Here is a 72,089-nt window from a genome sequence, read left to right on the forward strand (position 1 = left end):
TTTTTCTTTCTTTCTTTCTTTCCTTCTTTCTTTCTTTCCTTCTTTCTTTCTTTCTTTCTTTCTTCTTTCTCTGGATTTTCCTCCAGCTAAACTATAAAGCAAATGCATTCATTTTCTTTCCTCTCTTTCTTTCTCTCTCTCTCTCTTTCCTTCCTTCCTTCTCTCCTCTTCCTTTCTTTCTTTATTTCCTTCCTTCTTTTCCATTCTCCTTCAGCTGGATCATAAAGCAAATACAGTATATTCATTTTCTTTTCCTTCTTTCTCTCTCTATCTCCTTCCTTCCTCTTTCTCTCTCTTTTTTTCTTTCCCTCCTTCTTTCTTTCTCTTCTTTCCTTCCTTCCTTTCTTTTCCATTCTCCTTCAGCTGGATCTAAATGCATTCATTTTCTTCTCCTCTTTTCTCTCTTTCTCCTTCCTTCCTTCTCTTTCTCTCTTTCTTTCCTTTCTTTCTTTTCCTCCTTTTTTATTTTTTCTTTCTTTCCTTTCCTCCTTTACCTGGATCTTAAAGAAAATGCATTCATTTTCTTTTTCTTCTTTCTTTCTCTCCTTCTTTCCTTCCTCCTCTTTCTCTCTCTCTCTCTCTCTCTTTCTCTTTCCATTCTTTCTTTCCCTCCTTTCTTTCTTTCTTTCTCTTTCTTTCTTGTTTTCTTTCTTTCCCATTCTTCTTCAGCTGGATCCTAAAGCAAATGCATTCATTTTCTTTTCCCCAAAGTATATAACATCAGTCTTAAGTATAAAATGCCACGTTCTCTACCTATCAGCTGGAAGTGTGAGAGTGACCTGGGTTTCATTGTACAAGTTATCCTCTTTGAAAACTTTCTCCTCCAGGATCCCTATCTCCAATTAATCTCCAGGTGTAGGAGAAAGGGTGGCAAAACCTGGAGGCAGAGTATGAGCCTAGAATCCCTACATAGCTACAAGTAGACTGAGTCCAATCTATTTATTTATTCATTCATTCATTCATTTATTTAGTCCAATACATAATACACATTGAAGAGAATAGATATGTAGTAATATAAATAAAGAAAAGGATAGAAAAAAAGATATAAAAGTATAGGTGAACACATTTGAAAGGAAGAAAAGATAAATGAGATAAGGAGAGACAATTGGACAGGGGACGGAAGGCACACTGGTGCACTTAAGCACGCCCCTTTCTGACCTCTAAGGAACCTGGAGAGGTCAATTGTGGATAGTCTAAGAGGAAAATGTTGGGGGTTAGGGGTTGACACTACTGAGTCAATGGAAGGAAATGGGTGATAGGAATGATGAGAAAAAACTAATAGAAATAGAAGTGCAGACTTAGTAAAACATTTGACAGTGTTGAGGAAATTATTTGTTTAGTAGAGTGATGGAGTTCGGGGGAAAACTGTTCTTGTGTCTAGTTGTCTTGCTCTGTAGCGACGTTTGAGGGTAAGAGTTAAAACAGTTTATGTCCAGGATGCGAGGGGTCAGTAAATATTTCCACAGCCCTCTTTTTGACTTGTGCAGTATCCAGGTCCTCAATGGATTATCTGATTATCTTCTGAAGTCTGTGTCGGTCTTGTTGGGTTGCAGAACCAAACCAGACAGTTACAGAGGTGCTTATTGTTCTTGTGTTTATTGCAAAGTGGTGGCTCAATCTGTTTCCAAACAAGAAAAGTTTTCTGTTTCTTTAGGAGTATCCCAAACCCACTTCTGAATCCTTTAGTAACATTTGCATCTCGCTTGATCAAAGACTTTGCTTTATTTTTCCTAGAAGAACCAGGCATTTTTCCTTAGAGTTGTTGAGAAGGGCAGCTAAACCCCCTTAGTATTCCAGCAGTACAACAGCACAATAAAAATATTAAAAGAACAAGAACTAAGAAATGAATTTTAAAACTCATTACCCGTCACGTAGAAGGCAAAACGTACACGGTTTTTCTCAGTAATGGGAAATGGTTCCATCACTTTTCACAACTTGAGGCTGTGTATTGGTGTGTGTTTTGGGGTTGTTCAGAATATACATTTCTTCAAATGTACGATAGATTTTCTGGGGGAGCTTAAAGACATTTACAGGGAAAAGTGTAAACATCACTAGGAGGGAGGGAGAAGATATATTTGACTGTGATTTTATAATAGAAAGAAGGAAATAAATGGGAATATGCTTGAGGAGATAGCATAGTTGGAAATAGGACAATTGAGATCCTAACTCATCCCATTTAACCATCATTAATTATTATTATTTTTTATTATTATTATTTATTAGATTTGTATGCCGCCCCTCTCCGTAGACTCGGGGCGGCTCACAACAATAACAAGAACAATGTAAGAACAAATCTAATAATTTAAAAAACGCTAAAAACCCCATTATTAAAAGCAAACATACACACAAACATACCATGTGTAAACTGTATAGGCCCGGGGGAGAAGTCTCAGTTCCCCCATGCCTGACGGCAGAGATGGGTCTTCAGAACTTTACGAAAGGCAAGGAGGGTGGAGGCAGTTCTAATCTCTGGGGGAAGTTGGTTCCAGAGGGCCGGGGCCGCCACAGAGAAGGCTCTTCCCCTGGGTCCCACCAAACAACATTGTTTAGTCGACGGGACCCGGAGAAGGCCAACTCTGTGGGACCTAACCGGTCGCTGGGATTCGTGCAGCAGAAGGCGGTCCCGGAGGTATGCCATGAAGGGCTTTATAGGTCATAACCAACACTTTGAATTGTGACCGGAAACTGATCAGCAACTAATGCAGACTGCGGAGTATTGGTGTAACATGTGTTGGTGTAATATCTTGATATATTCTGAATTCTTGAGACATAGTATGCCACTTAAGCTTTCTTGCCTCTGTCTTAAAGAAGAAAAATTATTAAAACTATTGTCATTTAAATATCCATATTTGTCTTTTCAATATCAAGACTCTTTGAAACAGTGAAATGTGCAATACTGATAATAATTGCAGACCCAGAAAAATGAGGTTGTGGTTTTCTTTATAGGCAAAATATTTCATCTGATCCATCCACTCCAAGATCTTTGACTAAGTTGTGGTTTTATGGGTCTACCACAAATCCTCTAGAGTTGTTGGTCTTCTGCTCTCTGTCCCTTGCTCTCTCTGGGTTTTTTAAAAGAAATGTTGCAGTTTGCACAGCTGCTATGAAATAAATAATTCAGACCTTGTTCGATGCAAACGTGTCAAATTTGGGACTGTTTAACTTTTCTATGGCCCCACAAAGCCAATTGCAAATCATTGGAACACAAAACTCTTATTATTGTCTCGTGTAGCCAGAATTTCCAGATCCTGAAAAAAGTCAGGATGACTTTTAAAAAAAAATCCAAATGGGATGTACCAAAATTTTATCTAAAGCTCTTTTTAACTCAGATACTGGAGTACTTCTATGATGTCACCCCTAGTCCTTCTTTTCATTAAACTAGACATTCCCAATTCCAGCAATCTTTCTTTATGAAACTACAGTGGTACCTCTACCTACAAACACCTCTACCTAGGAATTTTCTAGATAAGAACCGGGTGTTTAAGATTTTCCACTTACAAACCCAAGCCTCCAAAACTGTAACCAGAAAAAGCAGGGAGAAGCCTCCATGGGGCCTCTCTAGGAATCTCCTGGGAGGAAACAGGGCCGGAAAAGGCAGGGAGAAGCCTCCATGGGGCCTCTCTAGGAATCTTCTGGGAGTAAATAGAGGCAGAAAAGGTGGGGAGAAGCCTTCATGGGGCCTATTTTCTCCTCTATTCCCCCTTTAATACATTCTACCTAATTATATCCTCTATAACCCTCAATGTGTATTATTGTGTATTGGACAAAAAATAAAATAAAATAAAATAAATAATATATTTTGAATGTTCAGCAATAGTAAATAGAGAGCGAAATTGTGTAAAAGTTGGTCACTTTTAAGCCAGTCACATGACCTTTTAAGCCACCCTGGTCACATGATTGTCAAGCCACTCCCACCTGGTCACATGGCTGGCAAGCCACTCCTACCCCTGTCACATGACCATCAAGCCACACCCACCCAATAAGCCACGCCCACAATGTGGCAGTAAAAAGGGTCAAACCCTCAGGAAGCCAGTCAAACAAAATACTTCAGTGGAGGGATTCCAATCCATAGGTCTGCAGCCAAGGGAACCTTTCAATCATAACGACTGCAGATGGATTGAATCACCATCCATGGAGCCAAACCAAGTCTTCGAATCCGTCTGAAGGTTTTTAATTGCAGGCTTCCTTCTTCCTCAACTCCTTCTCGGGGGGAAAAAAATATCTACTGCCGCAGAGTCCTTGGTTTTGCTTTATAATCTGTATATCCTGCAAAACTCTTGGCTTTCTAATTTCTTAATAATGTCTCACAACAAACAGCCACCTACACATTAATCTTCCCTCTTCTCAATAGCTCATGGCGTGCAGCTATAGAAGTACCAAACTGTTCCTTGCTCTGGCTGAAGCCCACAGGCTTAGCTGCAAAAGAGACAAGGCCAAATCCATGCTTTCATCTATTACTTCCCTTCAATGATACGAGAGTCGCCCAGAAAGCAATGCACCACATTTTTCTCAGCCTACAGTAATGGTACGAATGTGAAACTTTAGATATACATTATTTGAATTGTCAGGAGTTGAGGGAAAGATCAAGAAGCAACGTGAGAAAATATTATTTTTACCGAAAGAGTAGTAGATGCCTGGAACAAACCTCCAGCAGACGTGGTTGGTAAATCCACAGTCACGGAATTTAAACATGCCTGGGATAAACATAGATCCATCCTAAGATAAAATACAGGGCAGACTAGATGGACCGGGAGGTCTTTTTCTGCCGTCAATCTATGTTTCTATGTTTCTATCTGGTCCTAAGCCATGTAGGCTTTATAGGTCATAATCAGCACTTTGAATTGCATTCAGAGACTGTTCTGTCGAGCTCTCTGGTAGAATCCTCCCGAAAATGCAGATACAATTTCAGACACACACACGTTTGAAAATTCAAAACAATGTTCTTTATATCGAAAATGCAAATAAACTAAGCCCTCTTTTTGTATAGCAAAGAGCACTCGTCTCCGAACAAACTGGTAATTGGTACAAGTCCCTTATCAGTTCTGTGATACTTAGCTTGCAGCTGTGAGGCAATTCACAGTCCTTCTTCTTTCACAAAGTGAAACACACTTTGCTCTGGTTTAGTTTCAAAGAGGGGAAAAATCAGCACACAAAGGTCAAAGTCAGCAAAGCAGGCACGAAACACAAGGATCAGATAATCCTCCACAATGGCCAAACCCACAGGCTGCTATTTATAGCAGCCTCACTAATTACCACAGCCCCACCCAACAACAGGTGGCCTCATTTTCTTTGATAATAATCTCTCAGTTGTTGCTGCCTATGCATCGCTCTCCGCATGCGTGGCTGTATCATTAACTCTTGTTCTGAATCCAAGGAGGAGTTAGATAATTGATCTCCTTCTGATCTGTCTGCCACACTCTCCTCCTCCCTGTCACTCATGTCTTCTTGGTCAGAGGAGCCTTCATCAGCAGATTCCACTGGGAGCAAAACAGGCCTGCAGCCTGTGGATGTCTCCCCCACATCCACAGTCCTTGGGGCAGGAGCTGGGCCAGAGCTAACCACAACAGAGACCAATTGGCAGCCAATGCAGCTCATGGAGTGATGGTGAGATATGGGCTTATCTTGCAAGGCCCATGATTGTTCCTGCGGCTGCATTTTGCACTACTTGAAGTCTCCGAATGTTCTTCAAAGGCAGCCCCATGTAGAGAGCATTGCAGTAGTCGAACCTCAAGGTGATGTGGGCAGGAGCGACTGTGAGTAGAGACTCCCTGTCCAAATAGGGCCACAACTGGCGCACCAGGCGAACATTTCCTCCTTGGAGAGGCAGAGAGGCTGGGCAGAGACTCAAAGTCAAGAGCAAATTGTGTTTTCCACATAAACACACAGGCAGCTCCTGTTGGGGAGTTCTTCAAACAGCTGCACCCCTTTAAAGAGTCACCTGGCTGCCTTCCACCACTGATGTGCCCTGGGGAGGGGAAAGCTGTTCCCAAGAGAATGCTTCATGCACCTGGTGGGCTTTGCGCACCTGATTCAAATTAGCAGCATCTTTGCAAGTTTGCAGCAGGTGTTACAGATGGTCCTCAGCTATTCTGACTCATGCATAGCATGAAATCTCCCAGGAGCTTTAAAAATTATATGATAGAACACAGGAAAAGCCAAATTCTCCTATAATTTAAACATAGAAACATAGAAGATTGACGGCAGAAAAAGACCTCCTGGTCCATCTAGTCTGCCCTAATACTATTTCCTGTATTTTATCTGAGGATGGATCTATGTTTATCCCAGGCATGTTTAAATTCAGTTCCTGTGGATTTATCAACCGCGTCTGCTGGAAGTTTGTTCCAAGGATCTACTATTCTTTCAGTCAAATCATATTTTCTCGCGTTGCTTCTGATCTTTATCCCAACTAAGCTCAGATTGTGCCTCCTTGTTCTTGTGCTCACTTTCCTATGAAAAACACAATTTAACTCTATGTCCACTCCCAAGCAATTGGTACTAGTCAATGGTACCTGGCAAGGAAACGGTCAAAATTTGAGGTCTACTGCTGACCATAACAGTGACATTTTCTTGAATGTTGTACTGGATGCTCTTGGCTAGCTGCTTGGCCTCTCGCCCTGCAGCACTGAACGCTTCATGTATCTACAGTATCTCAGCAGCATCGTCATAAAAACAGCTCAAGTGATACCATACAGAGGCTACAGATATGTAAATGCATCCTCCTATCCATGTGGCTAAAGGGGCCTCAGACAAAAAGAAAAAAAGAGGAAGGTAGTTAAAGTGACACAAACTGTATGGTCATAAATGGAAGGAGATCAACAATCTGTCCCCAACCCAAAGTTTAAAGACTCTGCTTTTTCCTCCCAAAATTTCTTAGAAGCAATTGTTTTATGACTAGGTCCACTTCTTCTTCTTCTTCTTCTTCTTCTTCTTCTTCTTCTTCTTCTTCTTCTTCTTCTTCTTCTTCTTCCTCCTCCTCCTCCTCTTCTCCTCCTCCTCTTCATTTTCTCTTCTTCTTCTTCTTCTTCTTCTTCCTCCTCCTCCTCCTCCTCCTTCTCCTTTTCCCCCTCCTCTTCATTTTCTCTTCTTCTTCTTCCTCCTCCTCCTCCTCTTCTCCTCCTCCTCCTCCTTCTCCTTTTCCCCCTCCTCTTCATTTTCTCTTCTTCTTCTTCTTCTTCTTCTTCTTCTTCTTCTTCTTCTTCTTTTTCTTTTTCTTCTACTTCTCCTCTCCCCTTTCTCCTCCTCCTCCCCCTTCTCCTCCTTCTTCTCCTTTCCCCCCCCTCTTCATTTTCTCTTCTTCTTCTTCTTCTTCTTCTTCTTCTTCTTCTTCTTCTTCTTCTTCTTCTTCTCCCCCTTCTCCTCCTCCTCCCCCCTTCTCCTTTTTCTTCTCCTTTCCCCCCTCTTTATTTTCTCTTCTTCTTCTTCTTCTTCTTCTTCTTCTTCTTCTTCTTCTTCTTCTTCTTCTTCTTCTTCTCCTCCTCCTCCTCCTCCTCCTCCTCCTCCTCCTCCTCCACCACCATCTGTGGAGTGGAGTGGAGTGGAAGAGAAGGAGAAGGAGAAGAGAAGAGAGAAGAGTGGTTAGAGAATAGAGAAGTGAAGGGAGAATGGAATGCAATGGAGTGGAGTGGAGTGGAGTGGAGTGGAGTGGAGTGGAGTGGAGTGGAGTGGAGTGGAATGGAATGGAATGGAATAGAATAGAATAGGAATGGGACCTTGGAGGTCTTCTAGTCAATCCCTCTGCTCAAGCAGGGAGAACCCATACTATTTCAGATAAATAGCTGTCCAGCCTCTTTTTTAAAACCTCCATTGATGGAGCCCCTACGATTTCAGGAGGCAAGCTGTTCCACTGGTTAATTGTCCTCCCTGTTAGGAAACTTCTCCATTACAGATTGCTTGTCTCATCGATCAGTTTCCAACCGTTGTTTCTTGCCCTCTGGTGCTTTGTAGAAACATTTGAAACACCCCCACCCCCTCTTCTTTGTGGCAGCCCCTCAAATACTGGAATTCTGCTATCGTATCGCCACTTAATTCTCCTTTTCTTTAAAGCAGCCAGACCCAAATCCTACAGTCGTTCTTCATAATGCATCCAGTGGGGCACCCCAACACCTCACAATCTCCGACTTTTCATAAAGTGGTTTTTCTCTACCGAAACTACCGGGTTCGCATCACACAATGACAACTACTTTGAACATAGCATTCTACAAAGTGTTCTGTCGGGCTCTCTGGTAGAATCCTCCCAAAAATTCAGAGGTACAAATTACAGGCACACAGACGTTTGAAAATTCAAAACAATGTTCTTTATAATGAAAATTCACTTAAACCAAGCCCTCTTTTGGTATAGCAAAGAGCACTCGTCTCCAAACAAACTGGTAATTGGTACAAGTCCCTTATCAGTTCTGTGATACTTAGCTTGCAGCTGTGAGGTAATTCACAGTCCTCCTTCTTTCACAAAGTGAAACACACTTTGCCCTGGTTTAGTTTCAAAGCGGGGAAAAATCAGCACACAAAGGTCGAAGTCAGCAAGGCAGGCACGAAACACAACGATAAGATAATCCTCCACAATGGCAAAACCCACAGGCTGCTCTTTATAGCAGCCTCACTAATTACCACAGCCCCACCCAACCACAGGTGGCCTCATTTTCTTTGATAATAATCTCTCAGTTGTTGTTGTTGCCTATGCATCGCTCTCCGCATGCGTGGCTGTATCATTAACTCTTGTTCTGAATCCAAGGAGGATCTACAGAATTGATCTCCTTCTGAGCTGTCTGCCACACTCTCCTCCTCCCTGTCACTCATGTCTTCTCAGTCAGAGGAGCCTTCATCATCAGATTCCACCGGGGGGCAGAACAGGCCTGCAGCATGTGGATGTCTCCCCCACATCCAGGAGCTGGGCCAGAGCTAACCACAACACACAAAATCAGAAGATGGCCCTCCGATGCCTCTCTTTTCGTACCAATGTTTCCCTTAATCGTTTTCGATGCGCTTCTCCAGTTAAAATGAATGGTGTTGAAGCTTTTGTTTTTTCTCAGTAATGATCTTCTCTGCTTCTCGTGGCTCCGGGTGGATTTCAAGCCCGTCCTTTTATAAATCGAAACAAACTCCTTTTCATCCTGCCTGGCCAACACAAAAGCAAGGAAGTCCATTCAAAGCATTGGGGCGGGAGGACGACAATGTTGCCATTATTGTGTTTAATTATCTGCTTCTCCCAGTACCTTTTCTCTCTCCAGATGAAGCCGCCAAAAAAGAACTGTTTTGAGGTTCAGTTTGGCAGCCACGAGACCTGCTTGCAAACACTTAATTGTCTCAAAATCAAACCACTTGCGTAATTGAAAACCATCGGCGCTTGTCAGTGCTATAGACTCTCCCACCCATCCTTCACAGGCTTCCTCTTAATGAGTCCAAGGCCAGGAAATTCATTATTCATACATTCATGCTTTCAAGATACATCTATATCTGATGAGCCAGGGTGGCGCAGCAGGTAGAGTGCTGTACTGCAGGCCAATGAAACTGAGTGCAGATCTGTAGGTCAGCGGTTCAAATCTCATCACCGGCTCAAGGTTGACTCAGTCTTCCATCCTTCCGAGGTGGGTAAAAGGAGGACCCAGATTGTGGGGGCAATACACTGGCTCGGTTAAAAAGTGCTATTGCTAACATGTTGCAAGCCGCCCTGAGTCTTAGGAGAAGGGCGGCATAAAAACCAATAAAATAAAATAAAATAAAATAAAATAAAATAAAATAAAATAAAATAAAATAAAATAAAATAAAATAAAATAAAATAAAGTAAAGTAAAGTAAAGTAAAGTAAAGTAAAGTAAAGTAAAGTAAAGTAAAGTAAAGTAAAGTAAAGTAAAGTAAAGTAAAGTAAAGTAAAAAGTAAAGTAAAGTAAAGTAAAGTAAAGTAAAGTAAAGTAAAGTAAAGTAAAGTAAAGTAAAGTAAAGTAAAATAAAATAAAATAAAATAAAATAAAATAAAATAAAATAAAATAAAATAAAATAAAATAAAATAAAATAAAATAAAATAAAATAAAATAAAATAAAATAAAATAAAATAAAATAAAATAAAATAAAATAAAATAAAATAAAATAAAATAAAATAAAATAAATAAAATAAAATAAAATAAAATAAAATAAAATAAAATAAAATAAAATAAAATAAAATAAAATAAAATAATAAAATAATAAAAAAACATCCTTCCTTCCTTCCTTCCTTCCTTCCTTCCTTCCTTCCTTCCTTCCTTCCTTCCTTCTCAGCTCTATTCAGTTGCCCAGATTCCCATACACACAAGGGATCATGGGGTCATTAAAAGGAGATGGAGGAAGTATATTTCTTTGGGTGTTCAACCTCCAAGATCAATAGCTGTACCTGTGAATAATTTAAAAACTCCGTTGTTCAGGAGGAAGAGAAGCGAATTAGCCTAGAGACCAGGAGTCACCTCTGTCTCTTTTGAAAGAAAGATTATCCATGCCAGATGTCGCTGGGTCCTTTCTTTGTGGCTATGGTCCCTTACACCAGTGTTTCCCAACCTTGGCAACTTGAAGATACAGTATTTGGACTTCAACGAATGCTGGCTGGGGAATTCTGGGAGTTGAAGTCCAAATATCTTCAAGTTGCCAAAGTTGGGAAACACTGCCTTACACAGCTAAAATTCAATTGATGTTGGCTGTTCCTGGCTCCATATTGTGAGCATTCTGCTACGTGTCTTTTGGAGTAAATATCTATCGAAGCATGCCGGTGATTAAAAAGAATGCACCATCATCTGAGACCCTGGCCTGCAGCCAAAGTTCTGGCTGGGGCTTTCAAACCGCATAGACAGAATTTAGCAGCTCTCTGCATTTGCAAGAGCTGAGCCTTTGCTCTGAACCATTCCTCAGTCTTCTTGGAGTGCAAATGTTTTTCTTTCTGATGTATGATCCTGAGTAGCTAAGATGGCCAGGAGGTTGTGGCAGGGTAATTATACTAGGCAGGCGGGGGTTGCTTTTCACCGTTCCCGGCAGTAATGGGCAACCAAAATTTTTATTGCCACGCTGTGGGGTGTGGCTTATTTTGTGGGTGTGGCTTAATGGTCATGTGACTGAGTAGGAGTAGCTTGCCGGCCATGTGATCAGGTGGGAGTGGCTTGAACGATCATCATTGTTCAAGTGAACTGTTATGTCCTTGACTTACAACCTTACCAGTGTCGCTCGCTGGGGTGACAATTTGCTTTGCGTTTCACGCGCTCTCCTTCCTGGGTCGCCTCCCCGCCTCACCTGGATAGCTAGGCGAACGGGTGCTGCCAGAAGCATCAATGTTGCCAGCGCCGCTTCCACCCACAACTTCTGTTTGCATCTCAGGCGGGAGGTGGCCGCATCAGGCTGGAGGGGAGTCAGGCAGAAGAGAGGGAAGCTCGTCCAAGGCCAGGAAGGAGGAAAGAGGAAAAAAGCAAGGCGCACACAGCAGCAGCAGGGGGAAAAAAGGAGAGCTGAGCCCAGACCGGTAATCCAGGAAGTGACAGCTGCCAATCAGCTGGAGCTGCGCACACGTCTTCATTTCCACCGGTTGAACTACATCCACCCCATCCTGCCTGCTGCCCACCCCTGGTTCCCAGTGACTGGCATGCACACGCACAGGCCAAATCTTGCATGAGGACAGGCATGAGAGCAAGGTTTTGGCAATTCTCGCCAATACTTTTGCTTCTGTGCATGTACAAAAGCAAAAAATTAGCAAAAATTGACAAAAGTAGCAGTGATTTTAGAACACAGCAGCTGATTTTAGTCAGGCATGGGGGAACTAAAATAATCTTTCCCCCAAGGCTTCTACAATTTATGCATGGTATGTTTGTATGTATGATTGGTTTTATAACAAGGGTGTTTAGCTGTTTTAATATTGGGTTTAGGTTTAGGTTTAGGTTTATTGGATTGATATGCCGCCCCTCTCCGCAAACTCGGGGCGGCTCACAACAATAATAAAAAACAGTACAGTACACAATACCAAATCCAATGCCCACCCATCCAGTTCCAATTTAAATTAATAATCTCATAAAAAACAGTATATATAAAAAACAGGCACACAGTCAATCAATCAACAAAACAACATGGGCAAGGAGGAGGTGTTTTAGTTCCCCCATGCCTGACGGCAAAGGTGGGTCTTAAGGAGTTTACGAAAGGCAGGGAGGGTGGGGGCAATCCTAATCTCAGGGGGGAGCTGGTTCCAGAGGGTCGGGGCCCCCACAAAGAAGGCTCTTCCCCTGCATTTTTACATTCTGTTTTTATCACTGTTGTTAGCCGCCCCGAGTCCACGGAGAGGGGCGGCATACAAATCCAATAAATAATAATAATAATAATAATAATAATAATAATAATAATAATAACACCATCTGTCGGCTGTGGCGAGGGGGGCATTTGCCCAGGTTCACCTGGTGCACCAGTTGCAGCCCTATTTGGACAGGGAGTCCTTGCCCATGGTCACTCATGCCTTTATCACCTCGAGGTTCGACTACTGCAATGCTCTCTACATGGGGCTGCCTCTGAAGACTGTTTGGAAGCTTCAAATCGTGCAGAATGCAGCCGCCCGAGCGGTCATGGGTCATCCCAAATACGCCCATGTCTCTCCATCACTCCGCAGACTGCACTGGCTGCCAATTGGTTTCCGGACACAATTCAAGGTGTTGGTGATGACCTATAAAGCCCTACATGGCATCGGACTATAAGTGTTGGTTATGACCTATAAAGCCCTTCATGGCACTGGACCAGATTATCTCAGGGACCGCCTTCTGCTGCACGAATCCCAGCGACCAGTTAGGTCCCACAGATTGGGTCTTCTCCGGGTGCCGTCAACTAAACAATGCCACTTGGCAGGACCCAGGGGAAGAGCCGTCTCTGTGGTGGCCCCGGCCCTCTGGAACCAACTCTCCCCAGAGATTAGAATTGCCCCCACCCTCCTTGCCTTTCGTAAGTTACTTAAAACCCACCTCTGCCACCAGGCATGGGGGAACTGAGATACTCTTTCCCCCTTGGCCTTTACAATTTTATGCATGGTATGTCTGTATGTATGTTTGGTTTTTATATTAATGGGTTTTTACTCGTTTTTATTATTGGATTATTATTGTACGCTGTCTTATTATTGCTGTTAGCCGCCCCGAGTCTCCGGAGAGGGGCGGCATACAAATCCAATAAATAAATAAATACTTATGGGACCTCCTTCTGCCGCTTGAGTCTTCTTGTCTAACCAGGGGGTTGGACTAGAAGACCTCTAAGGTCCCTTCCAACTCTGTTGTTGTTGTTATCTATCTCCAGCTATCTATCTATCTATCTATCTATCTATCTATCTATCTATCTATCTATCTATCTATCTACCTACCAACCTACCTACCTACCTACCTACGTCTGTCTGTCTGCCTGCCTGCCTGCCTGCCTACCTACCTACCTATCTATCTATCTATCTATCTATCTATCCATCTACCTACCTACCTACCTACCTATCTATCTATCCAACCTATTAGGTGATTTTGCCTCTCCTCCTTCAACTTCAGTTGTAAAACTGGAGGTGCTGAAAACTGAGCCTGGAAGGAATTTTATGGACGTAAATCAAACTTTAATCCCTATTATGATTTAATTCCTAAAATGAAAACCCTAAAACTATACGGTTGAGAAAAGCTCCACGTAGATTCCCCTGTAGCTCTTCACAAGAGCCTTGTGCGCATCACTTAGCACAAAATGGCTGCCTGTCCATCATCTCCTCCACTCCAATCTGTGATACAGTAAGGATTACAAAGAAGATGATGTATCTCATTTTAAGTAAGGGCCTTTCGGCTTATTCCCTCATAATCACAAAAGGCCAACTGGCTGCCGTGCATAACGGTCTCGAGGTAAGTGGTCTGTAAACGTGGTAGCGCATCTTATTATTTATTGACAGCCAAAAGCGATGGGTGAGTGGCAGGCCGATTTCATTAATATGTAACCCTTGGACCCAAAGACATCGCAACACTTCATTGTTTGGAATAAAGTCTTCCTTGCTGCATGCAAAGCTTAAAGAGGATGTTCACTTACAAGCTCATGAACAAGCTTTCCTTGCTACATGTTTCAATACCGTTTGGTTTATCAACAAATGCAGCAGTGACTCCTAAAGGTGTATTCGGCCCACTTAAGATGGGAATAATAACGATAATGATTAAAAAATATTATTGTTGTTGTTGTTGTTAATGATAACAATAATAATATTTATTATCATTATCATTATTATTCCCATCTTAAGTGGGCCAAATACATCTTTATTATTAATAAAGATCATTAAGATTAATAATAACAACAACAAAACAGCAACAACAATAACAACAATAACAACAATAACAACAATAACAACAACAACAACAATAACAATAACAATAACAATAACAATAACAATAACAATAAAAATAAAAATAAAAATAAAAATAAAAATAAAAATAAAAATAAAAATAAAAATAAAACACTAACACTAACACTAACACTAACACTAACACTAACACTAACACTAACAATAACAATAACAATAACAATAACAATAACAACAATGTCGTTTGGCGGGCCCCAGGGGAAGAGCCTTCTCTGTGGCGGCCCCGGCCCTCTGGAACCAACTCCCCCCAGAGATTCGTTCTGCCCCCACCCTCCTCGCCTTCCGCAAGAACTTGAAAATCCATCTATGCTTGGGGTCACTAGACTCTAGCTTCTGGCCAATGAGTGTGATGTATCCTTGTAGTTCGAATGGGAATGAATGATTTTTAATGTTCCAGGGTTTTAAGAGTAGTTAATTATATTAATTGGATTTTAAATGTTTATATTGTATACTGGGTTTTTAATGCGTTGTGAACAATGACATTTAAAAACATTGGACATTTGTGTAGCAAGTCTGTGTTACATTTATTATTATTATTATTATTATTATTATTATTATTATTATCATCATCATCATCATCATCATCATCACAACGTATTACACAACTATTTTACGTATTTATTGTAGACCGGTCATATACATTGATCTTATTTATATATATATATATATCTATTTTCCCTTAATCCATTTGTCACCAAGAAATATCTCTATATCTCTAGGGATTCAAATCAGCAAACTGCTGATCTTTTTAATTGACAAGCTCAGTGTCTTAGCTACTGAGCCATTGCAAACCTGACAAATTTCTTTGCCGGTAAATTTAAATTTAACACTAGATAGAGTTAGGATTATGGATTACAATTGGAAGGCCCAGACGGAAGCTCACTCTTCCCAATGGAAATTCATTAAGAAATTTTGGGCTGGTCCCCATCTCTTACAAACATAGCAAGATTTACTATACATAGTGTTCTGTCGGGCTCTCTGATAGAATCCTCCCAAAAATTCAGAGGTACAAATTTCAGACACACACACGTTTGAAAATTCAAAACAATGTTCTTTATAATGAAAATTCACTTAAACTAAGCCCTCTTTTGGTATAGCAAAGAGCACTCGTCTCCAAACAAACTGGTAATTTGTACAAGTCCCTTATCAGTTCTGTGATACTTAGCTTGCAGCTGTGAGGCAATTCACAGTCCTTCTTCTTTCAGAAAGGTGACACACAACTTTGCTCTGGTTTAGTTTCAAAGCGGGGAAAAATCAGCACACAAAAGGTCAAAGTCAGTAAAGCAGTCACGAAACACAACGATCAGATAATCCTCCACAATGGCCAAACCCACAGGCTGCTATTTATAGCAGCCTCACTAGTTACCACAGCCCCACCCAACCACAGGTGGCCTCATTTTCTTTGCTAATAATCTCTCAGTTGTTGCTGCCTATGCATCGCTCTCCGCATGCGTGGCTGTATCATTAACTCTTGTTCTGAATACAAGGAGCTAGAGAATTGATCTCCTTCTGAGCTGTCTGCCACACTCTCCTCCTCCCACTCATGTCTTCTTGGTCAGAAGAGCCTTCATCAGCAGATTCCACCAGGGGAAAAACAGTCCTGCAGCATGTGGATGTCTCCCACACATCCACAGTCCTTGGGGCAGGAGCTGGGCCAGAGCTAACCACAACACGTAGCAAGGTTTGAGGAGACTTGAAAGTAGAGAAGAGAGCAGCATGAGTGGTCTTGGGAGATTTTGGAGGAAAAAGCAGGTTACGATGAATGTAACAAAAAAAAATCCATTTTGAAAATGCTTTGTGAAACAAAGGCTCCTCTTTCCTGTAGCTTTGTTTGTATGCAAATTTAATCAAAGTAATAAAAGCCCCCATGATTGAGATTACTTTAATAAGCAATAGCCCTACTTACCACATCCTGAAATCGCTAGGAAAAACAATGTTCTAGATGCAGGGTAAAATGATGGAATGAAATATTAACTAACATCTGCCTGATTTATTTTTTTTTAAATCCCTATGGGGGAAAGAAATAGCAAGTGTTCTTCTGAAGCATTTAAATGTGTTGGGAAATGTTGTTTCTCCCCACCCTCTAAAAGCTGAAAAAGAAAAAAAGAAGATTAAAAAACCAGACAATGTAAAAGAAGAAATCCAGGGTCTTTGGAGCTGCCGAGCCCTTCATTGGGGGAAAATTTAAATTCCAAAGTGCTAGATTTAAATCCAGAAGCGAGCCAATTTAATGCAATTCACTTTGTTTGGGAAAGCATCTCCGTGCCAAAAGTACATGTAGTCTAAATGAATTTTCCTCCCTTATTCTCCAAAGACATCGTTACGAGGAGAACAGAGAGCAAGCAATACCTTTATTGGAGTAAATCATGTTTGCACTGGAAACTACAAATTGCATAGGATTTTTGGGGGCGGAGGAGACGAAGCTTTAATATATAATAGTGAGAGAAGTAACAGGGCCTGGAGGAGGAATTAGAGAGGATGTGAAAAGGCCAAAGTCATCCTACTAGTAGTAGAAGCATCAGGGCCTGGGACTCCTGAATTGGGAGACGGGCTCCAGCAGATCCCAGGAACGACAATCAGTGGCGAAAAGAGCAAAGTGTTAGTAAAGAGGGGAGAGAGAGAGAGAGGGAGGAAGAAAGGAGGAGAGAGAAAGAGGGGAAGGGGGAAGGAGGAATGGGAGGGAGGAAAGAGGGAGAGGGAGAGAGAGAATAGATGATGGATGGATAGACTGGTGAATGGATACATGATAGATTATAAACATTATAGAGAATGGAGATAGATAGATGGATGATGGATGGATGGATGGATGGATGGATGGATGGATGGATGGATGGATGGATGGATGGACGGTGTTCTGCCAGGCTCTCTGGTAGGAGCCTCCCGAAAATTCAAGGGTACAAATTGCAGACACACACACACGTTTGAAAATTCAAAACAATGTTCTTTATCACAAAATTCAAAATAAACTAAGCACTCTTTTTGTATTGCAAAGAGCACTCGTCCCAAAACAACCGGGTAGTCTGTCCAATTTCCCTTAAGCAGTCATTAAGTACTTAGCTAGCAGCTGTGAAGAAACTTCACACTCCTTCTTCTTCCAACGAAGTGAGACACACACACACATACACATTGCTCTGCTTTGGTTTCAAAGGCATGAAAAAATCAACAAAGTCCAGAAAACAGCCACACACGATTCCAGAAGAACTGCAATCAGATACTCTTTCACAATGGCCAAACCCACACGCTGCTATTTATAGCAGCAGCCCTAATTACTGGAGCCCCACCCAATCACAGGTGGCCTCATTTTCTCTTGTAATAATCCTTCAGTTGTTGTCTCCTATGCATCACTCTACGCATGCGTGGATGTGTCATTAATTCTTGTTCAGAATCCAGGGATGATACAGATGATTGATCTCCTCCTGGACTGTCTGCCAAACTCCCCTCTTCCCTGTCACTCACGCTTCCTTGGTCAGAGGACGCTTAGTCGGCAGATTCCATCGGGAGCAAAACAGGCCTGCGGCATGTGGATGTCTTCCCCACATCCACCTGCACATTCCTTGGGGCAGGAGCTGGACCAGAGCCAACCACAACACACAACAGACACAACAGATGGATGGATGAATGGATGGATGGACATAGGATAGCTCATACACATTATAGGTAATGGACATTGATTGATTGATTGATTGATTGATTGATTGATTGATTGATTGATTGACAGAGAGAAAGAGAGATGATAGATAGTTGGTGAATAGGTGAGAGAGTGAAAGGACAGAGATTCTTGGACAATACTTCATTTTTAACACAGCTACTCCTCCATTTTTTTTATCCTGACCTACCTTAAAGGAATAATCAGCTTTGATATAATGTGATTTATTACGCTATTTTTCATCCCAAGCCAAAGAGAAAAAGACAGAGCACGTTGCCTGAGCTGCAGTGAACCATATTAGGGCAATACCCCACACAGAGAAGAGTGAATTATCTCCAATCCATGTCACTTTCACTGCCATTCATGCACTCATTCATTCCATCCCACATTCATGTTTTTCTGGCATAAAAGAGAAAGAGCAAGAAAGATTGCATTCAAAATTTCATTCCAATACACATAACACCCCACAAAAAAATGTTGATGTAAACCAGAAGTAGAGGAGCCTCAAGCTTATGTCTGATATTAAATTCACATTCTTGTAGCAGATCGCCTTGCACCACGCATTTTGCCTCGGCTACTCATTACCTTTTGTTAAAAATAGTTGCATTCAGTTCGACACCCACAAAGCATTTGAAGACGTGCCAAATTCAAATTGCAAGGTGCAGATTAGGGCAGAAAGAGATGATCGGGCAAGGCTGCGCTGGAATTTCAAAATAAACCAATTCTGCAAAGGCCCCTGGGATTCTTTTGATGGCATGCTTCCTTTTAAATGGGGCTGGAGGTAAATATCTAAAATTAAGAATGGAATATAGGATAGGATAGGAGGAGAGGAGAGGAAGAAGAGAGAGAAGAGAAGAGAGAGAGAAGAGAGAGAAGAGAGAGAAGAGGAGAGAAGAGAGAGGAGAGAAGAGAGAAGAGAAAGAAGAGAGAGAAGAGAAGAGAGAGAAGAGAAAGAAGAGAAAGAAGAGAAGAGAAGAGATAGAAGAGATAGAAGAGAGAGAAGAGAAGAGACAGGAGAGAAGAGAAGAGAGAGAAGAGAAAGAAGAGAGAAGAGAGGAGAGAGAGAGAAGAGAGAGAAGAGAAGAGAAGTATGGCCATGCATGATTGGACACATAAGGAATTTGTCTCTGGTGCATAAGCTGACAGTGTACACATAAACAGCAAGTAATGGGTCATAGATCATAAATCATAAATCATAGTAACATAGAAGTTAAATAGTTAGTGCACTTGCAAATAAAACTCATACCTATGCAAAACACCATCCAAAGACATGGATCTGCAGTTATTAACCAGAATGCATTTAAGATTATTTTAAAAATATTTAAACCGGCTCTGTACTTAATTGGATTACAAGGAGTTTGCCAGGGCTCAGAGGAATCAGGTGACATAAAACCTCCGAGAGAAGCTGGGTGAATTGTAAGGAAGGGGCAGAAATGTTCAGGCACATTTGTCTCTAGCATCAGTTGGATTCCCGGGTCTTCTGGGAGAAAGGAAGTCAATAAGACAAGGCAAACAAATTCTGATTAGCCGAAATAGGGATAAAATAACACAATGCACTAAATCAAATCATAGAGTCATAGAATCCTAGCGCTGGAAGAGACGAGCATCCATCGATTGCTTCTTATCAGGCCCTAAGATTCTATGGAGATTAAATTGACACCCTCTTCCCTACGACAGCCCTTCAAATACTAATATCAAATGTTCTAAGTGCCAAAGCCCACTGCAACAATATCGCCAAAAAGGTTTCTAGAGTTGTTAACCTGATCCTACGCAGTTTCTGCTCTGGCAATCTCATGCTACTCACCAGAGCCTACAAAACTTTTGCCAGACCCATCCTTGAATACAGTTCATCTGTCTGGAACCCATACCACATCTCGGACATCAACACCCTTGAAAACGTCCAAAGATACTTCACCAGAAGAGCCCTTCACTCCTCCACTTGAAACAGAATCCCCTACGAAAGCAGACTATCAATCCTAGGTCTAGAAAGCTTAGAACTACGTCGCCTAAAACACGATCTAAGTATTGCCCACAAGATCATATGCTGCAACGTTCTACCTGTCAATGACTATTTCAGCTTCAATCGCAACAACACAAGAGCACGCAACAGATTCAAACTTAATATTAACCGCTCCAAACTTGACTGTAAAAAATTTGACTTCAGCAACCGAGTTGTCGAAGCGTGGAACTCATTACCTGACACAGTAGTGTCAACCCCTAACCCCAAACATTTTTCCCTTAGACTATCCACGATTGACCTCTCCAGGTTCCTTAGAGGTCAGTAAGGCATAAGTGCACCAGTGTGCCTTCCGTCCCGTCCAATTGTCTCTCCTTATCTCATTTATCTTTTCTTCCTTTCAAATATGTTCACCTATACTTTTATATCTTTTCTTCTATTCTTTTCTTTACTTCTATTATTACATATCTTTCTCTTCAATGGGTATTATGTATTGGACAAAATAAATAAATAAAATAAATAAAATAAATAAACATTCGGACAGACCGCCAGAACCTTTAGAACAGGGGTCTTCAACCTTGGCAACTTTAAGACTTCTGGACTTCAATTCCCAGCAAAGCTGGCTGAGGAATTCTGGGAGTTGAAGTCCACAAGTTCTTAAAGTTGTCAAGGTTGGAGACCCCTGCTTGAGAAGACCAATGCAGTTATTTCAAATCAAAGATGCTACACGCCAAATGCGATAAATAGAGATTTATCACAACTTTTGTCTTAGTTGGGAAGATTTAAATATATGAAGCATGCAAGGGTTCGTTTTGATGCAGTCAGTTGAGGCATTGATCAATTTGAGTGAGTATAAATGAAGGCTTCTGGGGTTTGCTCAGAGCTTTTATAAAATTGGCATTACATTTTGTACGATCAGCTAAGAGCTTGATGTCTGGGTCCCTTTGATGTGTTATATATATATATTGTGTTTTGCACTCCTGTTTATGCATTGTACGCACAAAGCAGGACTGCTACAAAACATTGTGATTTCTAGCTCAGGAAAAAGAAAAAAGGAACCGAGAGAGGATCTGAACTTTTTGCTCCCAAATTGTTCTGAGAAAGTTTCAGAAGAAACTCTCAAGGTTTCAAGTTTTGGATGAATATTCAAGATTCAGGCCTTGAACAAGGATAGCCTGTCAAAATCATTTTGTACAAATAGCATTCAGCATTTAGACTTATATATCACTTCACAGTGTTTTACAGCCCTCTCAAGCAGTTTACAGAGAGTCAGCAATTGCCCCCAGCAATTTTATTTTTATTTTTTTTGTCCAATACACAATGAGAGTTTTAGTATATATAAATGTCACATATTTTTTGCTAAATTTGAAAATTAAGGGAGACTAGGATAGATCTATTTCAGCGTTATTTTGGCCTCATCAGCTAGCCATACCCAATGGGACTTGAACCTGCAACCTTTGCCTTGTAAGGCAGAGAATTATCCTCTAGGCTACAGTATCCAATCCCTTCAGCTCTGCACCATATATATATGATTCGACACAAAAATATGTAACCCTTCCCTGGTGCAGACTGTAAAAAATATAGAAACATAGAAGACTGACGGCAGAAAAAGACTTCGTGGTCCATCTAGTCTGCCCTTATACTATTTCCTGTATTTTATCTTAGGATGGATCTAGGTTTATCACAGTCATGTTTAAATTCAGTTCCTGTGGATTTACCAACCACGTCTGCTGGAAGTTTGTTCCAAGGATCTACTACTACTCTTTCAGTAAAATAACATTTTCTCACGTTGCTTCTGATCTTTCTCCCAACTAACTTCAGTCACTTGACCCACCTCGGAAGGATGGAAGGCTGAGTCAACCTTGAGCCGGGGATGAGATTTGAACCGCTGACCTACAGATCCACCGTCAGCTTCAGTGGCCTGCAGTACAGCACTCTACCTGCTGTGCCAGCTCTCTCTCTCTCTGTGTGTTAAAATTAAGAAATAAGGAAGACACCGACTATTACAAAATTTGGAATTTTTTATGAATGGTTGACAAAAAGGAAAGAAAATTAAAATTACAATATATATAATAATTTAACACTTTAAAAAGGAATTTTGAACAATACAATTAAATTTATTATATATTTATGTAACATGTACAGTATATATAAAGTAAGTATTTTTAGGATATTAAATATTTAATACAGATTTAACATAAGGCGGTAAGAAAATAGTTATTTATAGATAAGGTTACAATAACCAAGCCAGAAAATGAAAATATTTTATATAAATTTTATTGTATAGATATTGATAATTGTAATAATAATAATAATAATAATAATAATAACAACAATAATAATGTATTAGATTTGTATGCCGCACCTCTCCAAAGGCTTAGAGAGAATGATTTATTTTTCCTCCTCTTAAAGTATAAGTTTACATATTATTCTGAATTTTTTGTTGTTATTTTTGTTGTTTTTGCATTTTTGTATTGTATTGTCTTTTATATATATATATATATATATATGTTTTTTTTAAAAAGAAACTTAATAAAAACTATTTTTTTAAAATACATTTTTTATTTTTCATTTTTTAAAAAAAAGGTGAGATGTAAAAAAAAACCCAGCTCTCAGAAGAAAGAAAACACAACTTCAGTGTTCAAAATTTTAATAGCACAACATCTCTTTGTGAAGAGATGATATGAAAGGATATTAAGGAACTACAGGAATTAAAAATAGGCGATATCTCGTCTACCATAAGCATCACAGCTACTTAACAGTAGTGTACGTAAAATTCAGCTGCATTCCAAAAAGTACATGTCAAACAGAATATTACCAGGCATCAATCACCATTTACAGATATATCCAGGAATAAAGATGACAAAAGAAACCACAATTCTTGAGGTGAGGGCCACATAGTGTGTGTCATGATTAACATTTACCAGTCAAAACAACATACATCTTCAATCACCGCCCAGGCTAAAATTATTCTAAGGTGGAGAACTAGAAAACTTTTATCAATAACTGTTAAATCAGTTATAAATCAATAACTGATAAATTTATCACCTAACATTATAAAAGAGCCTTTCAGGTGTTTTCCCCCCTGGTTCTAAGAACAATTGCCATGGCTAAATTTATGCCAGGCAGAACACTATAAAATCTATTCTATATCAATGGCACACTTAACGTTAAAAAGGGCCATTCAGATGTTTTCTGGTTTTAAGAACCAAAATTAAGCCAGGCAAGAAATCTACTCATGATTTCAACGGCCACAGCTAGAATTAAAAAGGGCTGCTATCTGCCTGCCTGCCTGCCTGCCTGCCTGCCTGCCTGCCTGCCTGCCTGCCTGCCTGCCTGCCTGCCTATCTATCTATCTATCTATCTATCTATCTATCTATCTATATCTACCTACCTACCTACCCATCCATCTACATATCCTACCTACTTACCTATTTACCTACCTAACAGATTTGGCTGCTACTGAACGTATTTCTAAGAATCTGAAGGAGCAGGACTGATGAGCCAAAAGGATCCTTCCAGTTTGAGACCATTTGGGATCCTCAGGGACCGGAAGAGCCTTCTCTCTGAGCGCTCTGGACCCTCCCAGTGTGATTCAACCCATCGCTCGCTCTGGGTCCATTTGGGATCCTCAGGGACTGGGAGAGCCTTCTCTCTGAGCGCTATGGACCCTTCCAGTGTGATTCACCCCCATCGCTCGCTCTGGGACCATTTGGGATCCTCAGGGACTGGGAGAGCCTTCTCTCTGAGCGCTCTGGACCCTTCCAGTGTGATTCACCCCCATCGCTCGCTCAGGGACCATCTGGGATCCTCAGTGACTGGGAGAGCCTTCTCACTGAGCACTCTGCCCTCTTCCAGTGTGATTCACCCCCATCGCTCGCTCAGGGACCATTTGGGATCCTCAGGGACTGGGAGAGCCGTCTCTCTGAGCGCTCTGGACCCTTCCAGTGTGATTCACCCCCATCGCTCGCTCTGGGACCATTTGGGATCCTCAGGGACTGGGAGAGCCTTCTCTCTGAGCTCTCTGGACCCTCCCAGTGTGATTCACCCCCATCGCTCGCTCTGGGACCATTTGGGATCCTCAGGGACTGGGAGAGCCTTCTCTCTGAGCGCTCTGGACCCTTCCAGTGTGATTCACCCCCATCGCTCGCTCAGGGACCATTTGGGATCCTCAGGGACTGGGAGAGCCTTCTCTCTGAGCGCTCTGGACCCTCCCAGTGTGATTCACCCCCATCGCTCGCTCAGGGACCATTTGGGATCCTCAGGGACTGGGAGAGCCTTCTCTCTGAGCGCTCTGGACCCTCCCAGTGTGATTCACCCCCATCGCTCGCTCTGGGACCATTTGGGATCCTCAGGGACTGGGAGAGCCTTCTCTCTGAGCGCTCTGGACCCTTCCAGTGTGATTCACCCCCATCGCTCGCTCTGGGACCATTTGGGATCCTCAGGGACTGGGAGAGCCTTCTCTCTGAGCTCTCTGGACCCTCCCAGTGTGATTCACCCCCATCGCTCGCTCTGGGACCATTTGGGATCCTCAGGGACTGGGAGAGCCTTCTCTCTGAGCGCTCTGGACCCTCCCAGTGTGATTCACCCCCATCGCTCGCTCAGGGACCATTTGGGATCCTCAGGGACTGGGAGAGCCTTCTCTCTGAGCGCTCTGGACCCTCCCAGTGTGATTCACCCCCATCGCTCGCTCAGGGACCATTTGGGATCCTCAGGGACTGGGAGAGCCTTCTCTCTGAGCTCTCTGGACCCTTCCAGTGTGATTCACCCCCATCGCTCGCTCAGGGACCATTTGGGATCCTCAGGGACTGGGAGAGCCTTCTCTCTGAGCTCTCTGGACCCTTCCAGTGTGATTCACCCCCATCACTCACTCAGGGACCATTTGGGATCCTCAGGGACTGGGAGAGCCTTCTCTCTGAGCGCTCTGGACCCTCCCAGTGTGATTCACCCCCATCGCTCGCTCAGGGACCATTTGGGATCCTCAGGGACTGGGAGAGCCTTCTCTCTGAGCGCTCTGGACCCTCCCAGTGTGATTCACCCCCATCGCTCACTCAGGGACCATTTGGGATCCTCAGGGACTGGGAGAGCCTTCTCTCTGAGTGCTCTGGACACTTCCAGTGTGATTCACCCCCATCGCTCGCTCTGGGACCATTTGGGATCCTCAGGGACTGGGAGAGCCTTCTCTCTGAGTGCTCTGGACCCTTCCAGTGTGATTCACCCCCATCGCTCGCTCAGGGATCATTTGGGATCCTCAGGGACTGGGAGAGCCTTCTCTCTGAGTGCTCTGGACCCTTCCAGTGTGATTCACCCCCATCGCTCGCTCAGGGATCATTTGGGATCCTCAGGGACTGGGAGAGCCTTCTCTCTGAGCTCTCTGGACCCTCCCAGTGTGATTCACCCCCATCGCTCGCTCTGGGACCATTTGGGATCCTCAGGGACTGGGAGAGCCTTCTCTCTGAGCGCTCTGGACCCTCCCAGTGTGATTCACCCCCATCGCTCGCTCAGGGACCATTTGGGATCCTCAGGGACTGGGAGAGCCTTCTCTCTGAGCTCTCTGGACCCTCCCAGTGTGATTCACCCCCATCGCTCGCTCTGGGACCATTTGGGATCCTCAGGGACTGGGAGAGCCTTCTCTCTGAGCTCTCTGGACCCTCCCAGTGTGATTCACCCCCATCGCTCGCTCTGGGACCATTTGGGATCCTCAGGGACTGGGAGAGCTGTCTCTCTGAGCGCTCTGGACCCTTCCAGTGTGATTCACCCCCATCACTCACTCAGGGACCATTTGGGATCCTCAGGGACTGGGAGAGCCTTCTCTCTGAGCGCTCTGGACCCTCCCAGTGTGATTCACCCCCATCGCTCGCTCAGGGACCATTTGGGATCCTCAGGGACTGGGAGAGCCTTCTCTCTGAGCGCTCTGGACCCTCCCAGTGTGATTCACCCCCATCGCTCACTCAGGGACCATTTGGGATCCTCAGGGACTGGGAGAGCCTTCTCTCTGAGTGCTCTGGACACTTCCAGTGTGATTCACCCCCATCGCTCGCTCTGGGACCATTTGGGATCCTCAGGGACTGGGAGAGCCTTCTCTCTGAGCTCTCTGGACCCTCCCAGTGTGATTCACCCCCATCGCTCGCTCTGGGACCATTTGGGATCCTCAGGGACTGGGAGAGCCTTCTCTCTGAGTGCTCTGGACCCTTCCAGTGTGATTCACCCCCATCGCTCGCTCAGGGATCATTTGGGATCCTCAGGGACTGGGAGAGCCTTCTCTCTGAGCGCTCTGCCCTTTTCCAGTGTGATTCACCCCCATCGCTCGCTCAGGGACTGGAAGGCCTCCTTCACCCAGGGGTGCCATGGCATTTCCACCGTCATGCGTGGGGGTCTGAGGGCAGATGGAATTAAGGAACAGTGCAGCCTTTCTCCCAAGCAATGCACCCCAACAACTCCCTATCATTTCCATGTCTATGTTGTTATGTAGGATGCTTTGGGGGCGTTCTCAAATTCGAATCCCATACCAAATAACTAATTACTACTTTACGAATCTCTGACCACACCTAGCATTAGAGAGGGCCATAGAGATTCTTCTTGGTTTTAAGAACCACTGCCTGGTGTAATAGCCAATGGGCGAGAAAACCACTGAATCTTATATACATCATCAAACACATTTAAAAAGAATACTTGACCTTTTCTTTCTAAAAACCACAGATAAAACTACACTAGGCAAGAAAACTAGAAATTCTATTACCTATCAACAGACACAGACAGCATTAAAATGTGTAGTGTGGTGCGTTAATGGCTTACAATCCCATTGATTTTCCTACAGGTCAGTTTTGATTGACAGGGTGAGCTGCATTCTTGGCGAAGATCATGTTCATTCTTGCTTTCTTTTCCTTCTTCTCTTCTCAACACTGGAGGCGGGCAATTCAGTCTTCTGTCTTCTAAGACATTGTAACCACACACCCTTGAGATAACAAATAAACGTTACTGCAATATTACCCTTAAAAAACAGAATAGGAAAGAACAGAATTATTTATCGGCCAACTGTGATTGGACACACAAGGAATTTGTCTTTGGTGCAGATGCTCTCAGTGTATATTAAAAAAAGATACATTTGTCAAGATTCATAAGGTACAACAATTAACGATTGTCATAGTGAATATACTATTACTTCAGATGCAGAGTTACCCTTGCTTGCCTTGGCAAAAGGGGATAGTTATTAGTGGAAGACCACCACCCATCTCCATTATGCCCAAACGAATACAAGACTCAACTCAACTTACCTAACAGCAGAGAGGGCGCCCTGTCTCTTTCCAAGAACATTTGGCAGGGGGCATGGATTTGTTCCACCACACAATCTCAGGAGTTCTAAAATCTTCTACACCTCACCGGTCACACCTAGCATTAAAAATGGCCAGTGGGGTTTTCTTTTCGGTTCTAAGAACCATTGCCAGGGCTAAATTATGACAAGCAAAAAAGATATACCGTAATATATATTATTAATTACTGGCCCCACCTAGAATTAAATGGGGGCATTGAGGTTTTCACTCTGGTTCTAAGAACTATTGCCAGGGCTACATTAAGCCAGACAAAATAAGTATAAAATCTAGAACTAAAAAGAGCCATAGGGGTTTTCTTTCTGGTTCTAAGAACTGTTGCCAGGGCTAAATTATGCCAGGCAGAAATCTATGAAATCTAATATTGATCAGTGGCCACACCTCACATTAAAAAGGGCCATTGAGGTTTTCATTTTGATTCTAAGAACTATTGCCAGGGCTAAATTTATGCCAGGCCAGAATGGTATGAAATCTATTATCTATAGGTCACTTCTGATTTGATTGGTGAAGTGAAGATGTCATTCATTCTTTCTTTCCATTTGTTATTCTATTTCTACCCTCAACACTGCTGGCTGACAATTGAATCTTCTGTCTTCTAAGTTGGTGTGGTGCATGCCTTTGGGATTAAAAAAATAAATAAAGGTTACTTTAGTTATCAATGGAGTTCTGCTATCTATTAGCAATATATCTATTGATATCTACTGCTATCTATTATCAATACATCCTAAAATCTTGGGGGACTGTAAGACTCAGCCAAACGTACCTCACAGCATAGAAGATGATGTAACAGCTGAAGGCCAACAGTCTTGGGCTGGAGACATTGTCTTGCTTTCTTCTTTCATGCTTCTTTCTTCTTCCGATGAGCCCAGCAAGTGTTGTCTCTTCCAAGGAAAATTTGTCAGCACTTGTTCCATCCCTTAGTCTGCAAAGCTAGAAAACTATAAGATCTTTTATATATCAACAGCCGGATCTAGCATTAGAAAAAGGCTGTTGACGTTTGCTTTCTGGTTTTAAGAACCATTGCCAGGGCTAAATTATGCCAGGCAGAAATCTAAAATTGATCAATGGCCACACCTCTCATTAAAAAGGTCCATTGAGATTTTCTTTCTGGTTTTAAGAACCGTTTCCAGGGCTAAATTATGCCATGGAGAAATCTATGAAATCTAAAATTCATCACTGGCCACACCTCACATTAAAAATGGCCACTGAGATTTTCTTTCTGGTTCTAAGAACCATTGCCAGGGCTAGATTACGCCAGGCAAAAAAAGGTATAAAATCTATTATCACTTATTGGCCACATCTAGCATTAAAAAGAGCCATTGAAAAATTCATACTGGTTCTAAGAACCATTGCCAGGGCTAAATTTATGCCGGGCCAGAATGGTATGAAATCTCTTATCTATAGGTCACTTCTGATTTGATTGGTGAAGTGAAGATGTCATTCATTCTTTCTTTCCATTTGTTATTCTATTTCTACCCTCAACACTGCTGGCTGACAATTGAATCTTCTGTCTTCTCAGTTGGTGTGGTGCATGCCTTTGGGATTAAAAAAATAAATAAACGTTACTTTAGTTATCACTAGAGTTTTGCTATCTATTATCAATATATCTATTGATATCAACTACTATCTCTGATCAATACATCCTAAAATCTTGGGGGACTGTAAGACTCAGCCAAATGTACCTCACAGCATAGAAGATGACGTAACAGCTGAAGGCCAACAGTCTTGGGCCTTCTTGTTTCTTCTTTCACGCTTCTTTCTTCTTCCGATGTGCCCAACAAGTGTTGTCTCTTCTAAGGAAAATTTGTCAGCACTTGTTCCATCCCTTAGTCTCCAAAGCTACAAAACTATAAGATCTTTTATAAATCAACAGCCACATGTAGCATTAGAAAAAGGCTGTTGAGGTTTGCTTTATGGTTTTAAGAACCATTGCCAGGGCTAAATTATGCCAGGCAGAAATCTGTGAAATTTAAAATTGATCAATGGCCACACCTCACATTAAAAAGGGCCACTGAGGTTTTCATTTTGGTTCTAAGAACTATTGCCAGGGCTAAATTATGCCAGGCAAAAATGATATAAAATATATTATTTACTGGCCCCACCTCTCATTCAAAATGACCACAGGGGTTTTCATTCTGGTTCTAAGAACCTTTTGCAGGGCTAAGTTATGCCAGGCAAAATAAGTATGAAATCTATTATCAATTATTAGCCCCACCTAGCACTTAAAAGAGCCATTGAGGTTTTCTTTCTGGTTCTAAGAACCATTGCCAGAGCTAAATTATGCCAGGCAAAAAAGGTATAAAAAATATTATCAATTATTGGCCACATCTAGCATTAAAAAGGGCCATTTAGATTTTCATACTGGTTCTAAGAACCATTGCCAGGGCTAAATTTATGCCGGGCCAGAATGGTATGAAATCTCTTATCTATAGGTCACTTCTGATTTGATTGGTGAAGTGAAGATGTCATTCATTCTTTCTTTATATTTGTTATTCTATTTCTACCCTCAACACTGCTGGCTGACAATTGAATCTTCTGTCTTCTAAGTTGGTGTGGTGCATGCCTTGGGGATTAAAAAAATAAATAAATGTTACTTTAGTTATCACTGGAGTTTTGCTATCTATTATCAATATATCTATTGATATCAACTACTATCTCTGATCAATACATCCTAAAATCTTGGGGGACTGTAAGACTCAGCCAAACGTACCTCACAACATAGAAGATGATGTAACAGCTGAAGGCCAACAGTCTTGGGCTGGAGACATTGTCTCGCTTTCTTCTTTCACGCTTCTTTCTTCTTCCGATGTGCCCAACAAGTGTTGTCTCTTCCAAGGAAAATTTGTCATCACTTGTTCCATCCCTTAGTTTGCAAACCTAGAAAACTATAAGATCTTGTATAAATCAACAGCCGGATCTAGCATTAGAAAAAGGCTGTTGACGTTGGCTTTCTGGTTTTAAGAACCATTGCCAGGGCTAAATTATGCCAGGCAGAAATCTAAAATTGATCAATGGCCACACCTCTCATTAAAAAGGTCCATTGAGATTTTCTTTCTGGTTTTAAGAACCGTTTCCAGGGCTAAATTATGCCAGGGAGAAATCTATGAAATCTAAAATTCATCACTGGCCACACCTCACATTAAAAATGGCCACTGAGATTTTCTTTCTGGTTCTAAGAACCATTGCCAGGGCTAGATTACGCCAGGCAAAAAAAGGTATAAAATCTATTATCACTTATTGGCCACATCTAGCATTAAAAAGAGCCATTGAAAAATTCATACTGGTTCTAAGAACCATTGCCAGGGCTAAATTTATGCCGGGCCAGAATGGTATGAAATCTCTTATCTATAGGTCACTTCTGATTTGATTGGTGAAGTGAAGATGTCATTCATTCTTTCTTTCCATTTGTTATTCTATTTCTACCCTCAACACTGCTGGCTGACAATTGAATCTTCTGTCTTCTCAGTTGGTGTGGTGCATGCCTTTGGGATTAAAAAAATAAATAAACGTTACTTTAGTTATCACTAGAGTTTTGCTATCTATTATCAATATATCTATTGATATCAACTACTATCTCTGATCAATACATCCTAAAATCTTGGGGGACTGTAAGACTCAGCCAAATGTACCTCACAGCATAGAAGATGACGTAACAGCTGAAGGCCAACAGTCTTGGGCCTTCTTGTTTCTTCTTTCACGCTTCTTTCTTCTTCCGATGTGCCCAACAAGTGTTGTCTCTTCTAAGGAAAATTTGTCAGCACTTGTTCCATCCCTTAGTCTCCAAAGCTACAAAACTATAAGATCTTTTATAAATCAACAGCCACATGTAGCATTAGAAAAAGGCTGTTGAGGTTTGCTTTATGGTTTTAAGAACCATTGCCAGGGCTAAATTATGCCAGGCAGAAATCTGTGAAATTTAAAATTGATCAATGGCCACACCTCACATTAAAAAGGGCCACTGAGGTTTTCATTTTGGTTCTAAGAACTATTGCCAGGGCTAAATTATGCCAGGCAAAAATGATATAAAATATATTATTTACTGGCCCCACCTCTCATTCAAAATGACCACAGGGGTTTTCATTCTGGTTCTAAGAACCTTTTGCAGGGCTAAGTTATGCCAGGCAAAATAAGTATGAAATCTATTATCAATTATTAGCCCCACCTAGCACTTAAAAGAGCCATTGAGGTTTTCTTTCTGGTTCTAAGAACCATTGCCAGAGCTAAATTATGCCAGGCAAAAAAGGTATAAAAAATATTATCAATTATTGGCCACATCTAGCATTAAAAAGGGCCATTTAGATTTTCATACTGGTTCTAAGAACCATTGCCAGGGCTAAATTTATGCCGGGCCAGAATGGTATGAAATCTCTTATCTATAGGTCACTTCTGATTTGATTGGTGAAGTGAAGATGTCATTCATTCTTTCTTTATATTTGTTATTCTATTTCTACCCTCAACACTGCTGGCTGACAATTGAATCTTCTGTCTTCTAAGTTGGTGTGGTGCATGCCTTGGGGATTAAAAAAATAAATAAATGTTACTTTAGTTATCACTGGAGTTTTGCTATCTATTATCAATATATCTATTGATATCAACTACTATCTCTGATCAATACATCCTAAAATCTTGGGGGACTGTAAGACTCAGCCAAACGTACCTCACAACATAGAAGATGATGTAACAGCTGAAGGCCAACAGTCTTGGGCTGGAGACATTGTCTCGCTTTCTTCTTTCACGCTTCTTTCTTCTTCCGATGTGCCCAACAAGTGTTGTCTCTTCCAAGGAAAATTTGTCATCACTTGTTCCATCCCTTAGTTTGCAAACCTAGAAAACTATAAGATCTTGTATAAATCAACAGCCGGATCTAGCATTAGAAAAAGGCTGTTGACGTTGGCTTTCTGGTTTTAAGAACCATTGCCAGGGCTAAATTATGCCAGGCAGAAATCTAAAATTGATCAATGGCCACACCTCTCATTAAAAAGGTCCATTGAGATTTTCTTTCTGGTTTTAAGAACCGTTTCCAGGGCTAAATTATGCCAGGGAGAAATCTATGAAATCTAAAATTCATCACTGGCCACACCTCACATTAAAAATGGCCACTGAGATTTTCTTTCTGGTTCTAAGAACCATTGCCAGGGCTAGATTACGCCAGGCAAAAAAAGGTATAAAATCTATTATCACTTATTGGCCACATCTAGCATTAAAAAGAGCCATTGAAAAATTCATACTGGTTCTAAGAACCATTGCCAGGGCTAAATTTATGCCGGGCCAGAATGGTATGAAATCTCTTATCTATAGGTCACTTCTGATTTGATTGGTGAAGTGAAGATGTCATTCATTCTTTCTTTCCATTTGTTATTCTATTTCTCCCCTCAACACTGCTGGCTGACAATTGAATCTTCTGTCTTCTCAGTTGGTGTGGTGCATGCCTTTGGGATTAAAAAAATAAATAAACGTTACTTTAGTTATCACTAGAGTTTTGCTATCTATTATCAATATATCTATTGATATCAACTACTATCTCTGATCAATACATCCTAAAATCTTGGGGGACTGTAAGACTCAGCCAAATGTACCTCACAGCATAGAAGATGACGTAACAGCTGAAGGCCAACAGTCTTGGGCCTTCTTGTTTCTTCTTTCACGCTTCTTTCTTCTTCCGATGAGCCCAGCAAGTGTTGTCTCTTCCAAGGAAAATTTGTCAGCACTTGTTCCATCCCTTAGTCTGCAAAGCTAGAAAACTATAAGATCTTTTATATATCAACAGCCGGATCTAGCATTAGAAAAAGGCTGTTGACGTTGGCTTTCTGGTTTTAAGAACCATTGCCAGGGCTAAATTATGCCAGGCAGAAATCTAAAATTGATCAATGGCCACACCTCTCATTAAAAAGGTCCATTGAGATTTTCTTTCTGGTTTTAAGAACCGTTTCCAGGGCTAAATTATGCCATGGAGAAATCTATGAAATCTAAAATTCATCACTGGCCACACCTCACATTAAAAATGGCCACTGAGATTTTCTTTCTGGTTCTAAGAACCATTGCCAGGGCTAGATTACGCCAGGCAAAAAAAGGTATAAAATCTATTATCACTTATTGGCCACATCTAGCATTAAAAAGAGCCATTGAAAAATTCATACTGGTTCTAAGAACCATTGCCAGGGCTAAATTTATGCCGGGCCAGAATGGTATGAAATCTCTTATCTATAGGTCACTTCTGATTTGATTGGTGAAGTGAAGATGTCATTCATTCTTTCTTTCCATTTGTTATTCTATTTCTACCCTCAACACTGCTGGCTGACAATTGAATCTTCTGTCTTCTCAGTTGGTGTGGTGCATGCCTTTGGGATTAAAAAAATAAATAAACGTTACTTTAGTTATCACTAGAGTTTTGCTATCTATTATCAATATATCTATTGATATCAACTACTATCTCTGATCAATACATCCTAAAATCTTGGGGGACTGTAAGACTCAGCCAAATGTACCTCACAGCATAGAAGATGACGTAACAGCTGAAGGCCAACAGTCTTGGGCCTTCTTGTTTCTTCTTTCACGCTTCTTTCTTCTTCCGATGTGCCCAACAAGTGTTGTCTCTTCTAAGGAAAATTTGTCAGCACTTGTTCCATCCCTTAGTCTCCAAAGCTACAAAACTATAAGATCTTTTATAAATCAACAGCCACATGTAGCATTAGAAAAAGGCTGTTGAGGTTTGCTTTATGGTTTTAAGAACCATTGCCAGGGCTAAATTATGCCAGGCAGAAATCTGTGAAATTTAAAATTGATCAATGGCCACACCTCACATTAAAAAGGGCCACTGAGGTTTTCATTTTGGTTCTAAGAACTATTGCCAGGGCTAAATTATGCCAGGCAAAAATGATATAAAATATATTATTTACTGGCCCCACCTCTCATTCAAAATGACCACAGGGGTTTTCATTCTGGTTCTAAGAACCTTTTGCAGGGCTAAGTTATGCCAGGCAAAATAAGTATGAAATCTATTATCAATTATTAGCCCCACCTAGCACTTAAAAGAGCCATTGAGGTTTTCTTTCTGGTTCTAAGAACCATTGCCAGAGCTAAATTATGCCAGGCAAAAAAGGTATAAAAAATATTATCAATTATTGGCCACATCTAGCATTAAAAAGGGCCATTTAGATTTTCATACTGGTTCTAAGAACCATTGCCAGGGCTAAATTTATGCCGGGCCAGAATGGTATGAAATCTCTTATCTATAGGTCACTTCTGATTTGATTGGTGAAGTGAAGATGTCATTCATTCTTTCTTTATATTTGTTATTCTATTTCTACCCTCAACACTGCTGGCTGACAATTGAATCTTCTGTCTTCTAAGTTGGTGTGGTGCATGCCTTGGGGATTAAAAAAATAAATAAATGTTACTTTAGTTATCACTGGAGTTTTGCTATCTATTATCAATATATCTATTGATATCAACTACTATCTCTGATCAATACATCCTAAAATCTTGGGGGACTGTAAGACTCAGCCAAATGTACCTCACAGCATAGAAGATGATGTAACAGCTGAAGGCCAACAGTCTTGGGCTGGAGACATTGTCTCGCTTTCTTCTTTCACGCTTCTTTCTTCTTCCGATGTGCCCAACAAGTGTTGTCTCTTCCAAGGAAAATTTGTCATCACTTGTTCCATCCCTTAGTCTGCAAACCTAGAAAACTATAAGATCTTGTATAAATCAACAGCCGGATCTAGCATTAGAAAAAGGCTGTTGACGTTGGCTTTCTGGTTTTAAGAACCATTGCCAGGGCTAAATTATGCCAGGCAGAAATCTAAAATTGATCAATGGCCACACCTCTCATTAAAAAGGTCCATTGAGATTTTCTTTCTGGTTTTAAGAACCGTTTCCAGGGCTAAATTATGCCAGGGAGAAATCTATGAAATCTAAAATTCATCACTGGCCACACCTCACATTAAAAATGGCCACTGAGATTTTCTTTCTGGTTCTAAGAACCATTGCCAGGGCTAGATTACGCCAGGCAAAAAAAGGTATAAAATCTATTATCACTTATTGGCCACATCTAGCATTAAAAAGAGCCATTGAAAAATTCATACTGGTTCTAAGAACCATTGCCAGGGCTAAATTTATGCCGGGCCAGAATGGTATGAAATCTCTTATCTATAGGTCACTTCTGATTTGATTGGTGAAGTGAAGATGTCATTCATTCTTTCTTTCCATTTGTTATTCTATTTCTCCCCTCAACACTGCTGGCTGACAATTGAATCTTCTGTCTTCTCAGTTGGTGTGGTGCATGCCTTTGGGATTAAAAAAATAAATAAACGTTACTTTAGTTATCACTAGAGTTTTGCTATCTATTATCAATATATCTATTGATATCAACTACTATCTCTGATCAATACATCCTAAAATCTTGGGGGACTGTAAGACTCAGCCAAATGTACCTCACAGCATAGAAGATGACGTAACAGCTGAAGGCCAACAGTCTTGGGCCTTCTTGTTTCTTCTTTCACGCTTCTTTCTTCTTCCGATGAGCCCAGCAAGTGTTGTCTCTTCCAAGGAAAATTTGTCAGCACTTGTTCCATCCCTTAGTCTGCAAAGCTAGAAAACTATAAGATCTTTTATATATCAACAGCCGGATCTAGCATTAGAAAAAGGCTGTTGACGTTTGCTTTCTGGTTTTAAGAACCATTGCCAGGGCTAAATTATGCCAGGCAGAAATCTAAAATTGATCAATGGCCACACCTCTCATTAAAAAGGTCCATTGAGATTTTCTTTCTGGTTTTAAGAACCGTTTCCAGGGCTAAATTATGCCAGGGAGAAATCTATGAAATCTAAAATTCATCACTGGCCACACCTCACATTAAAAATGGCCACTGAGATTTTCTTTCTGGTTCTAAGAACCATTGCCAGGGCTAGATTACGCCAGGCAAAAAAAGGTATAAAATCTATTATCACTTATTGGCCACATCTAGCATTAAAAAGAGCCATTGAAAAATTCATACTGGTTCTAAGAACCATTGCCAGGGCTAAATTTATGCCGGGCCAGAATGGTATGAAATCTCTTATCTATAGGTCACTTCTGATTTGATTGGTGAAGTGAAGATGTCATTCATTCTTTCTTTCCATTTGTTATTCTATTTCTACCCTCAACACTGCTGGCTGACAATTGAATCTTCTGTCTTCTCAGTTGGTGTGGTGCATGCCTTTGGGATTAAAAAAATAAATAAACGTTACTTTAGTTATCACTAGAGTTTTGCTATCTATTATCAATATATCTATTGATATCAACTACTATCTCTGATCAATACATCCTAAAATCTTGGGGGACTGTAAGACTCAGCCAAATGTACCTCACAGCATAGAAGATGACGTAACAGCTGAAGGCCAACAGTCTTGGGCCTTCTTGTTTCTTCTTTCACGCTTCTTTCTTCTTCCGATGTGCCCAACAAGTGTTGTCTCTTCTAAGGAAAATTTGTCAGCACTTGTTCCATCCCTTAGTCTCCAAAGCTACAAAACTATAAGATCTTTTATAAATCAACAGCCACATGTAGCATTAGAAAAAGGCTGTTGAGGTTTGCTTTATGGTTTTAAGAACCATTGCCAGGGCTAAATTATGCCAGGCAGAAATCTGTGAAATTTAAAATTGATCAATGGCCACACCTCACATTAAAAAGGGCCACTGAGGTTTTCATTTTGGTTCTAAGAACTATTGCCAGGGCTAAATTATGCCAGGCAAAAATGATATAAAATATATTATTTACTGGCCCCACCTCTCATTCAAAATGACCACAGGGGTTTTCATTCTGGTTCTAAGAACCTTTTGCAGGGCTAAGTTATGCCAGGCAAAATAAGTATGAAATCTATTATCAATTATTAGCCCCACCTAGCACTTAAAAGAGCCATTGAGGTTTTCTTTCTGGTTCTAAGAACCATTGCCAGAGCTAAATTATGCCAGGCAAAAAAGGTATAAAAAATATTATCAATTATTGGCCACATCTAGCATTAAAAAGGGCCATTTAGATTTTCATACTGGTTCTAAGAACCATTGCCAGGGCTAAATTTATGCCGGGCCAGAATGGTATGAAATCTCTTATCTATAGGTCACTTCTGATTTGATTGGTGAAGTGAAGATGTCATTCATTCTTTCTTTATATTTGTTATTCTATTTCTACCCTCAACACTGCTGGCTGACAATTGAATCTTCTGTCTTCTAAGTTGGTGTGGTGCATGCCTTGGGGATTAAAAAAATAAATAAATGTTACTTTAGTTATCACTGGAGTTTTGCTATCTATTATCAATATATCTATTGATATCAACTACTATCTCTGATCAATACATCCTAAAATCTTGGGGGACTGTAAGACTCAGCCAAACGTACCTCACAACATAGAAGATGATGTAACAGCTGAAGGCCAACAGTCTTGGGCTGGAGACATTGTCTCGCTTTCTTCTTTCACGCTTCTTTCTTCTTCCGATGTGCCCAACAAGTGTTGTCTCTTCCAAGGAAAATTTGTCATCACTTGTTCCATCCCTTAGTCTGCAAACCTAGAAAACTATAAGATCTTGTATAAATCAACAGCCGGATCTAGCATTAGAAAAAGGCTGTTGACGTTGGCTTTCTGGTTTTAAGAACCATTGCCAGGGCTAAATTATGCCAGGCAGAAATCTAAAATTGATCAATGGCCACACCTCTCATTAAAAAGGTCCATTGAGATTTTCTTTCTGGTTTTAAGAACCGTTTCCAGGGCTAAATTATGCCAGGGAGAAATCTATGAAATCTAAAATTCATCACTGGCCACACCTCACATTAAAAATGGCCACTGAGATTTTCTTTCTGGTTCTAAGAACCATTGCCAGGGCTAGATTACGCCAGGCAAAAAAAGGTATAAAATCTATTATCACTTATTGGCCACATCTAGCATTAAAAAGAGCCATTGAAAAATTCATACTGGTTCTAAGAACCATTGCCAGGGCTAAATTTATGCCGGGCCAGAATGGTATGAAATCTCTTATCTATAGGTCACTTCTGATTTGATTGGTGAAGTGAAGATGTCATTCATTCTTTCTTTCCATTTGTTATTCTATTTCTCCCCTCAACACTGCTGGCTGACAATTGAATCTTCTGTCTTCTCAGTTGGTGTGGTGCATGCCTTTGGGATTAAAAAAATAAATAAACGTTACTTTAGTTATCACTAGAGTTTTGCTATCTATTATCAATATATCTATTGATATCAACTACTATCTCTGATCAATACATCCTAAAATCTTGGGGGACTGTAAGACTCAGCCAAATGTACCTCACAGCATAGAAGATGACGTAACAGCTGAATGCCAACAGTCTTGGGCCTTCTTGTTTCTTCTTTCACGCTTCTTTCTTCTTCCGATGTGCCCAACAAGTGTTGTCTCTTCTAAGGAAAATTTGTCAGCACTTGTTCCATCCCTTAGTCTCCAAAGCTACAAAACTATAAGATCTTTTATAAATCAACAGCCTCATGTAGCATTAGAAAAAGGCTGTTGAGGTTTGCTTTATGGTTTTAAGAACCATTGCCAGGGCTAAATTATGCCAGGCAGAAATCTGTGAAATTTAAAATTGATCAATGGCCACACCTCACATTAAAAAGGGCCACTGAGGTTTTCATTTTGGTTCTAAGAACTATTGCCAGGGCTAAATTATGCCAGGCAAAAATGATATAAAATATATTATTTACTGGCCCCACCTCTCATTCAAAATGACCATAGGGGTTTTCATTCTGGTTCTAAGAACCTTTTGCAGGGCTAAGTTATGCCAGGCAAAATAAGTATGAAATCTATTATCAATTATTAGCCCCACCTAGCACTTAAAAGAGCCATTGAGGTTTTCTTTCTGGTTCTAAGAACCATTGCCAGAGCTAAATTATGCCAGGCAAAAAAGGTATAAAAAGTATTATCAATTATTGGCCACATCTAGCATTAAAAAGGGCCATTTAGATTTTCATACTGGTTCTAAGAACCATTGCCAGGGCTAAATTTATGCCAGGCCAGAATGGTATGAAATCTATTATCTATAGGTCCCTTCTGATTTGATTGGTGAAGTGAAGATGTCATTCATTCTTTCTTTCCATTTGTTCTTCTATTTCTACCCTCAACACTGCTGGCTGACAATTGAATCTTCTGTCTTCTAAGTTGGTGTGGTGCATGCCTTTGGGATTAAAAAAATAAATAAACGTTACTTTAGTTATCACTAGAGTTTTGCTATCTATTATCAATATATCTATTGATATCAACTACTATCTCTGATCAATACATCCTAAAATCTTGGGGGACTGTAAGACTCAGCCAAATGTACCTCACAGCATAGAAGATGACGTAACAGCTGAAGGCCAACAGTCTTGGGCCTTCTTGTTTCTTCTTTCACGCTTCTTTCTTCTTCCGATGAGCCCAGCAAGTGTTGTCTCTTCCAAGGAAAATTTGTCAGCACTTGTTCCATCCCTTAGTCTGCAAAGCTAGAAAACTATAAGATCTTTTATATATCAACAGCCGGATCTAGCATTAGAAAAAGGCTGTTGACGTTTGCTTTCTGGTTTTAAGAACCATTGCCAGGGCTAAATTATGCCAGGCAGAAATCTAAAATTGATCAATGGCCACACCTCTCATTAAAAAGGTCCATTGAGATTTTCTTTCTGGTTTTAAGAACCGTTTCCAGGGCTAAATTATGCCATTTATGCCATTTATTTAAAAAAATAAATAAAGATTACTTTAGTTATCACTGGAGTTTTGCTATCTATTAGCAATGTATCTATGGATATCTACTACTATTTATTATCAATGCATCCTAAAATCTTGGGGGACTGTAAGACTCAGCCAAACTTACCTCACAGCATAGAAGATGAGGTAACAGCTGAAGGCCAACAGTCTTGGGCCTTCTTGTTTCTTCTTTCACGCTTCTGTCTCCTTCCGATGTGGCCAACAAGTGTTGTCTCTTCCATGGAAAATTTGTCAGCACTTGTTCCATCCCTTAGTCTCCAAAGCTACAAAACTATAAGATCTTTTATAAATCAACAGCCACATCTAGCATTAGAAAAAGGCTGTTGAGGTTTGCTTTATGGTTTTAAGAACCATTGCCAGGGCTAAATTATGCCAGGCAGAAATCTGTGAAATTTAAAATTGATCAATGGCCACACCTCACATTAAAAAGGGCCACTGAGGTTTTCATTTTGGTTCTAAGAACTATTGCCTGGGCTAAATTATGCCAGGCAAAAATGATATAAAATATATTATTTACTGGCCCCACCTATCATTCAAAATGACAATAGGGGTTTTCATTCTGGTTCTAAGAACCTTTCGCATGGCTAAGTTATGCCAGGCAAAATAAGTATAAAATCTATTATCAATTACTAGCCCCACCTAGCATTAAAAAGGGCCATTGAGAATTTCATACTGGTTCTAAGAACCATTGCCAGGGCTAAATTTATGCCGGGCCAGAATGGTATGAAATCTTTTATCTATAGGTCACTTCTGATTTGATTGGTGAAGTGAAGATGCCATTCATTCTTTCTTTCCATTTGTTCTTCTATTTCTACCCTCAACACTGCTGGCTGACAATTGAATCTTCTGTCTTCTAAGTTGGTGTGGTGCATGCCTTTGGGATTAAAAAAATAAATAAAGGTTACTTTAGTTATCACTGGAGTTTTGCTATCTATTAGCAATATATCTATTGATATCTACTACTATCTATTATCAATGCATCCTAAAATCTTGGGGGACTGTAAGACTCAGCCAAACTTACCTCACAGCATAGAAGATGAGGTAACAGCTGAAGGCCAACAGTCTTGGGCCTTCTTGTTTCTTCTTTCACGCTTCTGTCTCCTTCCGATGTGGCCAACAAGTGTTGTCTCTTCCATGGAAAATTTGTCAGCACTTGTTCCATCCCTTAGTCTCCAAAGCTACAAAACTATAAGATCTTTTATAAATCAACAGCCACATCTAGCATTAGAAAAAGGCTGTTGAGGTTTGCTTTATGGTTTTAAGAACCATTGCCAGGGCTAAATTATGCCAGGCAGAAATCTGTGAAATTTAAAATTGATCAATGGCCACACCTCACATTAAAAAGGGCCACTGAGGTTTTCATTTTGGTTCTAAGAACTATTGCCTGGGCTAAATTATGCCAGGCAAAAATGATATAAAATATATTATTTACTGACCCCACCTATCATTCAAAATGACCATAGGGGTTTTCATTCTGGTTCTAAGAACCTTTCGCATGGCTAAGTTATGCCAGGCAAAATAAGTATAAAATCTATTATCAATTACTAGCCCCACCTAGCATTAAAAAGGGCCATTGAGAATTTCATACTGGTTCTAAGAACCATTGCCAGGGCTAAATTTATGCCGGGCCAGAATGGTATGAAATCTTTTATCTATAGGTCACTTCTGATTTGATTGGTGAAGTGAAGATGCCATTCATTCTTTCTTTCCATTTGTTCTTCTATTTCTACCCTCAACACTGCTGGCTGACAATTGAATCTTCTGTCTTCTAAGTTGGTGTGGTGCATGCCTTTGTGATTAAAAAAATAAACAAAGGTTACTTTAGTTATCACTGGAGTTTTGCTATCTATTAGCAATATATCTATTGATATCTACTACTATCTATTATCAATGCATCCTAAAATCTTGGGGGACTGTAAGACTCAGCCAAACTTACCTCACAGCATAGAAGACGAGGTAACAGCTGAAGGCCAACAGTCTTGGGCCTTCTTGTTTCTTCTTTCACGCTTCTGTCTTCTTCCGATGTGGCCAACAAGTGTTGTCTCTTCCATGGAAAATTTGTCAGCACTTGTTCCATCCCTTAGTCTCCAAAGCTAGAAAACTATAAGATCTTGTATAAATCAACAGCCAGATCTAGGATTATAAAAAGGCTGTTGAGGTTTGCTTTATGGTTTTAAGAACCATTGCCAGGGCTAAATAATGCCAGGCAGAAATCTATGCAATCTAAAATTGATCAATGGCCACACCTCACATTAAAAATGGCCATAGGGGTTTTCTTTATGGTTCTAAGAACTATTGCCAGGGCTAAATTATGCCAGGCAAAAAAGCTATAAAATGTATTATTTACTGGCCCCACCTATCATTCAAAATGACCATAGGGGTTTTCATTCTGGTTCTAAGAACCTTTCGCATGGCTAAGTTATGCCAGGCAAAATAAGTATAAAATCTATTATCAATTACTAGCCCCACCTAGCATTAAAAAGGGCCATTGAGAATTTCATACTGGTTCTAAGAACCATTGCCAGGGCTAAATTTATGCCGGGCCAGAATGGTATGAAATCTTTTATCTATAGGTCACTTCTGATTTGATTGGTGAAGTGAAGATGCCATTCATTCTTTCTTTCCATTTGTTCTTCTATTTCTACCCTCAACACTGCTGGCTGACAATTGAATCTTCTGTCTTCTAAGTTGGTGTGGTGCATGCCTTTGGGATTAAAAAAATAAATAAAGGTTACTTTAGTTATCACTGGAGTTTTGCTATCTATTAGCAATATATCTATTGATATCTACTACTATCTATTATCAATGCATCCTAAAATCTTGGGGGACTGTAAGACTCAGCCAAACTTACCTCACAGCATAGAAGATGAGGTAACAGCTGAAGGCCAACAGTCTTGGGCCTTCTTGTTTCTTCTTTCACGCTTCTGTCTCCTTCCGATGTGGCCAACAAGTGTTGTCTCTTCCATGGAAAATTTGTCAGCACTTGTTCCATCCCTTAGTCTCCAAAGCTACAAAACTATAAGATCTTTTATAAATCAACAGCCACATCTAGCATTAGAAAAAGGCTGTTGAGGTTTGCTTTATGGTTTTAAGAACCATTGCCAGGGCTAAATTATGCCAGGCAGAAATCTGTGAAATTTAAAATTGATCAATGGCCACACCTCACATTAAAAAGGGCCACTGAGGTTTTCATTTTGGTTCTAAGAACTATTGCCTGGGCTAAATTATGCCAGGCAAAAATGATATAAAATATATTATTTACTGACCCCACCTATCATTCAAAATGACCATAGGGGTTTTCATTCTGGTTCTAAGAACCTTTCGCATGGCTAAGTTATGCCAGGCAAAATAAGTATAAAATCTATTATCAATTACTAGCCCCACCTAGCATTAAAAAGGGCCATTGAGAATTTCATACTGGTTCTAAGAACCATTGCCAGGGCTAAATTTATGCCGGGCCAGAATGGTATGAAATCTTTTATCTATAGGTCACTTCTGATTTGATTGGTGAAGTGAAGATGCCATTCATTCTTTCTTTCCATTTGTTCTTCTATTTCTACCCTCAACACTGCTGGCTGACAATTGAATCTTCTGTCTTCTAAGTTGGTGTGGTGCATGCCTTTGTGATTAAAAAATAAACAAAGGTTACTTTAGTTATCACTGGAGTTTTGCTATCTATTAGCAATATATCTATTGATATCTACTACTATCTATTATCAATGCATCCTAAAATCTTGGGGGACTGTAAGACTCAGCCAAACTTACCTCACAGCATAGAAGACGAGGTAACAGCTGAAGGCCAACAGTCTTGGGCCTTCTTGTTTCTTCTTTCACGCTTCTGTCTTCTTCCGATGTGGCCAACAAGTGTTGTCTCTTCCATGGAAAATTTGTCAGCACTTGTTCCATCCCTTAGTCTCCAAAGCTAGAAAACTATAAGATCTTGTATAAATCAACAGCCAGATCTAGGATTATAAAAAGGCTGTTGAGGTTTGCTTTATGGTTTTAAGAACCATTGCCAGGGCTAAATAATGCCAGGCAGAAATCTATGCAATCTAAAATTGATCAATGGCCACACCTCACATTAAAAATGGCCATAGGGGTTTTCTTTATGGTTCTAAGAACTATTGCCAGGGCTAAATTATGCCAGGCAAAAAAGCTATAAAATGTATTATTTACTGGCCCCACCTATCATTCAAAATGACCATAGGGGTTTTCATTCTGGTTCTAAGAACCTTTCGCATGGCTAAGTTATGCCAGGCAAAATAAGTATAAAATCTATTATCAATTACTAGCCCCACCTAGCATTAAAAAGGGCCATTGAGAATTTCATACTGGTTCTAAGAACCATTGCCAGGGCTAAATTTATGCCGGGCCAGAATGGTATGAAATCTTTTATCTATAGGTCACTTCTGATTTGATTGGTGAAGTGAAGATGTCATTCATTCTTTCTTTCCATTTGTTATTCTATTTCTACCCTCAACACTGCTGGCTGACAATTGAATCTTCTGTCTTCTAAGTTGGTGTGGTGCATGCCTTTGGGATTAAAAAAATAAATAAATATCACTGGAGTTTTGCTATCTATTAGCAATATATCTATTGATATCTACTACTATCTATTATCAATGCATCCTAAAATCTTGGGGGACTGTAAGACTCAGCCAAACTTACCTCACAGCATAGAAGTTGAGGTAACAGCTGAAGGCCAACAGTCTTGGGCCTTCTTGTTTCTTCTTTCACGCTTCTGTCTCCTTCCGATGTGGCCAACAAGTGTTGTCTCTTCCATGGAAAATTTGTCAGCACTTGTTCCATCCCTTAGTCTCCAAAGCTACAAAACTATAAGATCTTTTATAAATCAACAGCCACATCTAGCATTAGAAAAAGGCTGTTGAGGTTTGCTTTATGGTTTTAAGAACCATTGCCAGGGCTAAATTATGCCAGGCAGAAATCTGTGAAATTTAAAATTGATCAATGGCCACACCTCACATTAAAAAGGGCCACTGAGGTTTTCATTTTGGTTCTAAGAACTATTGCCTGGGCTAAATTATGCCAGGCAAAAAAGATATAAAATATATTATTTACTGTCCCCACCTATCATTCAAAATGACCATAGGGGTTTTCATTCTGGTTCTAAGAACCTTTCACATGGCTAAGTTATGCCAGGCAAAATAAGTATAAAATCTATTATCAATTACTAGCCCCACCTAGCACTAAAAAGAGCCAATGAGGTTTTCTTTCTGGTTCTAAGAACCATTGCCAGGGCTAAATTATGCCAGGCAAAAAATTTATAAAATCTATTATCAATTATTGGCCACATCTAGCATTAAAAAGGGCCATTTAGATTTTCATACTGGTTCTAAGAACCATTGCCAGGGCTAAATTTATGCCAGGCCAGAATGGTATGAAATCTATTATCTATAGGTCCCTTCTGATTTGATTGGTGAAGTGAAGATGCCATTCATTCTTTCTTTCCATTTGTTCTTCTATTTCTACCCTCAACACTGCTGGCTGACAATTGAATCTTCTGTCTTCTAAGTTGGTGTGGTGCATGCCTTTGGGATTAAATAAATAAATAAACTTTATTTCAGTTATCACTGGAGTTTTACCCCTAAAAATTCACAATTCACAGTGGTGCATTCTTTTATCTCACATGCAGGGTTACCCTTATTAGCATAAAGTAGTGGAATATGAACCCCACCCATATCCTAAAATCTTGGGGCACTGTAAGACTCAGCCAAACTTACCTCACAGCTTGGGAGATGACGTAACAGCTGAAGGCCAACGGTCTTGGCCTGGAGACATTTTCTTGCTTTCTGGTTTTTTCATGCTTTTTTCTTCTTCCGATGTGCCCAACAAGTGTTGTCTCTTCCATGGAAAATTTGTAAGCACTTGTTCCATCCCTTAGTCTCCAAAGCTAGAAAACTATAAGATCTTTTATAAATCAACAGCCATATCTAGCATTAGAAAAAGGGTGTTGAGATTTGCTATCTGCTTTTAAGAACCGTTACCAGGGCTAAATTATGCCAGGGAAAATCTATGAAATCTAAAATTGATCAATGGCCACACCTCATATTAAAAAAGGCCATTGAGGTTTTCACTTTGGTTCTAAGAACCATTGCCAGGGGTAAATTATGCCAGGCAAAAAAGGTATAAAATCTATTCTCTATAGGTCACTTTTTAGTTGATTGAAGTGAAGATGTCATTTATTCTTTCTTTCCATTTGTTCTTCTATTTCTACCATCAACACTGCCGGCTGACAATTTAATCTTCTGTCTTCTAAGTTGGTGTGGTACAAGCCTTTGAGATTAAGAAAAAAAATCATGGTTACTTCAGTTATCACTGGAGTTTTACTCCTAAAAATTCACAATTCACAATGGTGCATTCTTTTATCTCATATGCAGGGTTACCCTTACTTAGCATAAAGTAGTGGAAGATGAACCCCACCCATATCGTAAAATCTTGGGGCACTGTAAGTCTCAGCCCAACTTACCTCACAGCATAGATGATGACGTAACAGCTGAAGGCCAACAGTCTTGGGCTGGAGATATTTTCTTGCTTTCTGGTTTCTTCTTCCACTTTTTTTTCTGCGCCGAATAATCGTTGCCTCTTCCAAGGAAAATTTGTCAGCACTGGTTCCATCCGTTAGTCTGCAATGCTAGAAAACTATAAGATCTTTTATATATCAACAGCCAGATCTAGCATTAGAAAAAGGCTGTTGAGGTTTGCTTTCTGGTTCTAAGAACCATTGCCAGGGCTAAATTATGCCAGGCAGAAATCTGTGAAATCTACAATTGATCAATGGCCACACCTCACATTAAAAAGGTCCATTGAGGTTTTCTTTCTGGTTCTAAGAACCATTGCCAAGGCTATATTATGCCAGGCAAAAAAAGGTATAAAAGCTATTAAAAAATAAGATTAAAAAAACATAAAAAAATAAATGGCCATAGGTAGCATTAAAAAGGTCCATTGAGGTTTTCATTCTGGTTCTAAGACCATTGCCAGGGCTATATTATGCCTGGCATAAATTTATAAAATCTATAAAAAAAATAAAATAAAATAAACAAATAAACAAACAAAAAACCAAATAAATAAAATAAATAAATAAAATAAATGGCCACACCTAGCATTATAAACGGCCATTGAGGTTTTATTACTATCATTCACACCAGACCAACAATCAAGAAATACAGCATTTCTCATCAAGGAACTGTCAAAGAAGCTAACAACAAAGAATCTCCAAGACCACAAATCTTCTATGATTTGTGGACTTCAACTCCCAGAATTCCTGTGACAATCATGCTAGCTCAGGAATTCTGGGAGTTGAAGTGCACATGTCAATGAAGAGCCAACTTTGCCTACCCCTGTCCAAGACCATATATACCAACACTGAAAGAAGCCACTAAAACCATAAACTGAGCGCAAACTGCACTCCCTTCCAGCACTGATGAAACCTCTACAAGGAAGCCACTGAGCTCAGACACCACCAAGGACGCCTCATTTCAATGGTGAGCCACAAATATTATCCTCTGTCAATATACCTCGTATCCAATTGCACCACTTTCGGCTTTAAGAAGTCTGGCCGGTACTGGCATTATTTCTAAGAAGGGAGGGAGGTGATCCCAAAGGATTCCCTTCCGGTCTGAGTCTCACTGAGGGGGTCCTCGAGCATTGGAGGAGACTTCTAGCTGAGCGCTGTTGTCTCTTCCAGTGTGTTTCGCCCTCACTGCTTACTCAGGGACTGAAAGGGCAACCCCAGAGAGGACGTTCAGTGTGAGTCTCCCACAGGGTCCACTCAGGAACTCAATGAGACAGGCGGCAGCTTGACCTCATTCAGGGTGAGTGTCCGAGACTGAAAACTCAGGGACTGAAAGACCTCTATAAGTAGGGGCATCACCAGGGTGTATTGAAATTGTGCTCACCGCCACAGCTCGCAAGTTCTTGCGGGACCAGTGCGATTTTGCTGCTGCACCTGTGGAGGTAGGAGCCACAGGTAGAACCAGCTAAAAAATCACGCACAGAGCCACAGGTAAAACCATGCTGAAACACAGGCGCAATTTTTCTACGTCCACAGGTGCAGCAGCAAAACCGCGCTGGTCCCACAAGAACTTACAAGCCGCAGTGGCAAGTGCAATTTAGCCTTCCGGTTCCCTGCCATTGATACTTTGTAATATTGGGGGTTTTTAATAAACAACTTTGCCAAAGCAAGTAAACTATGATTTGTGGAATCTACGGAGAGTGGCGGCATACAAATCTAATAAACTTTAGCAAGGTCCAAAAAAATTTATCCCAAACAGTACCTGCCAGGCTTCCTCACATTCAATACAGTGAAGAGTAAATGAAACCATTTGTCTTACTGTTGATGTCTTCTTCTTCGTCGTCTATTGGATTCATGCCTTTGGGGGGGGAAAATCAATATCACCAAATAACCAAAAGATGTTCAGAAACTAGAATATTAATCCTGTAATTTTATGTGCTTTTAGTCTGCAAGGGAAGGGCTATAATTACCTCAGGCTTCACTGGGAAGCAAATTTTAATTCTCATTCACCTGTGGTGGTTTGGTCTTTTTGCAAGGAGATGGTTGAGATTAGCTCAAGTTCCACCAAAATTTTATTCTAATAAGTTGGCTAAACCTCAAGAATTGACTTAATTCCTAGAAAATAAGATCAACTCCTGGACGTGAAGTAATATTAGTTAACTTTTGACTTCAGTTATTTGAAGTAGATCCTTTCTGCATATTTTGCTTCTTTAAGGCTCTGAGCCTTGACTAAAATTACCCCAGGTCACTTTATTTCTGAGAGCAAGGTCACCTCCTGTGGTAATTTTATCTTTAACTTTAAAACTGTTTTTAGTTTTGATGTGCCTGTGGTGGTTTGGGTCTTTTTAACAGGGCATGGATGAGATTACCTAGAATTGCACCTATTTTACTAAAAAATACTTAGCATAAAGTAATGGAAGATGAACCCCACCCATATCCTAAAATTTTGGGGGACTGTAAGAGTCAGCCAAACTTACCACACAGCATAGAAGATGACAGCATAGATGATGACGTAATAGCAGAAGGCCAACAGCCTCTGGCTGGAGACATTTTCTTGCCTTCTTCTTTCACTTTTCTTTCTTCTGCTGCTGTGCCCAGCAAGTGTTGTCTCTTCCAAGGAAAATTTGTCAGCGCTTGTTCCATCCCTTAGTCTCCAAAGCTAGAAAACTATAAGATCTTGTATAAATCAACAGCCAGATCTAGCATTAGAAAAAGGCTGTTGAGGTTTGCTTTCTGATTCTAAGAACTGTTGCCAGGGCTAAATTAGGCCAGGCAGAAATCTATGAAATCTAAAATTGATCAATGGCCACACCTAGCATTAAAAATGGCCACTGAGATTTTCTTTCTGGTTCTAAGAACCTTTCGCAGGGCTAAATTAGGCCAGGCAAAAAAAGGTATAAAATCTATTATCAATTACTGGCCACACCTAGCATTAAAAATGGCCATTGAGATTTTATTTCTGGTTCTAAGAACCATTGCCAGGGCTAAATTACGCCAGGCAAAAAAGATATAAAATCTATTATCAATTACTGGCCACACATAGCATTAAAAATGGCCACTGAGGTTTTCATTCTGGTTCTAAGAACCATTGCCAGGGCTAAATTAGGCCAGGCAAAAAAAGTTATCTATTATCAATCACTGGCCACACCTAGCATTAAAAATGGCCATTGAGATTTTATTTCTGGTTCTAAGAACCATTGCCAGGGCTAAATTACGCCAGGCAAAAAAAGGTATAAAATCTATTATCAATTACTGGCCACACCTAGCATTAAAAATGGCCACTGAGGTTTTCATTCTGGTTCTAAGAACCATTGCCAGGGCTAAATTATGCCAGGCAGAAATCTATGAAATCTAAAATTGATCAATGGCCACACCTCACATTAAAAATGGCCACTGAGATTTTCTTTCTGGTTCTAAGAACCATTGCCAGGGCTAAATTACACCAGGCAAAAAAAGGTATCTATTATCAATTACTGGCCACACCTAGCATTAAAAATGGCCACTGATATTTTATTTCTGGTTCTAAGAACCTTTGCCAGGGCTAAATTACGCCAGGCAAAAAAAAGGTATAAAATCTATTATCAATTACTGGCCACACCTAGCATTAAAAATGGCCACTGAGGTTTTCATTCTGGTTCTAAGAACCATTGCCAGGGCTAAATTTATGCCAGGCCAGAATGGTATGAAGTCTATTATCTATAGGTCACTTTGATTTGATTGGTGAAGTGAAGATGTCATTCATTCTTTCTTTCCATTTGTTCTTCTATTTCTACTCTCAACACTGCTGGCTGACAATTGAATCTTCTGTCTTCTTAGTTGGTGTGCTGCATGCCTTTAAGATTAAGGGGGAAAAAATCAACATTACTTCAGTTGCCACTGCAGTTTTACTCCTAAAAATTCACAATTCACAGTGGTGCATTCTTTTATCACATATGCAGGGTTACCCTTACTTAGCATAAAGTAGTGGAAGATCAACCCCACCCATATCCTAAAATCTTGGGGGACTGTAAGACTCAGCCAAACTTACCTCACAGCATAGATGACGTAACAGCTGAAGGCCAACAGTCTTGGGCTGGAGACATTTTCTTGCTTTCTGGTTTCTTCTTCCACTTTTTTTTCTTGTTCTTCTGCGCCCAGCAAGCGTTGCCTCTTCCAAGGAAAATTTGTCAGCACTGGTTCCATCCGTTAGCCTGCAATCCTAGAAAACTATAAGATCTTTTACAAATCAACAGCCAGATCTAGCATTAGGAAAAGGCTGTTGAGCTTTGCTTTCTGGTTTTAAGAACCATTGCCAGGGCTAAACTATGCCAGGGCAAACTATAAAAAATCTATTATCAATTACTGGCCTCAATCAACATTGAGGTTTTAATACTATCATTCACCCCAGACCAACAATCAAGAAATACAGAATTTCTCATCAAGGAAGTGCCAAAGAAGCTAACAACAAAGAATCTCCAAGACCACAAATCTTCTATGATTTGTGGACTTCAACTCCCAGAATTCCTGTGACAATCATGCTAGATCAGGAATTCTGGGAGTTGAAGTGCACATGTCAATGAAGAGCCAACTTTGCCTACCCCTGTCCAAGACCATATATACCAACACTGAAAGAAGCCACTAAAACCATAAACTGAGAGCAAACTGCACTCCCTTCCAACACTGATGATGTTCCCTAGTTTCCTAACAAAACCTCTACAAGGAAGCCACTGAGCTCAGACACCACCAAGGACACCTCATTTCAATGGTGAGCCACAAATATTATCCTCTGTCAATATATCTCGTATCCAACTGCATCACTTTCGGCTTTAAGAAGTCTGGCCGGTACTGGCATTATTTCTAAGATGAGAGGGAGGTGATCCCAAAGGATTCCCCTCCGGTCTGAGTCTCACTGAGGGGGTCCTCAGGCATTGGAGGAGGCTTTTAGCTGAGCGCTGTTGTCTCTTCCAGTGTGATTCGCCCTCACTGCTTACTCAGGGACTGAAAGGGCAACCCCAGAGAGGACGTCCAGTGTGAGTCTCCCACAGTGTCCACTCAGGAACTCAATGAGACAAGCGGCAGCTTGACCTCATTCAGGGTGAGTGTCCGAGAGTGAAAGCTCAGGGACTGAAAGACCTCTATAAGTAGGGGCATCACCCCCATCACCAGGGTGTATTGGAATATGGACCAAGAACCACAGCTAATAACCCAATTATGTTGAGTCAGATTTTTTTTGATACTTTTTACCTAAGTCATAAACTTATAACTGCTCTTTTTACCATTGATGAGTGGTGGGCTACGAGACGGAATGCTAAATTGTGCTCACCGCCACAGCACGTAGGTTTTTGCGGGACCAGTGCGATTTTGCTGCTGCACCTGTGGAGGTAGGAGCCACAGGTAGAACCAGCTAAAAAATCACGCACGGAGCCACAGGTAAAACCATGCTGAAACACAGGCGCAATTTTTCTACGTCCACAGGGGGAGCAGCAAAACCGCGCTTGTCCCACAAGAACTTATGAGCCGCAGTGGCAAGTGCAATTTAGCCTTGCGGCACGCTGCCATTGATACATTTTAATGTTGGGTTTTTTTAATAAACAACTTTGCCAAAGCAAGCAAACTTTAGCAAGGTCCAAAAATTTTTGCAGCACATGTCCCAAACAGTACCTGCCAGGCTTCCTCGCTTTCAATTCCCTGAAGAGTAAATGAAACCATTTGTCTTACTGTTGATGTCTTCTTCTTTGTCTATAGGATTCATGCCTAGGGGGGGGGGAATCAATATCACCAAATAACCAAAATATGTTCAGAAACTAGAATACTAATCCTGTAATTTTATGTGCTTTTAGTCTGCAAGGGCAGGGCTATAATTACCTCAGGCTTTACTGGGAAGCAAATTTTAATTCTCATTCACCTGTGGTGGTTTGGTCTTTTTGTAAGGAGATGGTTGAGATTAGCTCAAGTTCCACCAAAATTTTATTCTAATAAATTGGCTAAACCTCAAGAATTGACTTAATTCCTAGAAAATAAGATCAACTCCTGGACCTGAAGTAATATTAGTTACCTTTTGACTTCAGTTATTTGAAGTAGATCCTTTCTGCATATTTTGCTTCTTTAAGGAGTTGAGCCTTGACTAAAATTACCCCAGGTCACTTTATTCCTGAGAGCAAGGTCAGCTCCTGTGGTAATTTTATCTTTACCTTTAAAACTGTTTTTAATTTTGATGTGCCTGTGGTGGTTTGGGTCTTTTTAATAGGGCCTGGATGAGATTACCTAGAAATGCATCTATTTTACTAAAAATACTTAGCATAAAGTAGTGGAAGATGAACCCCACCCATATCCTAAAATTTTGGGGGACTGTAAGAGTCAGCCAAACTTACCACACAGCATAGAATATGACAGCATAGATGATGATGTAATAGCAGAAGGCCAACAGCCTCTGGCTGGAGACATTTTCTTGCCTTCTTCTTTCACTTTTCTTTCTTCTGCTGCTGTGCCCAGCAAGTGTTGTCTCTTCCAAGGAGAATTTGTCAGCGCTTGTTCCATCCCTTAGTCTCCAAAGCTAGAAAACTATAAGATCTTGTAAAAATCAACAGCCAGATCTAGCATTACAAAAAGGCTGTTGAGGTTTGTTTTCTGGTTTTAAGAACCATTGCCAGGGCTAAATTATGCCAGGCAGAAATCTATGAAATCTAAAATTGATCAATGGCCACACCTCACATTAAAAATGGCCACTGAGATTTTCTTTCTGGTTCTAAGAACCATTGCCAGGGCTAAATTACGCCGGGCAAAAAGAGATATAAAATCTATTATCAATTACTGGCCACACCTAGCATTAAAAATGGCCACTGAGATTTTCTTTCTGGTTCTAAGAACCATTGCCAGGGCTAAATTATGCCGGGCAAAAAGAGATATAAAATCTATTATCAATTACTGGCCACACCTAGCATTAAAAATGGCCACTGAAGTTTTCTTTCTGGTTCTAAGAACCATTGCCAGGGCTAAATTATGCCAGGCAGATATCTATGAAATCTAAAATTGATCAATGGCCACACCTCACATTAAAAATGGCCACTGAGATTTTCTTTCTGGTTGTAAGAACCATTGCCAGGGCTAAATTATGCCAGGCAAAAAAAGGTATAAAATCTATTATCAATTACTGGCCACACCTACCATTAAAAATGGCCCTTGAGATTTTCTTTCTGGTTCTAAGAACTTTTGCCAGGGCTAAATTACACCAGGCAAAAAAGGTATAAAATCTATTTTTCAGTTACTGGCCACACCTAGCATTAAAAATGGCCACTGAGGTTTTCATTCTGGTTCTAAGAACCATTGCCAGGGCTAAATTACGCCAGGCAAAAAAAGGTATAAAATCTATTATCAATTACTGGCCACACCTACCATTAAAAATGGCCAGTGAGATTTTCTTTCTCGTTCTAAGAATCATTGCCAGGGCTAAATTTATGCCAGGCCAGAATGGTATGAAGTCTATTATCTATAGGTCACTTTGATTTGATTGGTGAAGTGAAGATGTCATTCATTCTTTCTTTCCATTTGTTCTTCTATTTCTACCCTCAACACTTCCAGCTGACAATTGAATTGTCTGTCTTCTAAGTTGGTGTGGTACAAGCCTTTGAGATTAAGAAAAAAAAATCAACATTACTTCAGTTGCCACTGCAGTTTTACTCCTAAAAATTCACAATTCACAGTGGTGCATTCTTTTATCTCATGTGTTCAGTTCTGGCGACCTCACCAACAAAAAGATATTGACAAAATTGAACGGGTCCAAAGACAGGCTACAAGAGTTATTTGAAGAAAATAAGATCAACTACTGGACTTCAAATAATATTAGTTAACTTTTGACTTCAGTTATTTGAAGTAGATCCTTTCTGCGTATTTTGTTTCTTTAAGGATTTGAGCCTTGACTAAAATTACCCCAGGTCACTTTATTTCTGAGAGCAAGGTCACATTCTGTGGTAATTTTATCTTTACCTTTAAAACTGTTAATTTTAATTTTAAAATACAGGAAATAGTATAAGGGCCGAGTAGATAGACCATGAGGTCTTTTCTGCCATCAATCTATATTTCTCTGTTTCTGATTTTGTTCTGCCTGTGGTGGTTTGGTCTTTTTAACAGGACATGACTGATATTACCTAGAATTCCATCTATTTTACTAAAAATATGAGCTTTGGTTGTCATAATCTCAGAATTACCTTAAGAGCTGGCTTTATTTCAAGAAAATAAGGTCAAACACCTGGACCTGAACTAATTTTACTTAACTTTTGCCTGTAGTTCCATGAGTCAACTAGTTTTCTTATATATTTTGCTTCTTTTAAGGACTTGAGCTTTGACTAAAATTTCCTCAGGTCCCAACAAATCTCTTTCTTCAAGAAATGAAGGGCAACTCCAGATACTGAAGCTACTGTATTTTGCCTTGAAGCTAATTTTAATGCTTGTTCACCTGTGGTAGGGCGGGGCTATAATTACCTCAGGTTTCACCAAAACTTAATCTGCAAGGACAGGACTATAATTACCCCAGACCTTACTTGGAACTTAATTTAATTTATTCACACCTGTGGTGGTTTGGTCCTTTTTAAAGGGAAGGCCTATAATTACCTCAGGTTTCACCAAAATGTGACTCTAGAACCTTCCATTTTGGCTAAAATTATCTCAGACCTCAAGAATTGACTTTATTCCAGAGAACAAAGTCAGCTCCTAAAGCAATTTTACTTTTAAGGCTATTTTTTTCACACCTGTGGTGGATTTGGTCCTTTTTAAAGAGAAGCAGCTGACATTACCTCAGGTTCTTCCAAAATTTTTGAGGACTAGAGTCTTGACTAGGATTACTTCAGTGGCTTGCGTTATGCCCTGAGTCAAACCCATCCCGGGGACCTTTCTTTCCCCCCCCCCCCCACCACCCTTTGGACTGCAAAGCCCATCAATCAGGCAGCCAGCTATCTTTAAAAAAATATCTGAATATTAAATAATTACAAAAATAAAATAATGGTTATATATATATACAGTATAGGAGATTATTTGGACTACAGTTCCCATTAACCAGTCTGTTGCAAGAGAAGCAATCCCCAATCCCTATCAGCTCCCCCCCCCCTCTCCAAGGCTGGATAATGGGAACTGTAGTCCAAAGCATCTCTAAAATTCAACCCCCTTTTCTGTTTTGTTGCATTTTCTCCGTGTTATAATCTTGCCAGGCAGCCTTTGGTTTTAATTTGTTGCACAAATATTGAATTTGTTATTGTTCCAGTTTCTTAAGGGGAAAAAAATATTCTCCAGAATGGATTTGTTTTGCTTTCAAGGAGTTATGCTTAAATGTTATAATTTTTGATACATGGGGTCTTGCCCTGGGGGGAAAAAGTTGAACCCAAATTTGAAACAATTTATTCCATTTTCCACTCTTCCCACCAATACCAGTATATACTCAAGTATAAGTTGAGATTTTCAGCACAAAAATCCAACCTCAACTTATACTAAAGTCACTGACTTTCACTGACCTGAAAACTGAGGTGCAGCATTTTCCAAAGCTCCACAGTTCTGATGTGAAAGGCCGGAGGAAAAACACCTCATGGCTGGCAACAACGAGGCTTTTTTTTTTTTCTGCTCTTGCTACAGTCTAGCTGGCAATATCACCTCAGCTGCCTGATTGGCAGCAGGCTGAACCAATCACAGCTCTTCCTCTACACAGAAAGGAGGCACTGAGAGAGCTATCTGATTGGCAGCAGGCTGTACCAATCACAGCACGGGGGAAAGGGCGGGAGGGTTGAAGAGACTTTCAGAATGAAGGAACCAGGGCTTTCTCTTCTGATCAAGCCAGCTGCAATATTTTACAAGTAAGTAAAATGTAAATTACCCATTTAAATTTGATTAACAGGATAGGTTATTTTGTAAGAAAATGTTGCTTCAAGTGTAATTAAACTTTTTCTTCCAACTATACTTATCCTCCCCAAGAGGATTGATTGTTAATGCTGACTTGTTTAAAACAACACAAAAGTTAGGGTAATATAATAGTGTGGATTTTGTCATTAAATAATTAATATGAATAGATTTACCTTTTTTTTAAGAGTATGGTTTTTCCTTATGCAAGATAAATATCACGTAGAAGGAACATTTTAAAATTAATGTTGAGTAACCCCCAATTGTTATTTACTGACCTATTGAGATAGTAATGATTTTAACTTATGAAGTATGTTTTAAATGGAAAATCTGAATATTTATTATATGGAAGTTTGATTTAAGCCATTGTTTTGAAAGAATACATGAAATCCCAATTATTAAGAAAATTATTAGCTCACTGTGTTATGCGGTGCTAGAGATTCGAACTGCCAACCTTCTGATCGGTAAGCTCAGCATCTTAGCCACTGATGAAAAGAGAATAGCAAAAAAAAAAGTGTGCATAATTGAAGAGCGTGATTGGGACTGTTAGCAGAGTTTTAATGGCAGAAAAAAATAAGTGTACAATGCATAAAACGTATCAGGAAAGACTTCATGAACTCAATCTGTAGAGTCTGGAGGACAGAAGGAAAAGGGGGGAACAGGATCAAAACATTTTAAATATGTTAAAGGGTTAAATAAGGTCCAGGAGGGAAGTGTTTTTAATAGGAAAGTGAACACAAGAACAAGGGGACACAATCTGAGGTTAGTTGGGAGAAAGATCAAAAGCAACGTGAGAAAATATTTTACTAAAAGAGTCGTAGATGCTTGGAACAAACTTCCAGCAGACGTGGTTGCTCAATCCACAGTCACTGAATTTAAACATGCCTGGGATAAACATAGATCCATCCTAAGATAAAATACAAAAAATAGTATAAGGGCAGACTAGATGGACCATGAGATCTTTTTCTGCTGTCAGTCTTCTATGTTTCTATGTTTCTATATTCTTTTGAGAGTGGGCTACAGGATTTCATTTTTAATGTGTCCACAGAAAAAAAAAAGTGGCAATAAAGGTTATTGTATCTTCTCTTATCTTATGTCCAAATGAAGGATATAAGGAAAATGATTGTCCTCAAGAGACAAGAGACTTGCTGCTATAATGAGAGGCAATTTGTACTTTCTTAGGTTAGATTGTGACATGTAGGAGCACTGTGGCGTGGCTAATTTATTTATTCATTTATTTGAAACATTTATATAGGGAATTCTACATGACTTCCAACCAAATAATTCAGAAATGTGCAACGTTTTGGAAAGATAGATAAATGGGTGAATGGACTCAAGATAATGGTTAGTTATCTGGGGCTTCCCAGATTCGCCCACGTATCTACAACACTCCATGGCCTGCATTGGCTGACGATCAGTTTTCGGTCACAATTCAAAGTGTTGGTCATGACCTTTAAAGCCCTACATGGCATTGGACCAGAGTACCTCCGGAACCGCCTGCTACCGCATGAATCCCAGCGGCCGATAAGGTCACACAGAGTTGGCCTTCTCCGGGTCCTGTCGACTAAACAATGTCATCTGGCGGGCCCCAGGGGAAGAGCCTTCTCTGTGGCGGCCCCGGCTCTTTGGAATCAACTCCCCCTGGAGATTAGAACTGCTCCCACCCTCCTTGTCTTCCGTAAACTACTTAAGACCCACCTATACCGCCAGGCATGGGGGATTTGAGACACCTTTCCCCCAGGCTTATTAAAATTTATGTTTGGTATGTATGTGCTGTTTGATTTTTAATTATGATAGGGTTTTTAGTTTTTTTAATATTAGATTTATGCCAGTATAATATTGTTTTTATCGTTGTTGTGAGCCGCCCCGAGTCTTCGGAGAGGGGCGGCATACAAATCTAATAAATTATTATTATTATTATTATTATTATTATTATTATTATTATTATTATTAGTCTTCTTCAAACCAGAGATGCATTAAACAGCAGATTAAACAAGAAAGCCTTCTGAATTAAGTTAGTTAAATTAACTTAAATTAGGTAAATGGTCTCCCATCCAACATGTGGGACTCCATCATTGTTTTGTTAACAGTTATATTCAAGATTTGGATTTAACAACAGGAAGCTAGTAAATCTGCCACTGGACTAGAAGATCTTCAACTCTGTTCTTCGATTAGATTGATTCAAGGCCTAATCCAGTGGTTCTCAACCTTTTTAATGCCGTGACCCCTTAATACAGTTCCTCATGTTGTGGTGACCCCCAACCATAAGTCTAGCGCCAATTCTCCCAACAGAGCTTTAAGCTGATTGGCAGGAAAGTTAGAGCGACACCCCCACTATAAACGCCTGATTGGTCAGATTGTAAAAATATGTTTCATATCTGCCACCTCTGGTGGTCCTTCAGGTTCATCCAGATCTATTTCTTTCTCACTCTCTGTATCAGCTGGCAACACCACTGGCCCAAGGTACCAAGATGGGCCTGGTTCATCCTCCTTCGAATCTTCACAGGTGTCTTCACTCAACAAGAAGCTGTAAACCAATAACATAGAGAGTTGGACGAGGAGCACTCACAACAGTTCCCAAGAGAAAATATTTTATTTTGGATACAAAGCTCCAGCTATCTCAAATCCCCCTCCCTTCAGATTTCTCAGCTCCAGTGTGGCAACACAAAAATTCCAAAATAGCTCCGGTCAACTCAGTTTCAAGGTTGACAAATACTAAGATATCTACTCAAATACTTTAATTTCTGGCAGTGATCTTTGCTGTCTCCATATCAAGTCCTACGTTCTTTGCAATTTTTTTACTCCTAGAGAACTTCCTCCAAATTTGACTCAACAGCAAAGTGCTGATTTGAAAGTGGAGTTTGTTGCATTTGTTTTTTTATGGGATGTGTGATGGAATAAAACTTGAAAGGTGTAAGTGACCAGCTGCAAAACTCCACCACTGTCTTTGATCTAAGAAACAATGGCTCAATAGAAAGAGAAAGAGATAAAAGACATTTCCCTTTATTTCTATAAAGTAATGAAAGGAAATTATCTTCCATTTCTCTTCCCTTCATAATGATAGAGATTAGCATTTCAGAAGGATTGGGATGTAAATAATTCTTTGACAAGCTACACAGATGGGCCAAAGCTGCTTACTTAGCTGGTACATTTATATATATATATATATACCGTGCATTATTTCCTGGGTCCTTTACAATACCTAGGATACTACAGTAATGTAAAATATAAAGGGGGGGAAATAACATTAGCTATTTGATATAGAAGAATGTTCATGATAATTATGAATTTGGAAGATAAGAATATTAATTCCTGCCACAAGTCCTAAAACAGAAGATATTTCTTCGTTATGTGTTCTGTCTGGGTCACTCCAGAAGCCAATACCAACCCAAAAAGAGAAGCCAGACACACTGGTAAAAGGCAAAGGCAGTTTTATAAAATTCAAGAAAAACACAGGTAACAGAAAATGTCCTTACAAACAGGAAAATGCTGTATCTTCAGATATATCCACGAAGGCAAAAGTCCATGCAGCAATACAGAATTCTTGCTGCCAAGCCGAGGCTGTAGATAGCAGACCTACACCTCCCACGGGTCTTCCAAAGCTGCTGGGCCACAAGCCAGGAACAGAGACTCCGAGAAACAAGACAGGATAACGCAATTCCAAACTGATAACACTCCACATGGCTTCAAGGGCTTGCCTGCCTTTTAAACCCTGCTACGGAGGACCACACCCAAGCCCAGCTGTTCCTAATTCAGTGCTGGTAATACTTCTTTAATTGCTCCTTTCTTTGATCTGACCGTCTCTGTCGCATGTCAATGACGGCTTGAGCTTCATTACCTAATAACTCCAAACTACTGGCTGGGGAGAGCCCCCCCCCCCCTGGGGCTCTCATGCTGTTCTCCATCCCATTCCTCATTTTCCTCTCCCCCATCCGACTGTTCAGCCCCCTCCTCTTCGCTGTCATCCTCCTCCGGGCATGGAGCCAGCAGAGACACAGCCGGTCCCTGAGCAGCCTCAGGCTGAACCACAACAGTTATGACTGTGATTCCAGTTAAGGAAAGAATGTGGTTTTCTTTTATTTTTATCACTCGATTAAATTATGAAGGCATTCTACCATCCAGAGAAGTTACAACCCCAAAGACTATTTTGTATCCTCAGTGCCACAGATGGAATGTTGAGTCTTTGGTGTGTGTTTCAATAAACACAGCTTCCTGCCTCTTCTGTTCACGTCCATCTAATCCAGCACGTAGCACATAAGTGATGCTTGACCAGAATCCATAGTATTGTCAGGGATGCTACTCATCCTCTCAATGACTGGTTTTCTTTGTTACCTTCTGGGATGAGGCTCCACAGTATCCAAAGCAGAACAACTATATTGTGTAATAGCTTTGTTCCGTAGAGCATCAACCTTGTTAACTCTCAAGGCTCTTTTTTCTGCTATGTATTCTAATGTATATATATAGCCTGGACTGGCTGCCGATCGGTTTCCGGTCACAATTCAAAGTGTTGGTAATGACCTTTAAAGCCCTACATGGCATTGGGCCAGAATATATCTGGAACCGCCTTCTACCGCACAAATCCCAGCGGCCGATAAGGTCCCACAGAGTTGGCCTTCTCCGGGTCCCGTCGACCAAACAATGTTGTTTGGCGGGCCCCAGGAGAAGAGCCTTCTCTGGGGCGGCCCTGGCCCTCTGGAATCAACTCCCCCCAGAGATTAGAATGGCCCCCACCCTCCTTGTCTTTCGCAAATTACTCAAGACCCACCTTTGTCACCAGGCATGGGGGAGTTAGGATATTCCTTCCCCTAGGCCATTACAAGTTATGTATGGTATGTTTGTGTGTATGTTTGGTTTTTATAATAAGGGTTTTTAGTTGTTTTATTAAATTGGATTGTTACATGTTGTTTTTTATCATTGTTGTTAGCCGCCCCGAGTCTGCGGAGAGGGGCAGCATACAAATCCAAATAATAATAATAATAATAATAATAATAATAATAATAATAATAAGTGAGTGTGTGTGTGTATGTGGATATGGGTAGAGGTACAGGTAGAGTTAGATATGATAGAGCTAAAGATACAGTGGTACCTCTACTTACGAATTTAATTCGTACCATGACCAGGTTCTTAATTAGAAAAGTTTGTAAGAAGAGGCAATTTTTCCCATAAGAATCAATGTAAAAGCAAATAATGTGTGCGATTGGGAAAACCACAGGGAGGGTGGAGGCCCTGTTTCTTCCCAGGAGATTCCAAGAGAGGCCTCATGGAGGCTTCTCCCCGCCTTTTACGGCCCCGTTTCCTCCCAGGAGATTCTTAGAGAGGCCCCACAGAGGCTTCTCCCCACCTTTTCCGGCCTTGTTTCCTCCCAGGAGATTCCTAGAAAGGCCCCACAGAGGCTTCTCCCTGCCTTTTCTGGCCCTGTTTCTTCCCAGGAGATTCCTAGAGAGGGCCCACAGAGGCTTCTCCCCACCTTTTCTGGCCTTTTTCCTCCCAGGAGATTCCTAGAAAGGCCCCACAGAGGCTTCTCCCTGCATTTACTGGTTATGGTTTCGGCGACTCGAGTTTGTAAGTGGAAAATAGTTCCTGGGAAGAGGCAAAAAAATCTTGAACACCCAGTTCTTATCTAGAAAAGTTTGTAAGTAGAAGCGTTCATAGGTAGAGGTGCCACTGTATTTACAATTAAGGAAAAGAAAGAAACTGAATATTTTTCGACTTATTTTATCAATGGTTAGCTGAGAAAAACAGGAGCTAAAAACAGGGAAATATATGGAAGGATCAGTGATACGAGGAAGATATGATATCTTGGTTAAACAATATTAAGTTTATTATTATTAATAATATTATAATAATTGACACCAAGATAATGAATATTATTGTAAATGCTGTGATAGTTTCCTAAAATGATTTGTACCAGGAAAACACACTCTTCAACTGAAATTGGAATAAAATAAAATTAAAACTTATAAGATGAAAAAAACACACATACACACACTTTAGAGCAGTGATTCTCAACCTGGGGGTCACCTAAGACCATGGGAAAATACAAAATTCCCATGGTGTTGGGAATGAAAGCTTCTATTCTGGCAACTCGGAGCATATTTTTACAATCCAACCAATCAGCCATTTACAGCAGGGGTGTCCCTCTGACCTTTCTGCCAATCAGCTTAAAGCTCTGTTGGGAGAATTGGCGCTCGACTTATGGTTGGGGGTCACCACAACATGAACTGTATTAAGGGGTCATGGCATTAGAACGGTTGATAATCACTGCCAGCTATTGTTGAGCAAAGGTTATTTAATGAGTATTAATGCAGTTTTAAGTTTAAGCTTAATGAGTACTAATGCAGTTTTAAGTTTAAGAAAAGTCGTTTGACTAATCCATAAAACGAGCAGCTATTTGAAAGGGAGAAATCCCTTAAGTTAACTCAAGGAATATTTTAAGCAGCCTTAAAGATAGAGTTTGGTATAATGCAGCTCTTTGGTGAAGAGAAAGTGCTTCATTAAAACCCAAATGATATATAGTATCTATTAATCAGTGGCGTGGAAAAAATGCTTTATGCGCCCGTTGCGAAGGGCTGAAATGTATCTCTTAAAGATCAATATGGTTTCCAAGGAATTAAAGCCAAAATCAATAACAAACATAGACTCCCGTTTTGGTTCCAAATCGTTAGGTTCCAACATTTTGAAACTTTTTGTTAAAGTGAAAAATAATGACCTCTTTGAATCTAGAGAGGTAGATTCTAGTTGTTGTGATTCAGCCTGAGGCTCCTCAGGGATCGGCTGCGTCTCTGCCGGATCCATGCCCAGAGGAGGAGGACAGTGAACAGGAGGGGGAGGACCAGGCAGACGGGGGAGAGGAAAGTCAGGAAGAGGAGGAGGGAGAGCAGCCTGAGAGCCCCGGGGAGGGGGGCTCTCCCCAGCTAGTAGCCTGGACTCATTGGATGAAGAAGCACAGGCTATAATTGACATGAGACAGCGACCTGCAGCTCAGAGACGGACCAATTAGAAAGGTATTTGCATCACTGAATTGGCAACAGCTGGGTTTGGGTGTGGTTCTCCTCAACAGGGTTTAAAAGGCAGGCCCGCCCTTGCAGCCTTGTGGAGCATTATCAACTGGAAGTTCTGTGACCCTGCTTCGCTTCTCGGCGTCTCTGATCTGGGCTTGTGGCCTAGAAGTCTGGAAGACTTGGGGAAGGTGTGGGTTTGTTATCTCCAGCGTTGTTTTTGACAGCAAGAATCCTGTTTTATTTCATGGCCTTCATGAAACCTCTGTGAAGTTCCAGCGTGTTCCTGTCTGTAAGAACAGTTTCTGTTATCTGTGTTTGCTTTGACTTATATAAACTGCCTTTGCTTTTTACCAGTGTGTCTGGATTCTCTTTTTGGTTGGTGTTGGCTTCTGGAGGGACCCAGACAGAACACTAGTGAATTACCAGAATTTGTTTAAACTTGGGTGAAGTTCCAGCTAAGAAAACCAACAAGTGGAAGAACTTCCATCATCTTCAATGTACCGTCCAGTGATTGACTCCTACAGGTATGGCCAGGTACGCAGAACCAGTAGAAAAAAATTGAATTTTTCTCTTTTTTTCCCCTCCTGGGCTCTGTATATGTTTTTCATATCGCAATAAATGAGGTTGAATGTGTATAATTTTAGAAGAGCTGTGGGTGTACATACACATACAGTTTATATAGTAGATAATGTATATTTTTGTGTGCCTGTGTGTAACATGTATGTGCACATATGGCATATATACCTAGAATTAGAACTGGTGCTGTGCTGCTGACCTGATGGAATATCATCTTAATTATTTCCTATATTTTTTGCACTCTACAACGTTAGCACTTTATAACTTTAACGATTTTTTAATAATTATATGTTATTCTATTAAGATCTTGAGAATAACGTAGTGTTAATTAGTACCCTATTTTAGTGTAATTGATTTTTATATTGTTTTTTAACTGAATTTATATTGAATTTTTAATAATATTTTAGCTAATCTCTTAGAAGGGGTTTTAAAATTAATGAATTATTGGGGTGGGTATGATGATATGTATGAAATGAATGATTGTTATGGGAGGGCTGGGTGGAACTTTGGTATGGATGAAATAAATGGAAATGGTATGAATGACTGGATTAGCCTACCTGACACAGGAGAGGCAGGAGGGGAGGGGGCACCGATGTCTGAGGTGGTAGAGGGTCGGAATATTCCGGTCCTGCTGGGGAGAGGTAGATATGGCGGGGGCCACAGAGCTAGCCGTTCCAGGGGAACAAGAGATCGTTGCGTAATAACGATCCCTTGTTCCGGCTCTGTGAACCCAATCCTGGGTGCTGGTAATGAGTGTAATTCTGGCCCTGGGCTCAAGCTGCTGCTACTCAATGCCAGGTCGGTCGTAAATAAAGCTCTCCTCATCCGGGATCTGATCCTGGATGAGGAGGCCGACCTGGCATGTGTTACTGAAACCTGGCTGGGCCCAGAGGGAGGAGTCCCGCTCTCTGAAATTTGCCCAGCCGGGTTTCAGATATGGCATCAGCCTCGACCCCAGGGAAGGGGGGGAGGAGTGGCTATTATAGCCAGGGAGAGCCTTGGCTTGCGTAGACTCGTTGCTCCAGAGATTGCGGGCTGCGAGTCCCTCCTGGTGAAGTTGGACTTAGGGGTCCAGGTGGGCTTGTTTCTCACGTACCTGCCTCCCAGCTGCGTGTCACAAGCCCTGCCTGTGCTACTCGAGGAGGTAGCCGGGTTGGCGGTGGGGTTCCCCAGACTTATTGTCTTGGGGGACTTTAACCTGCCGTCGCTCGGTGAAACCTCTGGACTGGCACAGGAGTTCATGGCCACCATGACAGCCATGGACCTGACCCAAGTAGTACAGGGTCCGACTCATGAGGGGGGGCATGCACCCGACATGGTATTCCTCTCTGAGCAACTGAGTAATGGTCTGAGACTAAGGGGCTTAGAAGTGTTGCCTGTGTCATGGTCAGACCATTTTCTACTGCGGCTTGACTTCCTGGCTCCAATCCTTCCCCGCAGGGAGGCGGAACCGATTAAGCTGTTCCGCCCCAGACGCCTGATGGATCCAGAGGGCTTTCAGAAGGCGCTTGGGGTTATTCCAGATACACTCGTACACAGTTCGGCAGAGTCTCTGGCTGAGGCCTGGAACAAGGCTGCAGCGGAGGCTCTTGACCGAATTGCGCCGTTGCGACCTCTCCGCGGCACTAGACCCCGTAGAGCTCCATGGTTCAACGAGGAGCTCCGGGAGTTGAAACGCCAGAAGAGACATCTAGAGAAGCGATGGAGGAAGAGTAAGTCCGAATCCGATCGAACACTTGTAAGAGCACATGTTAAGACTTACAAAGTGGCGCTCAAGGCGGCAAGATGCGCGTATCATTCCGCCTTGATTGCATCAGCGGAATCCCGCCCGGCCGCTCTGTTTAGGGTGACCCGCTCCCTTCTTAATCAGGGGGGAGTTGGGGAGCCCTTGCAGAGTAGTGCCGAGGATTTTAACACGTTTTTCGCTGATAAAATCGCTCGGATCCGAGCGGACCTCGACTCCAATTGGAATACAGAGTCGACTGACAACGAGTCAGTCGAGGTGACTGGGGCACGTACTTGTCCACCTGTCTGGGAAGAGTTTGATCTGGTGACACCTGATGAAGTGGACAAGGCCATTGGAGCTGTGAGTTCCGCCACCTGTCTACTGGATCCGTGTCCCTCCTGGCTGGTTTCGGCCAGCAGGGAGGTGACACGGAGCTGGGTCCAGGAGATTGTCAACGCTTCTTTGGGGAGGGGGTCCTTCCCGGATCCCTACAAGGAGGCACTTGTGCGCCCCCTCCTCAAGAAGCCTTCCCTGGACCCAGCCATTCTCAACAACTATCGACCAGTCTCCAACCTTCCCTTTATGGGGAAGGTTGTTGAGAAGGTGGTGGCGCTCCAGCTCCAGCGGTCCTTGGAAGAAGCCGATTATCTAGGTCCTCAGCAGTCAGGATTCAGGCCCGGCTACAGCACGGAAACTGCTTTGGTCGCGCTGATGGATGATCTCTGGCGGGCCCGGGACAGGGGTTTATCCTCTGTCCTGGTGCTTCTTGACCTCTCAGCGGCTTTCGATACCATCGACCATGGTATCCTTCTGCGCCGGCTGGAGGGGTTAGGAGTGGGAGGCACTGTTCTTCAGTGGTTCTCCTCCTGCCTCTCTGGTCGGTCGCAGTCGGTGTTAGTGGGGGGTCAGAGGTCGACCTCTAGGTTACTCCCTTGTGGGGTGCCTCAGGGGTCGGTCCTCTCCCCCCTACTATTTAATATCTACATGAAACCGCTGGGTGAGATCATCCAAGGGCATGGGGTGAGGTATCATCAGTATGCAGATGATACCCAGCTTTACATCTCCACCCCTTGTCCAGTCGGCGAAGCAGTGGAAGTGATGTGCCGGTGCTTGGAGGCTGTTGGGGTCTGGATGGGTGTCAACAGACTCAAACTCAACCCGGATAAGACGGAGTGGCTGTGGGTTTTGCCTCCCAAGGACAATTCCATCTGTCCATCCATCACCCTGGGGGGGGAGTCACTAACCCCCTCAGAGAGGGTTCGCAACTTGGGCGTCCTCCTCGATCCACAGCTCACATTAGAGAAACATCTTTCAGCTGTGGCGAGGGGGGCGTTTGCCCAGGTTCGCCTGGTGCACCAGTTGCGGCCCTATTTGGACCGGGAGTCACTGCTCACAGTCACTCATGCCCTCATCACCTCGAGGCTCGACTACTGTAACGCTCTCTACATGGGGCTACCTTTGAAAAGTGTTCGGAAACTTCAGATCGTGCAGAATGCAGCTGCGAGAGCTATCATGGGCTTTCCTAAATTTGCCCATGTCACACCAACACTCCGCAGTCTGCATTGGTTGCCGATCAGTTTCCGGTCACAATTCAAAGTGTTGGTTATGACCTATAAAGCCCTTCATGGCACCGGACCAGAATATCTCCGGGACCGCCTTCTGCCGCACGAATCCCAGCGACCAGTTAGGTCCCACAGAGTTGGCCTTCTCCGGGTCCCGTCAACTAAACAATGTCGTTTGGCGGGACCCAGGGGAAGAGCCTTCTCTGTGGCGGCCCCGACCCTTTGGAATCAACTCCCCCCAGATATCAGAGTTGCCCCCACCCTCCTAGCCTTTCGTAAGCTCCTTAAAACCCACCTCTGTCGTCAGGCATGGGGGAATTGACATGTTCCTTCCCCCTAGGCTTATAAAAAATTATGTATGGTATGCTAGTGTGTATGATTGGTTTTTAACTTGTGGTGTTCTTAAAATTAATTTAATATTGGATTTGTCTTGTATTGCTGTTGCTGTGAGCCGCCCCGAGTCTGCGGAGAGGGGCGGCATACAAATCTGATTAAACTTAAACTTAAACTTAATTAAAGAGTATATTTTGGATATTCAGTAATAGTAAGGGAAATTGTATCACTTTAAGGCCAGGCACCCTAACCCTTGACATGAGTGACGTCAAGCTGGCCACCTTTAAGCTAGTCACATTACCTTTAAGCCACTCCCAATCACATGATCTTCAAGCCAATCCCACCTGGTCACATGGCCAGCAAGCCACACCCACAAAATAAGCCACGCCCACAGTGTGGTGGTAAAAAAATTTGCAGCCATGGGTAGATGATAGAGATGGGGGAGAGAGAGAGGAAAGAAGGAAGGAAGAGTGACAGAGAGAGAGAGATATTATTATAACAGATCAAGTATTTATTTCATTTATTTGTTTTGTCAATTACGTATTGGAGGCATACAAAGACATCACAGTGTTTATATACATGATGCTAGTAAGAGAGAAACATTAGGACAGGGGACGGAAGGCACGCTGGTGCACTTATGCACGCCCCTTACTGACCTCTTAAGAATCGGGAGAGATCAACATTGGATAATTGAAATAATAATAATAATAATAATAATAATAATAATAATAATAATAATAGGAATTGAAAAAATCTCCATCTGTCAATTGCAAAAGCCTGCTTTACTGGGATCGGCAAACATAATTCGCCGCTACATCACGCAGTCCTAGGTGCTTGGGAAGCGCCCGACTGGTGATGAAATACGAAATCCAGCATAGTGATCTCGTTTGCTGTGTTGTACTGACATAATAATAATAATAATAATAATAATAATAATAATAATAATAATAATAATGATATGGGAAGCGCCCGACTGGTGATGAAATACGAAATCCAGCATAGTGATCTCGTTTGCTGTGTTGTATTGACATAATAATAATAATAATAATAATAATAATAATAATAATAATACTTTATTAGATTTGTATGCCGCCACTCAATAACACTTTTCCAAAATGCTTTGGGTTCCAATTGCATGTTTTTCTTTCTTTCTTTTTCCTTTTTTTTCTTCTTACATTACTTGTATTAATTGTATTATACTGCATTGGGGTTTTTTCTGCTTTGTTTTTCATTTTTTTGTTACATGCATTTATTTTATTGTTACTCTTTGTCCTTACCTTTGTTTGTAAAACTTTTGAAAACTTATAATAAAAAAATTTAATTTAAAAAAAAAAGAATCGGGAGAGGTCAACAGCGGATGACAGTATGCTGTATTTCATTCAAAAGTAGCATAGCTACTTTTCATTTTTTTAAAATTTTAATTTGAATTTGAATTCCTTAAAAAAACATAGTAACTGAAAATAAACATGCATACATTTGTAAAATACAAAAATATGAACAACCAAAAAGAAACAAAACACACCAAAAACGACAACAATAACAAAAATACCAAACAAAAACAAATAACAACAACAACAAAAAGAAATACCATTTATATCCTCATATTAGGAGGTTAGCTACTTTTCAATCAAGTGTTTTATTCTCTAATCTCACAAAATCGCAAATCCATACATTTTGAGATAAACTTGCCAAGGCTCAAAACTTCAATACGCTCGCTTTCATTCCTTTCGTTGTTAAATGCTAGACTGGAGGCTAATTTCCTTCCCCCCCCAAACTCCCCACTGTTAATCTGATATTTTTTATATCCCTCACTTGAGGAAAAGAAAATATTTTGGTAGCCTCCCAAAGGTGGGGGATTTTAGATCTTAATATTATTTCAGAGAAAGTTTCGCAGCTAAGCTGCCGGCCAATATTTCTGTCTTGTGCTGCTCTTGTGCGATCAATCCTATTGATGGACAATAGCCATTCATTTAATCGACAGGTAGCATGAATGGATTTCTTCAGCTTTGATGTTTCATGGTAAGAATTCTAAATAAACCTCAGCTTTGCCCTCAAAACGATCCTGTAACATAAGCTATTTGTTTATCTGTGCCTTGAATTCAATTCATATCCTGTTTTCCCGCAGAAAACTCAATGCATGTAACATTTTCAAATAAAATATAAACTACAGACACTTCGAGAAAAATCCAACCATGGCTGAAAAGACCTACCTGAAGAAGAGAGCTTTCTGCATTCAAACTTCATGGAGACGGCTTTAAAATGAAAACAAAACAGAAGAAAACTTTTTTAAAAAAACTGAGGGACTCTAAATATGAGAATATTTTTAAAAGGGCTTCTGCTACCTTTAATGCAGATTCATAAGAAAAACAATCCGTCAGATAACCAAACCTAAGCTTCTTAGTGTCAGAGTTCTGTCAGATGCCCTAATTCAGTGTTTTTCAACCAGTGTGCCGTGAGACATGGTCAGGTGTGCCGCGAAGCTCAGAGAGAGAAAGAGAACAAGAAAGAGAGAGAAAGCAAGAGAGAGAGAAAGAGAACAACAGAAAGAAAGCAAGAGAGAGAAAGAAAGCAAGAGAGAGAAAGAAAGCAAGAGAGAGAGAGAAAGAGAGGGAGGGAAGGAGAGAGAAAAAGACATAGAGGGAGGTAGGAAGGGAGAGAGAAAGAGAGCAAAAGAGAGAGAAAGTAAGGAAGAGAAAGAAAGAGGGAAGGAGAGAGAAAGAAGGAAGGGAGAGAAAGAGGGAGGGAGGGAGAAAGGGAGCGAAAGGGAGGAAGAGAGAGAAATTTTTTGTCCAAACTTTTTTTAGCCCCCACCCTCCCCCTGCTCAATGTGCCCCAGGGTTTCGTAAATGTAAAAAATGTGCTGCAGCTCAAAAAAGGTTGAAAATCACTGCCCTAATTAACCATGAGCCATGAGCCAAGTTTCAAAAGAAATGCAGTTGTTTATTAGGAGCAACATGTCAGGACATATCCATGTGAAGCCAGCTCTACGCCACGTAATTTATGGTCCAATTATGACACTGTTTCCACCCTTCTCCCAGGGTGTGTTGTAGATCACATTCTGCAACGGAGCACTTTCACGGGCTGTAGAGATCACACCTCTCTGACTGTTGCCTGTAGCCTGGGATATAACCTTGAGTAAGGTATACGTGGAATCTGGTTATGGCTGCCATGCTGCTCCGTCAATTCCCCCCCCCCTCCTGCCTATAGCAACTAAAGAGCAGGCCAGGAAAACTTAGAGCTTTAACAAAATGCAACTGGAATTCTTTGGTTTCTCCCTTTGAAAATGTTTCACTACTCATCCAAGAACTCATCCTTTTCATTTTGAAACCAATATGGCAAGTCTAATCTATAATTTTACAGCCATCTTGATTTTCAGCTCAGAGTTTAACTTTTGGAAAGTCCAAAAAATAACCTTCAAAATACTATTTTTAAAACTAAAATAAAAGCCCTATTCCATATTGCTGGGCAAGTTTCCAAACTTGAAGGAAGTTTGGTATTTTTCAGAAGGAGAATTTGGGTGCATTGGAATCAAAGATCCTCAACCACTTCACGCCTTACTTTACTTGCAAAAGTGAGATGATTCAACATTCCATTATTCTTAATGGCAGGTTTAAATTAATACCTCCACTTTGCCAAATGTTCTTAACTCTGGACAGGCTATATAAAATTGTGTAGGAGGTATAATCACAGCAGGTTGAATGCAAAGGAAAAACTGAGTTCTGCAAGACTGATTCTTAACAATTCACTTTATAAAGTGAATGTTTCTTAACTTGGGACAAGTATTTTTTTTTAAAAGTCCATTAATAAAACCGCAGCCATTAAAGTCATGGCTGAAGGCTTCTGGCCTCTTCAATCTTTTAAAGGCCGCAATTCATACAGTATGTTGGGCACAGGGTTTGAAAGAATAGATATGGCCAGAATAGACATGGAATGTTGGTTAAATTTAATATAAAGCTAAGTTGTTGTTTTAAAAAACAAAACAAAAACTACTGCTTGTTCTGTCTGGGTGCCCCCAGACTTCAACACCAACTGAAAAAAGCAGCCAGACACGCAAGCAAAGGCACTTTATAGTTGGAAAAACAAACACAGAGAAAAACCTGTTCTTCCCAACAGACAGGCTATGAGGCTTCACAGCAGAGTCATGACGGCCAGACAATACAGCAGACTTCTTGCTGGCACACACACCACTGTAGAGAATAAGACCCATGTCTTTCCCCCCAAGGTTTCAGCCTTCAGGGCCACAAGCCAGAGTCAGAAACGCCAAAGATCACAGCCAGGTCCCAGGACTCCCAAAGATAATACTCCACAATCCAGGAAGGGTGGGTCTGCCTTTTCAGCCTTTCTGGGGAGAACCACACCCAAACCCAGCTGTTGCCTATTTAGGGCTGGAAATACCTGGCTAATTGTCCCCTTCGTTGTGCTGCTCTTCTCTGCCTGAGATCGATGATGGCTTGTGCATTTTCATCCAAGGACTCCAGGCTGCTTGCTG

General features: G+C 41.0%; 3 long non-coding RNA genes across 3 annotated transcripts; all 3 read right to left on the reverse strand.

The window, feature by feature from the left end:
- Nucleotides 1–26,039: 26,039 nt before the first annotated feature.
- Nucleotides 26,040–34,631, reverse strand: LOC139171555 (uncharacterized). Its single transcript, XR_011559767.1, has 9 exons — nt 33,763–34,631; nt 32,854–33,615; nt 31,935–32,706; nt 30,907–31,787; nt 29,988–30,759; nt 28,960–29,840; nt 28,041–28,812; nt 27,224–27,893; nt 26,040–26,904 (listed from the first exon to the last, which is right to left on the reverse strand). It is a non-coding gene; the product is annotated as an uncharacterized lncRNA (long non-coding RNA).
- A 212-nt stretch (nt 34,632–34,843) lies between these two features.
- On the reverse strand, nt 34,844–38,351 carry LOC139170814 (uncharacterized). Its single transcript, XR_011559668.1, has 4 exons — nt 37,647–38,351; nt 36,619–37,499; nt 35,710–36,471; nt 34,844–35,562 (listed from the first exon to the last, which is right to left on the reverse strand). It is a non-coding gene; the product is annotated as an uncharacterized lncRNA (long non-coding RNA).
- Nucleotides 38,352–39,264: 913 nt separating this feature from the next.
- On the reverse strand, nt 39,265–42,254 carry LOC139170815 (uncharacterized). Its single transcript, XR_011559669.1, has 4 exons — nt 41,949–42,254; nt 41,034–41,801; nt 40,119–40,886; nt 39,265–39,446 (listed from the first exon to the last, which is right to left on the reverse strand). It is a non-coding gene; the product is annotated as an uncharacterized lncRNA (long non-coding RNA).
- Between the last annotated feature and the right edge of the window lie 29,835 nt (nt 42,255–72,089).

Source organism: Erythrolamprus reginae, chromosome 8 (genome assembly GCF_031021105.1).
Source record: "Erythrolamprus reginae isolate rEryReg1 chromosome 8, rEryReg1.hap1, whole genome shotgun sequence".
NCBI classification, from domain to species: domain Eukaryota; kingdom Metazoa; phylum Chordata; class Lepidosauria; order Squamata; family Dipsadidae; genus Erythrolamprus; species Erythrolamprus reginae.